Source organism: Adiantum capillus-veneris, chromosome 30 (genome assembly GCF_014529385.1).
Source record: "Adiantum capillus-veneris isolate H3 chromosome 30, ASM1452938v2, whole genome shotgun sequence".
NCBI lineage: Eukaryota > Viridiplantae > Streptophyta > Polypodiopsida > Polypodiales > Pteridaceae > Adiantum > Adiantum capillus-veneris.
The window spans coordinates 64,141,717-64,213,805 of NC_140960.1; the positions used below are offsets into that span (position 1 = coordinate 64,141,717).

At 42.6% G+C, this 72,089-nt stretch overlaps 1 protein-coding gene across 1 annotated transcript; it reads left to right on the top strand.

Annotated features, from left to right (window-relative positions):
• Positions 1–21,540: 21,540 nt before the first annotated feature.
• LOC147418092 (uncharacterized) lies at positions 21,541–52,010 on the top strand. Its single transcript, XM_086507263.1, has 7 exons — positions 21,541–21,647; positions 46,871–46,985; positions 47,656–48,253; positions 48,644–48,727; positions 49,830–50,000; positions 50,083–50,348; positions 51,371–52,010. The coding sequence occupies exons 1-7, from the start codon at positions 21,602–21,604 to the stop codon at positions 51,588–51,590; spliced, it is 1,500 nt and encodes a 499-aa protein (XP_086363389.1). The 5' UTR covers positions 21,541–21,601; the 3' UTR covers positions 51,591–52,010.
• Positions 52,011–72,089: the final 20,079 nt, after the last annotated feature.

Sequence of the window (72,089 nt, forward strand, 5' to 3'; positions counted from 1 at the left end):
TAGAGGCTATATCTAGAAGACTTTGTAGTTAAGCTACCATAAAAGGAATTTCTTATGAAATCATCGCCTGACTGATTACTTTTTCTTTGACCCCCCAAAGTCTTTTCACATTGATTCAATTATGATGTGTGTGCTTATTTTGTATGCCTTGGGTTTTTTGCTTTTCAAGGAAAAGCACCCACACTGGGAACCTCTAGGGCTCTAGTACCATAGGCGATACATGTGAGTGAAGTACCAATTTAAGCAGGGATTTCTCTTCCAGCTTAAAATTTTACATTGTGGCACTTTGATTTTTTGTTTGTTCATTTTCAGCATTTTAATTTTGTAACTTTGGGGGGTCATATAACACTGTTACCCTCCCCAGGCTCATCACATTAGTAAACTCCCTTTATAATACTTAAGCTAAAGGTCGATAGGGTTAAGCCCACTAGAAAGCCCTAGTACATTTCACACAATGCTGCCTAAATCGGATTAAGATCCTAAGTAACCATTGCTTATTAGGAAGGCATTCCCCATGGTATTAAGAGAAGATTTCTAATACCTAGCTTGGTCAAACTAGCTTAGTCGGACTGCTTGATTTTTACACCTAGACAAGTGATTATGACAAAACATTACATTGAATTAAATGTTTGATAGTAAGCAAATGCGGTGAATATTAGGCTACCAATCACAATCAAAGCAGACAAACATGGATGCAAAAAGATAAGGGCAATGCTAATGGACATAAAACACCTGTTTGTGTTGATGGTCGCGCTTGATTTGAAGTGTGAACGAGAGAAAGGTTCCATGAAGGTCCAAATCCTACCAATAGCAACACGCTCCTGTACACACTAGGAAACAAAAGGAATACCTCCAGGAGGCACATTAGTGGGAAAAGAGAACTTCGCTAATCTCTCAACTCTAAAACAGAAACACTCCTATCGTACTAATCTTACCTACCCTCCATCACTCAAGTGATGAGGATCAAAGGTGTTTTATGGCATAGGTTTCTGTTTCACTGTACCAGATGTGACATGTGTAGGTCTGAGTCAATGTTTTGACTTTTAATGTGCATACTCGTTTGCTAATTGCTCTTGCTCTTCTTTTTTTTTTGTGAGTATAAAGCTTTATATGTACATTCCCTAAGATTGGGAGATATAGAGGTCAGGGAGAAAGGTTGAGAGGGAAGCAAGTGAATGATGGATGTCCACAAACACTCCCCCCTTCCTTGGGTAGATCATACCGTTTGAAATGAGCTTGTCACCCTTTGAAACCAATTGTTCCAGTTGGTAATAGGTGAGGATTTTTGCCAGTAGTTTTCTATTACCCTAGGTGCCTCGTCAAGTTGCAAGGGTGGTAAGGTACTCTCCCAGGATCGAACTTGAAGTGGTTCATCAGGTGATTCTTGAACACTGGGAGGTGTGGATTCTTTTGTAGCTTCATGGAGGTCCACTACTATAGATGGAGGCTGTGTAGAAGCTTTTACCTCTATGGATGTATTACATGAGGAGCTAGAAGCTTCATGGGACTCCCCCCTTCCTGAGCTAGGTGGAACAAATCGTTCTTTCTTTGGTACCCAAACTAGCTCGGGAGCGGGTGTGTAGCAATCTGTGATTTTTTTCTTTCCACGATCATTGATTCGTTTTGGATCTACGGGATTGGGCTCACTTGGGTCAGGTGATAGGTAAGAGCACAATCTACGTTTTGGCACCCAGATTTGATCATTTCCTTGATAGTAGCCTTGGGCTTCCAATAGTCGTTTAGGGATCCATCGCAACATTTTCTTACTTTTCTTGGAGCGAGTGGTACGTTTCTTACAAGGCTTCTGTTTTTTAGCACTAGTTATGGTCACTAAAGAAGCTTTAGGGACCCACTTGTATGTTTTCTTCGTTACATTAGGATGAGTCTTGTCGGAAGCGATATGCATTGCTTGTAGCATATTTAAGGGTACAGGCATTTCATCCCCCTCAGGTGTTACCCAGGTCGTCCCCCTATTTCCCCAAGTGTCTATGGTTGCTGCTAGGTGGACCCAATCCACATTGTCCGACTCAGTCATCCCAGGTAGGATATCCATATAAGGAGAATCTTGGCCAATGTCTGTATCCTTCTTACAAGTGTAACAATATTGTAGTGGGGCTGAGTGAACTGTGGTGTCAGAGCGATGATCAATAATGGTTTTACTCCCTAAGGGGTGTACCTTACTAGTCACCAAATCCACTCTAAGGACAGAGTCTTGGAATTGCAAATAGACATGATTTTTAGACCAATCATGAACCATTTGTGCTTCCCTCATGAATGGTCGTCCTAAAATCATTTCATATGACATAAGGTGTTTAGAGAAATCCATTACAATGAACGTATGTCGTACCTTGTGTCCTAGAACTTTGATCTTAAGATCCTTGAGCATCCCCATAGGTTTGGCTATGGTACCATTTGCCATCTTTACCACAATGTTAGTAACACTGAGGCGGGGTTTTCCCATGGATTCCCAACAATCTTTTGTAACGATGCTAACTCCCGCACCACCATCAAGAATTCCATTTATAGTTAATCCCTTGGTAGTGATGGGTAGGGTCGCATTAGACTCGTCGCCTTCAAAATACTGCCCTAATTCGTTAATGGGTACCTCGATCACAGACTCGTGTCCATCTAAGTCAAGTGATTGCACATGATTTTCCTCCTCATTCATAATCGAGTCAGGCCTATTTGGTTGCGCAAACTGCGGTAATCCCGTTCGTAGCTCTCCGTTAAGGAATGCTCGAAGTGCAAGGAATAACTCAGGATCTCCATACAGCTTTGCTATGATCGTGGTTCGGACCTCAGAAGACATGAAGTCCACTAGTTTGGCAACATTCATTGGCATTTTGCAGGGTGTAGGTCCTTGACTAGGAACTGGTGAGGATGGAATCTTATATTCCTCAATGGGATCAGGTATTCCTTCGTTAAACATCCTTTCCAACAAGAAGGGTGTATGCTCACTTTCTGATGTCTCGTCCTCACTCCCTTCTTGGATGATACTAGATATAGCTAACGGTCTATGGTTCATGTGGGGTGGATGAACTTGTGTGGGAAACACTGTGTCATGAATTTTGACATGCATGGGTTCTGGTTCTAGTTTCCTTTGAGTCTCCTCCACTAGTTTCACCTGCTCAATCTCGTCTACTGGGTTTGGGTACGTCCCAATCTTCTTGTTACGATTCTTCCCTTTTTGCCCCTGCGGTTTATCTTGGGGGTCTTGGATTGGATTTGGAAACACTTGTGGTGTTTTCAGAGGCTCTTTATGGTTTTCTCTTATTCGGTTTTCATTTGGTTCCATGTTACGGTTTTCTTTGTTGGTCTTTCCCTTTGTGGTATTGGTTCTAGTCTCCATTGTCTCGATTGAATCTGAATCATCCTCGAGGTCATTCATATACACGGGGTCATCTCCTGTTCCTATGTTTGTTTTGGAACTTGGCTTTGAATTTCCCGTATTCTGCGACCTCTTCCTTCGTGTCTTCTTTTTCTTTGCTTGGATAACTGACGCGGTATCTCTCTCTTCGAGGATATGGCCTGGCCCTTGAAGCATGGACCGTGTAATCGCATAAGCGGGTGTGACGGGTGGTATTGGCGATGTCACACTAGCAATTTCGACCAAATTTAGGGGTGTGATTTTAGACGCATTTGGGTTATAGGGGCATTGGGCAATCAAGTGATCTATGCCACAACGATTACATGTGAGTATTGGCATTGCAGACGTGCTCCCTTGATTCATTTGCATCTGTGCAGCATTCTTTTGCAGCCTAATAGGGTACTCCGCTGCCCGATGTGGTCCACCACACTCGTAGCATTGAAGAGGTGGCCTCCTAGCCTGGGTGTTGATATTTTGACCTCTAGATGCAAGAGCAGCAGCTTGATAAACCGGCTTGACTTGCCCCCAACAATCTTCCATGTAGTATATAGGACACTCTTCCAATGTATCAAGTCCGTAGGCAATACTAGTGTCTATTTCCTCCTCACAGCCATCTGCATAAGCATTAGATGGCTCGCAACCCACTTGGTTCATAGGGGCGACTCTTGGATGCGGGGGCTGCGGTCCTAGCACAGGAGGTGGTAGCGGTGTAGCTTGTACAACATTTTGAGATCTAGGGACCATGTGTTGCGGTAGTTGCTCAACAAGTGGAGCAGGCATCAATACAGGAGCTCGAGGCGCATCCGTCCAGGCTATAGGTGGTCTATTTGCCATCATACGTTTGATCATTAAACAATCCTTAGCTTGGTGACCATACCTACCACATGCGTTGCAAGTTCCATTAAATTTTACTCTAAACGTAGGGCACTCACTAGTGCTATGTGGACCTAAGCAAATGGAACACCATTGTTGCTCCCTTCTTGGATACATGTGACTATTTTGAGGGGGTCGATTATCCTTAAGAGACTCTTGGATTGCCTTGGTGAGGTCTGTCAAGAATGTCTCAAATACCTTTGGCTCATTGGCAATGGGCTTTGCAGTCATGAGTTCATACTCAATGGCTTGTGAGCTAGTGGATCTCGTGTCAGTAGACACCCTCATGCCTGCTATCATCAAGTTGTCCTCTAATTGGATTGCATTGGCAGTGACATCTTCCCAAGTTGTGATACCTCTAATCACTAGTCCATTATAGATTCCTTCATTCCTCAACCCTCGAATGAATCGATCAAGCAGTTGGTTATTGTTGAAGCGCTCATTTACAGGGCAGCGAGAGTTTAAGTGCTTTAGACGACTAATGAAGTCCCTTACTGACTCTCCTTCCTTACGTTCAGCCTTTTGTAGCTGAGATGCTACACCCCAAAGCACACCTTCTCGTATGTACTCCTTTAGAAACAACCTTCGAAGGGTAGGGTAGATTGTTTTCTCGTCCACCCTTAGGGTTCTATACCAATCTCCAGCCTTCCCACTTAATGTCAAGCTTAAGGCATTGCACTTATGTAGTTCGTTGCGTTCCCCTAAGGAATCACATACTTGTTCAAACACTTCAATGTGTTTTCTAGCATCTTCGTCCCCATTGAATTTTTGCGTGGAGTTTGGCAATTTGTACTGCCTTACTTCTAGGCTCTCTATCAGATGCATGATGCATATTTTCCGAGATAGATCGACCTATGGTTTGAGCAAACACTGCCAAGTCACCTATGTGAGGAGGCAGGGCCGGTGGAGGTACTCTTGGAATCATATGTGGGAGAGGGATGGGTACCGGTCTTGGCATATGTGTGGATGATGCAGGATATGGAACATAACCGGGCATAGGTCCACTCGGATAAGGGCTAGGGAGCAGCACTCGAGGAGCATAAACAAGTGGTACAATTGGAGGTGTGGGGGCCATGTGTGCATAAGGGGCTAGAGGCACATACGGTCGAGGCCCCATATTAGGTACTACGACACTAGGTAGTGGCACTGCGCTAACCGTAGATGTCATCGGTACATTCTCTGTCAGGCTTATCCCTGGAGTGAGCACTGTGTTTTCCTTAATAGAGGGTTGAGCCAAGTTAGGGAAGCTAAAGTTGTCGCTCGGAGGCTCAAATTGCATAGAGACCCCAGGTGAAATGACGTAAGATGGGTCCATGGGGCTCATTAGAGGAGTCTCCATTTGTGATAGAGTAGGCTGTTGAGCCTTGCTCGTATCCAAAAATCTCATGGGGCCAGTTGAGAGTATATTTACCCCTCGGTTTTGCCTTTCCGATTGAATAATGCTATGGATAACATTACAGATCATTTTCTGTTGATCTTCGATGCTTGTGGCACTAGAGGTGGATTGTACAATCTCTATCCATCCTACATGGTAGGCGTGGCCAGAGTGTAGATCCATCAACACCTCAGTGTGGAGGTCGTATGTCCAATGATCATTAATGAACAATCCTTCTAGAGTCAACGTGTTAACGGTTTCTTGTGAGGTAGAAGCAATGTTGCTCCCCGTGGTTTTACTTGTCACCAACGGTACTCTAGAGGGAACTTTTGAAGGAGGCAGCTCAACAGGGCCTTCTTGGTAAGAAGTTGGCAGGATATCCACATGGACACTCTTTGGGGGTGTGGGGTCCACGTGCGATGTGAAAGGAGAGTCCACTTCCCCACCCCCTTCGTGTGCTTCATTTGCATCAGGTTCCGAGCGAGTAGCTCTACCTAATGTTTCCATGAAACAGCTAAACATACTAGTACTAGGCTGTGGAGCTTCGAGAGGTGCATGGCCTTCTCTCTCAATGTTTTGGGTAGGGTATGCTTCCATGATTTCTGAGTCGGAGGAGGAATCACTAGCGGCTATTTTAGGGTCTTGGGTGGTGCTACCTTGTGTCCCCGCTGAGGGTCTAGAGCCTATCGTGGATGGGTAATGGGTGTCCGTATGAACAGAGGCACCCTCAATATGCTCGTGTTCTAGCACCCGCCCAGAGCGTAAGTGCATGTGCTTTTGATACCCTAAGGTGTCAAAAAGTTGCTTTAGGAGGCCTTGTGACTAGTTTTTAGCGTGTTTTTTGTTTGTTTTTTTGCTAGATTTTTTAGAGCGTGTCGTGGAATGGGCCGTGTGATAGCTCGAAATGAGCGTATCGCTAGGAGGGACGCGCTGTGCTTTACAGCCCACCGTTTGGTTCTATTTTGCTCCAGAAAAGCCCGAAACAGTCTTTTCCTAGCTGGGGAACTAGGCTCCAAATAGCAAGTCTAAGGGTGCAAGTGGGAAGAGAAGGGAGGAGAGTGGAGGACTTGTCCCACATGCTCTCATTCCCTCTTGAGGAGGTAGGGTATATATATAAGAGTGAGTATAGTATATATCATAAGACTGAGGACTGAGGCCTGGGCTTGGGCTTGGGCTTGGGCTTGGGCTTGGGGAAACGATCCCGATCTAACTTTTATACAAACCAACCCGTCCGTTTTTATAACTCACGTTTTTTATTTTCGAAAATCTAACCTCCCCCTCGCTCACGTTTTTTTTTCGATTTTTTTTTTTTGGGAGATATTATTTGGTATACGTTTTGGTGCGAGTTGACCTCACCTAACTATTTACTGTCCCACCTACCTACTGACCTGCTAATCAGTGGTTCACCTAATTACTAACGTGCTTAATTAACTAACTGTGCGCCTAACTGTGCACAAACCAGAAAACACAGAAAATGCAGAAAATTAAAACTTGACAGAACTGTGCAGTGCAAACCAGAAAATGCAGAAAACGCAGAAACGCAAGAAATGCTAACTGTGCAGTGCAAACCAGAAAACGCAAAAAACAGAAATCTCCACACAACTACACACACTCATTCCCTGCCTTTCCTATGATAGAAATTGCACCACAAGAAAGCGTAAAGTGCTTAACCGAGCTTAGTGTAGGGCATTTCCTCGGCAACGGCGCCAAAAATGTGCGCTCCTTGCCGCACTGTCGAAGCAAGGGACTTGCCAATACACCGTGTGCGAGCCACAAATGGCTCCAAGCACACAACAAGCCTAAACTAGCAAGCTCAAGAGAGCAAAGGGTGTGTCACTCACCGCTCTACGCTCGCCTTCGTGGTGGATTCCTCGCCGCGAGGAAGAAGGAGACGCCGCTACGCCGCGCTCAACCGCTTCGCCGCCGTCGTGCCTTCGTAATGCTCAATCGCACACACACTCTCCCTCTCTTTCTCTCTCACACGCACACACACACACAAGGAGGTGAAGAAGAAGAAGATGGAGATGGAGATGGAGCAAGAGCACTCTTCTATTGCACAAATGAGAGAATGAGTGAATTTTAGGTTTAGTTGGCTTTTATATGAGCTCACCCCATTCACACTTGGGCGCCCATGCTTAGCCAACTAACCCTAGCATGTTCGTGTTAGAGTGTGCCTCTCATCGGCGATCACTCTTACCCTTTTCCTATTGGTCCAACAAGCCCGGTACCTGACTCTAAATAATACAACGTTTATAGATCATAGGGTGTCCGTGTGCCGTGAGGGTTAACATGGGGTTGGCAACCGAAAAACTCCAACAGGTTAAGGATTTTCTCCAAGACCACATGGATATGTTGAAACTTGCTCGTCAGAATGTCCGACAAGCACAGGATCGGTATAAGAAATACGTTGATGAGAAACGTCGGCAAGTTACCTTCGAAGAAGGGGAGGAAGTATTTTTACGGGTGCCGGAACATTCAGAAAGTCTGAAAACTGGACCGACACCTAAATTATCTCCCCGATATTGTGGGCCTTTCAAAATACTCAAGCGAGTTGGTGATCGTGCCTACAAACTACTACTACCATCACACTCTTGCATTCATCCGGTGTTTCATGTAAGCCGTCTAGCGGTTACATGGGGACGACAACGTCATTGACCAACAGGTTTTGGTCGATTACCTTGAACCTCCTACGTTACTGCATGAATCTGAACATGTTATGGATTACCATGAGTTGTGTACACGCCATCATGTACGACAACAAGCCTTAATCAAGTGGAAAGACCAACCTGAAGAAGGTGCCACTTGGGAAAACATTAGTGTTCTTAAGAAGAAGTTTCCCACTTTTGTTTTCGAGGATGAAAACTCTTCTTTAAGGGGGGAGTAATGTCAGGACAAGGGTCCTGTACCCTAAGAACTAAGATAGTCATGGACTACGGCCAAGGGTCGGGCTATTAGTGTGGACAGGGGATCCGTCTAGGGCAAGGGGCTAAGAGCCTGCCTATATAAAGGGAGGTTGGGAGGAGGATCCTAGGGTCTAGTTCCTAGTTCTTACAATCGATCTCTTTGATCTAATTTCGTAACATGGGCTTTAAGTAGATCAATGATAGTTGAATTTGCTATCTCACTTTGACCATCCGCTTGTGGGTGATAGGCCAAGGAGAAATTCAACTTAGTACCCAAATTCTCAAAGAGACCCTTCCATAAATTGGTAGTCATCCTTGGATCTCTATCAAATATTATGGACATTGGTGAGCCATGATACTTAAAGATTGTTCCGCAAAGTCTATATTTTTGTAGATAGTAGCTTCCACCATGGTGGCTCTAGAAGGGTCATTAAGTTCATTTCTCTTAGGACATGCCTGGGAAACATGACCTTGTTATCCACACTTGAAAAACTTATTATCTTTACGATAACGTTCAACCTCTTCAAGAGAAAGCTTATTTTTACCTTTGTAGCCCTTTTCTTTCGTGTTTCCTTTTTTGTTGTTGTTGTTAGCCTTGGGAGAATTTTACGTCGCATTATTCTTTCCCTTTGGCTCATTTGATTCGTTGGCTTCCATTGACTTGGAGACCTTCTTGATCCCTTGTTGGAAATGATTTTCAAAGGACCATAGTATGATGTATAACCTCTGTAATAGTTTTCGGTCTTTGTGAGTTGACATGCTCACTCATCTCCTCAGATAGGACAACACAAAACTGTTGCTTTTGTTCTGTAAAGTCTATATTTTTGTAGATAGTAGCTTTGAGATGTAACTCCCAAAACTTATCCACATACTTTTAGATAGACTTGTACAGGGACATCTTCAAGCTTTGACATTTTGTGAGGACTTTGTCTTTGGCATCACTCTTTGTAATAGCAATCTTTAAAGCTTTCCAAGTCTTTGGAGCTTCACCTTGACTATTTAGGCTTGCCCACCATTGATGGGCCAACTTTTGGAAATGCATAGAAACATTACGGAGCTTTGAACATTTCGAGAAATCTTCATCTCCAAAAGATGCATCAAATTGTTGGATAACGGAAATACTTTGTCAATTGCTCCGAGGGTTCATTATAGGTAAGAAACTGATGTTCTTTCCTCCCTCTTTGAATTTCTTCAACTTTAGTGACCTCTTTCATGTTGCATAGCTCCTCCATTTACCCCTTCTCTTCTCTCTCTTGGGTGGCAGGTGGTTGTCCTCCGTGTCAAAAGATGGTGATGATTATGAAGAGGAAAAGGAGAAAAAGAGGAAGAAGGCGAAGATGGTGACCGCTCTCTTCTCTTCCTCTTACTTGTATTTCTTTCTCTCTCCTCTGAATTAGCATAGGAAGCTACTCGAGTGCTAATTTTCAAGGGATAAGAGGAGTGATAGCCAAAGTTTTGGAAGTGCCAAAGAGAGAGTTAGCATACACATAAAAGAAAATTTAATAATGGCCCAACATAATCAAGAGAACGTAATTAATATTGACAACTTATATTTTTGGCTCGTGGTATAACATTTGATGATGATTGCAAAGTTGTCAGCTACCTTGCTGATAAGCTACAAGAAGCAATGGGAAAACCTAATTCGCAAACGGAGGTTCTAAGCCAAATTCAAGCTCTTCAGGCCCAAGTTTCAAGTGCCCAAGAAGAGAGAATTCATGTGAGGCCTCCCAGTGAGACCTCGAAAAGAGGAATCTCTTTGGGTAATGAAGAGGAGATACCGGAAGGACCTCCAAGGCAGAATGTTTGAGAAGAAAAAGTGCGCCCTCAACTTTCAAGGGAGAGGTATGACAGCGACACTCCACCTACCTCTGAAAGTGACTATGTCCCAAGAAGACGACGGGCACGACGATCACCTACTCCTCCCTAAAGTGAAGAGGAAGTTATCAAGCAGTCCCACACCCGTGGTTTAGAATATTGTTGATTGCAAAGAGTAGTGGAGTGGGTTTAATAGTGCGAGGTGGACAATGGTTTCTATTGGTGGGTGGCTAATAGCTCCATAATGGTTAATAAGCCATAGACAAGTCCCAAAAGACTCCATTTTTAAGACCATAGATCCCCATGGTGTCCCCCATACCCTGTAAACAGGCATACCAGCCAAGTTAATAAATCCAAGTCCCACTTAACCTATTGCAATGAACAACTCCAACCTTTCATAGATTACTCAAGGACCTCTCTTCTTAAGCAAGAAAAGAGAACCTCAGCTCTGATACCAATGTCAGAGAATCTAACCTTCACTTTTGAATTCAACGAAAATTAACTATGAAAGGATTCCTTTAAGAGAGAAAGATACCAAGGAGACCATAGGTCGTGCCGGGCTTATTTTTCAACACAAACACACATTAAAAACACTTTAACCATGCACATAATTTAAAGAGAACTTCAATTGAGATTGACAACTCCATGAGGACCATATTTGCTTCGAGCCAATCCCCCCTCCAAAAGGACTTGTATTATAATCCTCTCAAAAGAGAGCTTTGTTACAATACATGTTTTTGTCATTGCTTAAGGTGTGCCCCACACATAACAAGAAAAAAAAACAAGACCCAGAAGAAGCTTAAATAGAAGATTCAAGAAAAGAGAAGAGAGTATTAAATTATTCCTAGGATTTGCAAGGGTCAACAATTTGCCTTTATGGATGTAACATTTAATGGCCTAAAATCTTATGTGTAGCGGAAATTAGCATGAACATAGTGAGCATTTCATTAGAGTTGATTCCTAATGAGAATTACAAGAGTGCTTGGGTGGAGAGAGCAACAAAAAGCATAACACCTAGTTAGATAGCATCGACAATACTTTCAAAAGAGAGAGCAATTAAGCTATTGACAACAGTTGAGGACCGGATTTGCATGGAGCCGGTCCCCCCTCCAAAAGGCTTTGTATTATGGTTTCTCCCATCAAGAGAGACATTGTACAATACAATTCTTTGTGTTCCTTCAAGACGAGCTAGTGCAATGAAGATGGAAGCTTCATACACCAAGCAAAACACTTAATCAAACACAACTTGAATTATCCCCGTTCTCAGACCCAAGACCTCACACACCTTCGAAAATGGTGAGAGCTAGCAGGGTATGAGAGTAGATTGAGAGGAAAAAGAAGTATCTTACGAGAAAGAAGTACATCTCCTCACATAATCACTCATATTAGCATAGCTTAGCTTAGTAATTAGCTTGGTAGAGAAGATGAGCATGCATTGAAGCTTGGCTCTTGGTTGGATTTGCATCCACATGCCAAGAGAGTGTTGATGTAGGCTTCTATCTCACAAGCTTGGAGTAGGTGATGAGCTCTCCATTAAAGCTTGGGAGGAGATAGAGTATTTTCCCTTCACACATGGTCAAGTGTGAGAGTGTGTGTGTCCATGCCAAGCAAAAATCAGCCCCCTCTCTCTCTTGGGCGAGCCCTAGCTGCTAAGTTAGTCTGGCTTTTGCCTCATTGGACCTCCCCAGGTCAAGCCAATAGGGATTAAGCAGCATAAGTGATAGCCTTCTGACATGTGTCCCCCTTTCCCCTTTTGTGAGAGCTTTAGATAATTAAATAATTAAACTAAACTCTCATTGGACCCCTTTGCCTCCTGGCCAATAGGAATCAGGCAAGCCATGGGGCTCCTGAATGCTCATTGGACCCCTTGGGAGACTGCCCAATAGTCTTCTAGGACACTTAATTCTTATTGGTTTCTTTTATTAAATGTTTTTAAATTAATTAAACTAGATTTACTCTAGCCTAATTCTCATTGGTCCACTTCAAGGGTCTTCCAATAGGAATTGGGCATACCTTGTGGGCATCTGGCCTAGGGAGCTGACATGTGTCCCTCATTCCCTTTGTGTAAAGGGAGCCTGTGTGTGTGTGTGTGTGGCTTTCTCTCTCATCCCCTAGCTTTGGGGCTCGCCCCCTCCCATGTAGGGATGTAGAAAGACTTTTTGGGCACACACTAAGCATCCAATTTTCCCTAAGGTTGACCTTTGGACACAACCTTTGAATTTTGGAACCTTAGCATTTTGGAAGTCTTAATGGGCTGAACCTTAGGGTCTTTTTAGCCCGTTGTTTCACATGGCTCTTTTGCAGATGGCCCCCCCTTTGGATCCCTATTTTCCCTCCTTTGGATCCCTACTGTGGCCGGTCTGCTAACTTAACCAATATTCTAGCTTTTTCTCCCTTGGCACTTCCCCACATTAAATGATCAGTTTAATATGAGAAAATCATTTAGGAGAATTAGATATTGATTATTATGACATTACCTCTCTCTTGAAATCATAGTCGTCCTCGACTATGGTGTAGAGAAGATAAAGCATATGCATGAGTCCTTTTCTTAGCGGGTAGAGGATCCCTATGTTACCCTACGACATCATTCCATAATGGATGACTAGTCCATTTGGCGCTTGAGAGCCTGAGGCTGCCGCAAGCATGTCTGCACATTAGTCCTATCAATCTTCCATAGTAGAGTGACAAGCTCTACTTGGTGTTCGGGAGACGTCGTCTCCGCAAACTTGATCTAAGCATGCATACTACTTCATTTTTGTGCACAAATAAAGAAAAAGAGAGTCTTATAAGACAAAAATTTTTGTTCATTTTTAACATTTTGTACATTTGCTTACTCTTGGGAAGCATTGTAAACATTGACAAGGTTTAGGTTATCCTTTAATTGTATGCCTTGCATCCATCTAGCATCTTCAAAAGGATAATTCTTAAACTTAATAAGATATCGTCGGATAGTCTTACCGCCTCTTAATACCTTGTCTTCATGTCGGAGAATGGACTCGGGCTGCAGCACCTCCTCGTGGTCCTCGATCTCCGGTGGGTCTTCAATAGTTGGTTCTTGAGGTGGCTCTCCTTTGTAAGGCTTTAAGAGGCTCACATGAAAAGCATTGTGTATGAGCCAATGATTGGGCAACTTAAGTTGATAGGCCATCTCATTGATTGGCCTAAGAATCTGGAAGGGACCATAGTACCTTTTTGCTAGTTTAGCATAGTACTTTTGGTGGCCCGTAGGATTCTTGCCCGTCGTGTGCCTTAATCGAGCCTTGGGAAACTTTAACAAAACCCAATCGTTTTCTTTAAAGGCTTGGGCTCTTCTGTGCTTGTCAGCAGCAGCCTTTTGCCTTTGCTGTGAGATAGAGATAGCATCCTTAATCTTTTGGAAAGATTCTTGTAGGTCTCGGCTATACTCATCTGCAGCGAAGATCTTCCCATGTACCTTAAGTAGCAAGGGACTTTTTGATCTTCCCTCAATTACCTCGAAAGGTGCTTTTCCTATAGAAGTATGTACAGTGTTATTGTAAGCATACTCTACTAAGGGTAAGTACTTCTCCCATTGGGATCTTTGATCTACTTCCGTTACATAGGCTTTTAGTAGATCGAGAATAGTTAGGTTAGCTATTTCACTTTGGCCATCAGTTTGTGGATGATAGGCCGAAGAGAAGTTTAGCCTTGTTCCTAAATTCTCAAAGAGACCCTTCCAGAAATTACTGGTCATTCTAGGATCTCTATCCGACACTATGGACATTGGCAAGCCATGGTACTTGAAAATTTGCGAAATGAAGAGGGTTGCCATTTGATGGGCTTTGATAGTCTTTTTGACAGGTATAAAATGAGCTTGTTTACTGAACCTGTCTACTATCGTCCATATTCCCGTATTCCCATGGATAGACTTAGGCAATCCAAAGATAAAATCCATGGATATGCTCTCCCATGGTGAATTAGGGATTGGCAAGGGTTGAAGCAATCCAAGTTGCTTCCCTCTATCAAATTTTGTCTTTTGACATACCACACATTTGGAAACATACTCATGTATGTTCACTTTCATGGTAGGCCAATAGAAATATGTTTCAATTCCCTTTAGGGTAGACTGAATCCCTCTATGCCCCGCATATGGGGGAGCATGAGATTCATACATTACTTTCTCACGTAGTGAGTTAGTAACGCATAGTCTATTGCCATAGAGAAGATAGCCATCTTGTAAAGTAAATGGTTCTTCTTTCTTCCCTAAGGCAAGGGCTGAAATCACATCTCTAAAATCGGGATCAATAGCATACTCATCTATCATTAAAGATAGATCATTGTGAGTTGCTATGGAAACCGCATTCACTCTCGGTCGTCTTGAGAGTGCATCGGCTACTTGATTATGCTTGCCAGCAATGTGAGCAATATGAAAATGAAATTGCGAAAGGAAATTTGCCCACCTCATTTGTTTGTCGGAGAGCTTGGTCTGCGTCATGAAGTACTTAAGACTTTGGTGATCCGTTCGCAGAATGAAAGGAGTCCCCAATAAATAGTGCTTCCATGAGTCTAAGGCATGTAGAACTGCAAGGAGTTCTTTTTCGTATATGCCTAGAGCTTGCTCAACAGGGTCGAGCCTTCGACTCTCATAGCCTATGGCGTGCCCTTCTTGGAGCAAAACAGCCCCAAGGCAATCACCACAAGCATCACATTGGACCTCAAATGGTTTTGAGAGATCCGGTAGTGTAAGCACAGGTTGAGAGATAAGCTTTTCTTTAAGCTTTTCGAAAGCATTGTTCTCCTTAGCAGACCACATATACCTAACATTTTTCTTTGTTAGGTCATGTAATGGTCCCGCAATTTGTGAGAACTTTTCTATGAAGCGTCTATAGTATGCACACATACCTATAAAGCTTCTTAGTTCATGAAGATTCCTTGGTTTAGGCCATCCTTTTATTACCTCTAACTTGGATGGATCCATTTGGATTCCATCTTGAGAGATAATGTGACCTAAATATTGAATCTCTTGCAAGAAAAATTCACTTTTCTTTCGATTAACATAAAGTTTATTCTCTCTTAAAACTTGAAATATTACCTGGAGGTGTTGCTTATGTTCCTCTAATGAATTAGAGTAGATGATAATATCATCAAAGAACACTCCAGTGAAGGTTCGATGAGGTCTGAACAGCTTCTCCATCAAGCGGTTAAATGTGGCTGGTGCATTAGTCAAGCCAAAAGGCATGACAATGTATTCGTAAAGACCAAATGTAGTACGAAATGCGGTCTTTACAATGTCTTGATCAACTATCCTTATTTGATGATAGCCACTTTTTAGGTCAATCCTACTGAAGTAGGTCGATCCTTGTAGCTTATCAAATAGGTCTTCTACCCGTGGAACGGGAAACCTATTCTTGATAGTGATCCTATTTAGTGCTCTATAGTCGACACACATACGATATGTGCCGTCTTTCTTTTGCACTAATAGCACAGGTGAGCAAAATGGAGATGAGCTAGGCCTAACCATGCCCTTCTCAATTAACTCATGCACTTGCCGCATAATCTCCTCTTGTTGAGCTTGAGAAACTCTATAAGGAGGTTTGTTAGGCGGTGAACTTCCTGGAAGAAGTTCAATTGCATGGTCGTCATTACCTCGTTTAGGAGGTAGCTCAGAAGGGATGTCGTCAATAAAGACATCTTGAAACCCCTTGAGAAAATTGGATAACTCTAATTCCTTTTGGTTGCTTTTATTTTCTTTTGCTAAAGCATTAGGTTCATTTTGAGAATCTTTAACAAAAATCATGTACACGGAAATAGAGCTCTTTATTGACTTGTTGAAAGCTGGTGTATGTACAATGGGGATGGTGTTACCCATCTCCCTAGCATCTATATACATGTCCTTTTCCCTGAACTTAAAGGAGATTCTCCTTTCAGGAAATTTAACATGGGCAGCCAGACGGTCAAACCATGGTGCCCCTAGGATTACATCCTCATGCTTGAGAGGAGAGATAAAGAAATCCTCTTTGTCCACATAGCCTTGGACATGAAGCCTCAATTTCCCGATTAAGGGAGTGACTGAAGCTTCTTGCCCCTTGAAGGCACTGTCTGCGGGTAGGATATCTCCCATCTCGTAGGATTGTATGCCTAGCTTGGTGGCTAACTCCATAGATATGAAATTGTGAGTAGAACCAGGGTCAAAGAGAATAAAAGCATCATGTTCTCTTACCTTTCCCCAAGCATGGCATAGAGGAGATCCTTTGTGGTGAGTTTGGTGAATCTCCTCCTCTTGGATTTCAACCAAAGAAGCTCTAGGAGGATCTTGGCGGTTGTTCTTTTGGGGACAAGCGCGGTACGCATGCCCTTGTTCGCCGCACTTGAAACACCGGTTATCTTTACGATAACGCTCAAGCTCTTCAGGAGAGAGTTTATTCTTTCCTTTGTAAACTCCCTTCTCTTTAGCTTTGTTGGAATTGCCCTTAGGAGACTTTTGGACATTGTCCTTCCCCTTAGGCTCATTGGAACCTTTGTTTTCCGGGGGCTTATTATTTCTTTTACCCCCCGTTGGAAATTGATTCGCGAGGCCACCATAGTATGGTGTATTACCGCCGATATGGTACGTGGCCTTTGGGAGTTGACATACTCCGCCATTTCTTCGGTTAAGCCCGCACAAAATTGTTGCTTTTGCTCTCCAAAATCCAACTTTTTGAAGACAGTGGCTTTGAGTTGTAGGTCCCAAAACTTACATATTTGTGGATGGATTCATTGGGAGAGAGCTTTAAGCTTCGCCATTCGGTGAGTACTTTGTCTTTGGCATCGGTGGCAAAAACTGCTTCATAATGGAAGCTCTTAAAGCCTTCCATGTTCGTGGAGCTTCACCGTTGGCTCGTAGGCTAGACCACCATTGTCTGGCGGACTTTTGAAAGTGCATAGCTACATGGCGTAGCTTAGAGGACTCCGTGAAGCCCTCATCTCCAAACGCCGCATCGAATTGCTGGATAAAGGCCCAAACTTTGTCTGTAGCACCGAAGGTGCCATCATAGGTAAGGAAAGAGATGCTCTTCCCTCCCTCTTTGAATTTCTTCAGCTTGGACGACCTCTTCCATGCGGCATAGGATTTCCTATGGCCTCTTCTTTTTGATGGTTCAAAAGTTCACCATCACTTTCTTCAGAAGATGAAGAATTTGAAGAAGGTGGAGAAGAGGGTGACCTCTTTCTCGCCTTTTTCTTGTCTTGATCTTTGTCGTCTTCACCATAGCTTTCATAAGAGGAAGAGGATAAAGAAGATGGAGAAGAGGGTGTCCTCTTTCTCGCCTTTTCTTCTCTTGCTTTTTATCATCCCTCTTTGAATTATGGCGTGGAGAAGAGTGTGATGGTCTTCTCCGCTTTGGTGGTGATGGAGAGCGTTTAGCCCGCCGTCTTCGTGGAGCCATCTCCGCCGAGGTGGCGGGAGACTCGCTTCTTTCTCGTTCCTTCGGTGGAGGCTCTTGAGTTCTCCTTTGGGAAGGAGATGCATCATCAAGAAGTAAGTTCTTGAGCCCTTCATATGGATTCTCTTCTTCTTCCCGAATCGGAGAGAGACCTCTTTTGGTAGTCTCACAAGGAGGCTTCCTAGGTGTTCTCTCGTCATGGTGATGAGCTTGGAGAATCCCGTGAGCACGGAGCTGCCGTTGCACTTCACTTTGGAGAGATGGATTGCCCATGGCTTGTTGAAGCCTAGAAACAAGATAATTAACAAGCATTGAAGCATCATTAGTAGCTTGCTCATGAGCAAAATCAAAGTTATCAACATTAATTTCACTCTCTTTAATATTGTCAGCCATTCTAACAACTTTTAGGTGTAAACTTTTTAGGTGTACTTTGGCACTTCAAGCCCTAGTTGCTACTCCTCTTTACCCCTTTAGAAAAAGCACTCAAGCTACTGTACCCGCGGCTCGAATACCATTAATTGCAAGGAATAGAAGAGAGGGTCTTTCGACACCAAAAAAGCACCGGCTCCTGTCAAGCTTCTAATAGCTCAATAGTGGTTAAGCCGTAGGCAAGCCCCGTAGGACTCCACTATTAAGACCATAGCTCTCGACGGTGATGCCCCGTTAACTGCACAAAGGCAGGCGCACTGCAAGGCTGAAAAATCCCTATTCTACTTACTACTCACAGGCAATTAATAATACCAACCATTGTAGCTAGCTTGAGGACCTCCCTTCTTGAGCAAGAAAAGAGAAACCTTGAGCTCTGATACCAATGTAACATTTAATGGCCTAAAATCTTATGTGTAGCGAAATTAGCATGAACATAGTGAGCATTTCATTAGAGTTGATTCCTAATGAGAATTACAAGAGTGCTTGGGTGGAGAGAGCAACAAAAAAATATAACACCTAGTTAGATAGCATCGACAATACTTTCAAAAGAGAGCAATTAAGCTATTGACAACAGTTGAGGACCGGATTTGCATGGAGCCGGTCCCCCCTCCAAAAGGCTTTGTATTATGGTTTCTCCCATCAAGAGAGACATTGTACAATACAATTCTTTGTGTTCCTTCAAGACGAGCTAGTGCAATGAAGATGGAAGCTTCATACACCAAGCAAAACACTTAATCAAACACAACTTGAATTATCCCCGTTCTCAGACCCAAGACCTCACACACCTTCGAAAATGGTGAGAGCTAGCAGGGTATGAGAGTAGATTGAGAGGAAAAAGAAGTATCTTACGAGAAAGAAGTACATCTCCTCACATAATCACTCATATTAGCATAGCTTAGCTTAGTAATTAGCTTGGTAGAGAAGATGAGCATGCATTGAAGCTTGGCTCTTGGTTGGATTTGCATCCACATGCCAAGAGAGTGTTGATGTAGGCTTCTATCTCACAAGCTTGGAGTAGGTGATGAGCTCTCCATTAAAGCTTGGGAGGAGATAGAGTATTTTCCCTTCACACATGGTCAAGTGTGAGAGTGTGTGTGTCCATGCCAAGCAAAAATCAGCCCCCTCTCTCTCTTGGGCGAGCCCTAGCTGCTAAGTTAGTCTGGCTTTGCCTCATTGGACCTCCCCAGGTCAAGCCAATAGGGATTAAGCAGCATAAGTGATAGCCTTCTGACATGTGTCCCCCTTTCCCCTTTTGTGAGAGCTTTAGATAATTAAATAATTAAACTAAACTCTCATTGGACCCCTTTGCCTCCTGGCCAATAGGAATCAGGCAAGCCATGGGGCTCCTGAATGCTCATTGGACCCCTTGGGAGACTGCCCAATAGTCTTCTAGGACACTTAATTCTTATTGGTTTCTTTTATTAAATGTTTTTAAATTAATTAAACTAGATTTACTCTAGCCTAATTCTCATTGGTCCACTTCAAGGGTCTTCCAATAGGAATTGGGCATACCTTGTGGGCATCTGGCCTAGGGAGCTGACATGTGTCCCTCATTCCCTTTGTGTAAAGGGAGCCTGTGTGTGTGTGTGTGGCTTTCTCTCTCATCCCCTAGCTTGGGGCTCGCCCCCTCCCATGTAGGGATGTAGAAGACTTTTTGGGCACACACTAAGCATCCAATTTTCCCTAAGGTTGACCTTTGGACACAACCTTTGAATTTTGGAACCTTAGCATTTTGGAAGTCTTAATGGGCTGAACCTTAGGGTCTTTTTAGCCCGTTGTTTCACATGGCTCTTTTGCAGATGGCCCCCCCTTTGGATCCCTATTTTCCCTCCTTTGGATCCCTACTGTGGCCGGTCTGCTAACTTAACCAATATTCTAGCTTTTTCTCCCTTGGCACTTCCCCACATTAAATGATCAGTTTAATATGAGAAAATCATTTAGGAGAATTAGATATTGATTATTATGACAATCTAGTGCTGTAGATCTTGTCGCAAAAGTAAACTAGGGTACTTGAGTTACTTTTAACGTGAAAGAATGCTAAATGTAAAAATAGCTGAAAGAACGTTACCCCTTAAAATTTGAGACACAAATTTGCACCAAGGTCCACCTCAACTATATAACATAGGCACGGGGAGATGGGATCTAAGGCCCCAATCAATTTAGGGCCTTGACGGTAATCGGTGCCATAGATCTTGTCACAAAAGTAAACTTGGGGTAAAGAGTAAACTTGGATACCCAAGTTTACTTTTCCTTGTTTGCGATGTGTTTGTGCATCAAAATGAGAGTGGGACGTTACTACATTTACGACAACATGCGTGGGTGACGCAGCTAAGGCTCATGGCTCTTATCCCCCACGTGGTGGGCTCAATCCTTTTATGTGTGAGGGAGGGGCAAGGGCGGCGACGTAAACTCGGATTCTTGAGTTTACCTTTTTTTCGAGTTTACTTTGTCTAGATCTATGATGGTGAATCATCCCAATCTAGATCCCATCTCCTCCATGCCCGTGTGTGACCGTGGCAAGCCCCATGTCTATACCACAACTGCAAGCGGGCAGTTCCAAACAAGGCTTTTGGAGATAGACGTTGGCACTGCCTTTCAACTTGAGAGAGAGAGAGAGAGAGAGAGAGGGGGGAAGAAGGGAAGAAGAAGAAGGAGAAGAGAGACTATGGATTAAAAAAGAGAAAAATAAGAATACTTTGAAAATTTGAAGGGTACACGGACTGAAACTCCCTCCTTTTTGTCGAATGGCATAGCCAATAAACGGGCACCACTAGCCTAAGGCTACTTGCCGCAACATGCCCACCTTGGGCATGCAGACGTGGAAGCCAACCGACAAAGAATTGTTGGCTGTGAAAAAGTGACGCTGGGCATACACTTAGACAACCTGAGCAGACATCGAGCTGTGACAGCTCAGTGGGGCAAAAGCATCAAACAATAAGGCAAGCGGAGGAGCTGGAATCGCTATCACTTTTTTAAAATAACTTGAACACTTGCTCATGCCTGCCCACCAAAAATAACGGGCAGGGATGACAATGTGTGTAAGCGCCTAAGTTTATAATGACTCGCAGTGAGCACATTCGATATAGAGCAAAACCCAAAAACCCGCAGCAGTGTGTAAGCAGCCTATGAGCAGTGAGCACATTCGATATAGAGCCAAAACCCAAACCCCGCTGACCGCAGCAAAATGCAAGGGTTGAGACATGCCAGCCGCACGCTCTGCGCGTCAGGTACGCTGTGTGTGTGTGTGTGTGTGTGAGTGTGAGAGAGAGAGAGAGAGAGGAGAGAGAGAGAGAGAGAGGAGCGTGTTCTTAGATTCGGATAGCTATCTTTGACAGTGGGCAGTGAGCACATTCGATATAGAGCCAAAACCCAAAACCCCCGCAGCAGTGTGTAAGCAGCCTATGAGCAGTGAGCACATTCGATATAGAGCCAAACCCAAAACCCCGCTGACCGCAGCAAAATGCAAGGGTTGAGACATGCCAGCCGCCACGCTCTGCGCGCTTCAGGTACGCTGTGTGTGTGTGTGTGTGTGTGTGTGAGAGAGAGAGAGAGAGAGAGAGAGAGAGAGAGAGAGAGCCCGTGTTCCCTTAGATTCGGATAGCTTTCTTTGACAGTGGTCAGCTTTCTTGTACGAAGAGGTATAAGGTTTGCTGAAACATTGCCATGTGCACTTAGAATTGCCGTACAGACTAAGGCATAAATGGGTCTATTTTCGTGGAGACTAGAGGTACCTACAACCAGAAACAGGCATATTGGCAAGCTGGGTTATTGGACAAACTGATGGGCAACCCGCGATGTTGGGACGTTCGCTGCTCAAAATTGTGGATAGTAAAATTTTATGTGCATTTATCTCGTGACTTTCCATAACACAAAGCAGAATAGCGGATGACATATGGGACATGGTATGGAGGCTGAACCCACATGCTGTACACATGTAGCCAATATTCGCACTAGTATTGGGTTTTAGAGAAGCACCTAGAAAGTACAGGCTATGATGGGAGAGCATGGAATAGTCTGGTGTGTCCCTGGACTTGGGAACCCAGATTTGTGGAAGAGTGACACAATGCACACCTATGTCGAGACTCAAGGCATTCTCTTATTTTTATTTATATTTTCTATTGATTGTACGGTGCTGCTATATGAATTCTGCTAAGCCGGCGAGACGGGCTGGAACCAACGCTGGCTGGATTGCGTCTTGCTGAATTGCTGGCGATGGCTGATTTCCAATGCTGGCTGATTCTGAATCGCTGGCTGCTGCACAATCTGCAAACACCAGCTAATGAGAAACGCTAGAAGACTGATTTCTCTCTTCTGCGATCTGGCCTTCAATTCAAGGGCTGTCAAGGGCTGTCTTCCTTTTACGCTGCCTTAAGTTCAGGTCGAGCAGCTTTATGTAAGGTGATTTCCACGATCCCATTAGTTTATAAGTTATTTAAATAACTTAAAGTCACTAAAGGGTTTTAGAGGTGGTTCCCACACTCCAGAGTTAATTAGAGTCAATTAGCTCTGGAAGACTACTGTTGGTCATTATTTGCTACTGAATGCTATGCATGAGGACTAAACGGGACATGTCATGCTGTGGGTGTGTAATCAGAGGATATGCATCTACTCTAAGTGTCTAGACATGCACGGTCTGCGAACAGACTCGCAAAAGTGCAAGACCACTTCCTAATCTAATGGAACTGAACCCTTGTCATGAAGTAGCTTGTCCACGTATACATAGGGTTAGATGTGTCACGTGACAAAACCGGCCCGTGGGGCGTTAGGCTTTGGCTTTTTACCCGAAATTCTTTACTTTAGACACACAGAGAGAACGTACAAAGGAAACCTGCGACGGGAATTAACACTTAAGCACACACACGGCTCGGAAGCTAGAATGCTCGGAGCAGACCCCGACAACCTGTAGGTCCCAAAATTGGCGCCTCTTTCGGTATTTCTTTATATTTGAGAGGGTAAGTTACAAAGTAGAGTCCTGGAAAACCTTTTCTGTATCCAGCTAATACCAACTGTTTTGGCCAAATTTCGGCAGCATAACAGCCCCAAAACTTGTGCGAAACCAATTCCCCTGCTGGAAACTCAATTCCATTGGCATAAACCCTTTGATTCCTGCCTAAAAACAGTAAATTTAGCACGTTGTATTTATTGGTTTTGCCCGGTTTTCAGCCCCAAACAGTCCCCTAACTGTCCTCTGCCAGTGGGGCACTATTCCCAATGATTCTGGCGTCCGTATGGTTGAAAAGCAGTCAATTTACAGCGCATACACAACGCTGTGAAAACGCAACAGTACAGTGAGGTTATGACCCTCACCGGTGCCTGCTTTGGAGTAGGCTTGTAGCAGTTAGCTACCTTGTTCCTGCTCAAGGAGAGCGCTTTGCCTCAGCACAAAAGCATGAAACCAATACATCAGTCAAATGAAACAGGCTCTTGTGGGGATCACATAATCTGCATGTAGGGGGGAGAGAGAGCATTGTAAAATGCAAAGTAGGCCTCTCCAGCTAAAAAACAGCGTCCATTTTTCTGCATGAGGCAAGTACACAGGAAAGTACCACTTGGCACCTTACAAGCATTTGCCCGTTTCGGGTTGCCGCCTAAAAAATCTCTTGACTGGTTGCCCAGTTGACTTCGCGGCAGAGTTGTAAAATGTTCCCCTTGTCATTCCGAAGGCATGACGCGAACAACATTTCATGGCCCAAAATAGAGTTCCCTAATTTTAGGAGATGCTTCCGTTGGCTCCCACTGGTTGTAACAAACTTGGACACTCCAAGTCAAGAATCAACCGCGACAGCACCAAATAACCACTTCAAAACAATTCATAGATCACAATAGATTTGCACTGGCCCGGCGGAGTTCCGTGCCTAGAGATATTGGCCCCCAAGACTGGCGCTCCTCTCGGTATTTCTTTTTATATTAATCAAATCAAAGTAAAGAGAGCGGTAGGGTTTCACTCTCAGACTCCTGCGTCCAGAAATTAGGGTTTTTGGCAAAAATTAGGGTTTTTGCTGTCCGCCACGTCATCAACTTTGTGACATACCCCCCTCTTGAAAGCATTGTAATCGACCATGATTACGCCTGCAAAACCGACAAAAGCCATAAACCGTCTTAGCAGACACTGACTATTAGTACCTACGTACTAGGAACACACATCTAGCACAAATACAAAATCGATAGTCACATCACACGACGTCACAGGACATCACTAGACATCACAGGATATCACATGACATTTTCAACATTCCATTCGGATCTTAGACCATGATTTATCGGCAATGTAGCTAGCAATCACATCAAGGTCACAATCGGGACCTCATCGATGTGCGATTGACTAACCCCTATTGCAACCATGTCTATTCGAGATCAATCAGACCAAAATACTGCATCATTTCATCTATCAGTTTCTGCACTCACAAGAAGTCAAGAACAAATTAGTATCATTATCAGGAATTCCATTTCATAAAGTCATCTAGCAGAATACTGTCAGCTCTCAGTATACCTGAAGCTCAAAGAGACATCAGTGACTTTAGTATCAAAATCGAGGCATCCGTTGACAAAGGAGCGGAGTAACTCCCCTCTTGTGCATCCCACTGCACCAGATCTTCGCCAAGCTGAGTTTCTGGGTTCCATTTGGAGTAGACTATGCTAATCCAAAACATCGAGGTAAAGTTTCACAATCCCGAGTATCTGCTAGGTCCTCCTCCTCCATCCACTTGGCATCAAATGCAGGAAAGTTCTTGAACTAAACCAAGAACCGCCTCGGACTTTACCTTTCTTCGTATCATTATGTGCCAAAATCTGTTCAGGAACAATGATCTCCTCGTTTTCTCCCACTGCGGGTTGCTCAATCAGGCTCCCCATCATCAGGCACATCACCCTTAACAGGGTTCAAGAGACTCACATGCAATGCATTATGAATCCTCCAAGTATCTGGCAGTTCCAATCGAAGTGACATCATTTATCTTTTCAGTGATCTGGAAAGGTCCGTAGTATCACATACTACGCTTGGAAAAAGAGCCTCTCCTTTCCCTTTTTCTTTCGTAGGCGTGTCTTCTCAAAACGTAAGAGCACCTAATCATCCTCCTTCAATTTCAGTCGCAACGATGGCGATCCGCTGCCTTTTTCTGTCGTTCTTGAGACTCCTGTAAAGTCTCGCGAACCTTGGCAAAAGCCGTATCCAAACCTCGCGAATATTCATTCGCTTCCAAGATCTTATCTTCGTGCTCAGGAAGGGTGGAACCTTCGTAGCACCTTCAACAATCTCAAATGGCGCCTTCCACGTCGAACGAGTGTAATCGTGTTTATTGTAGGCAAATTCCACCAAAGGTAAATATCTTTCCCATTGAGTCTTCTGATCTGAGATATAAGACTTCAATAAATCTAAAATCACTGAATTGGCAATCTCAAATTGCCCGTCAGTCTGAAGTGGAACGATGACGAGAACTGCAACCCGCGTGCCAATGTTCTCCCAAATTGCCTTCCAAAACAAACTCATAAATCTGGGGTCTCTGTCGAAGACAATCGTCTCAAACGTGCCATGTAATTGGAAAATCATCATGATCATTCTGTGTTCTCGGGATTTCAAAAAATGAAATCCATTTCAATATTTCATTCTGTGTTCTCGGGATTTCAAAAGGCTGTAACAATCCCTGTCCCTTATGCCTGTCAAACTTGACCTTCTGGCATACCAAGCAACTACCCACAAACTCTTCCACATCCTCCTGAGTCTCCGCCAAAAGAAATATCTCTCTACCCTTTCATGGTGGTAGCAATGCCGCGGTGACCCGTAAAAGGTGGACAGTGCATTCAGTCATAACCTTATCCCTCAACGGCTGTGTAACGCACAACATAGTCTTTCTCATCAAGTAGCCTTCCCAAAGGAGTATCCCGCTACTGTCTCCCCATCCCGTATCCGTGTGAAAATATCTGCAAAATCTGTATCTGTGGCATACTGATCGACCATATCCTCGAAGCTCCTATAATGTATCGCGGAAATAGCCAGAACCAACGGTTTCCGAGGCAAAGCATCTACCACCACATTCTTCTGTCCCTGCACATGGACAATTTGGAAGTGGAACTGTGACAAGATGTTCGCCCACCGCATCTGCTTTTCCGAAAGCTGCTTCTGTGACAAGAAGTAGCGCAAACTCTGATGGTCTGTAAAGACAGTAAAATCCGCTCCGAGTAGGTAATGCCGCCACTGAGTAAGAGTGTGGATAACCGCCAAAAGCTCTTTCTCATAGATCTGTGCTGTCATCTCCGGCCTAGAGAACAAACGGCTCTCGTAAGCTATGACATGGCCTTCTTACATCAAGACCGCACCCAGACTACGACCACAAGCATCACAATATACTTCAAATGACTTCTGCAAGTCCGGCAAAGTCAAAATAGGTCCCGTAGTCAATTTCTCTTTCTTGTCTGAAAGGCAGTCACCTCTGTGGTCCCCACGAAAAGGTACTCCTTTCTGTGTCAAGGTATGCAAAAGGGGAAGCAACCTTTGCAAACTTCGTATGAACTGCTTGTAGTACAAACACAGTCCCAAGAAGCTTCTAACTTCATGGACATTCCTCAAATCGGGCCAATCACGGATAGTCTCTATCTTGGCCTGCTCCATTTGCACTCCTGCTGCTGACACAATGTGTCCCAAAAAGTGTATCTTTGGTAGGAAAATTCATTTTTCTTTGCATTAATACTAACGTGTGATCTCGTAATGCCTGAAAGACTTGAAGCAGATGATCTCTGTGTTCTGCCTCATTCTTGGAGAAAAAAATGATGTCGTCAAAGAAAGTGCCAACAAATAGCCTGTACTCTCGAAAAATCCTATCCATCATCCGGTTAAATGTCGCAGGAGCATTGGTTAAGCCAAAAGGCATCACCAGAAACTCAAATAACCCAAAAGTCGTCCGAAAAGCTGTCTTGTAGACATCTCTTTGCGCTATCCTGATCTGATGATATCCACTCTTCAAGTGAATCCTGCTAAAGCACGAGGATCCCTGTAACCTGTCGAGTATATCATCGATCCTAGGAATCGGAAATCTGTTCTTGATGGTGATTTCGTTGAGAGTGCTATAATCGATGCACATTCTCAAGATCCGTCTTTCTTCAAAACCAACAACACTGGAGAGCAATACGGTGAAGTACTAGGCTGGACAAGACCCTTTTCCAAGAGGTCTTTCACTGGGTTCGTAATCTTTTCATTCTGTACTCGGCTCACACGGTAAGGTGGCCGATTCGGTGGCGTGCTTCCAGGTATCAGATCAATGGTTTGATCTTCAGGCCCTCTGAAAAGCAATCGGCATGAGTGTGGAGAAAAATATTGGCGTTCTTTTGATCAGGTCAAAACATATTCAACCTTTATCCAACGTTCAGTTCTCCCAAAAGAATGAGTAAGAAAACTGAAGTTCATCAAGTAGAATCTCTAAGCCCTTCATTTATCAAAGCCGCTTTCTCGGCTCGGTAGTCAACCACGGCGTAGTTCTTGTGGTACCAAGGGATCCTGAGTAGAACGTCACTCGCGTGCCCTGAACACCCCTGTCATTGCAAACGAAGTTTGCCAATGCTCGGTGTAATGGCAACATCCCATCCGGGTGCCAGTCGAACTACCTCCGCCTATGGCGTCAGTCTATTGGGCGTAATTCCAAATCGAGCCGCCAATTCCAAGTGAAAAGAAGTTGGCCTTGGCTCCTTCAAAAGAGCTTCCTGATCCTTCACTTTGCCCAAAAAGCGGCAAAGTTTGTACTTTCATTCATTTGATTCGGTGCAAGTCCCACACCATGTGGTACCAGTTCTGCTTTTCTATTTGCCTTTTCTGCCACATTTCTCAGCTGCTCTCGAACTCTCAGGCCTGTCGTCGTCTTTATCATTCTGTTCTTCCTGTGCCTTATTAGGGCACTTCGCGGAGATATGTCCCTGTTCCCCCATCCAAAGCACTTCCCCTCTCTGATGAAGCGAGCTCTCTCCTCAGGAGTAAGCTTGGTTGTGCATCCTTTTTTCCTCTGGGTTGCTCTTTTTTCTTTCTACTTTCATTCCCAAAAGTCTGTTCGGCTCGTTGTGTCATGGCCTCATCTGTGGGGTAGGTCAGACTGCCAGAGTGAATGGCAAAGCCCCGCTTCGCATGACTCATCAACTCCTGAATAGAAGCTGACTTCTGTTCCAAGCAGTGATCTCGGATCTCTGTAGGTAGACCCAAGGTAAACCGCTCAATCTGTTCTCTGAACGAGATCTTCTTGAATGAAGAGGCGGGTAGAAAAGAGCTCCAGAATCTTTCACAATAAGCATTGATTATGTCTTTCTTGGTCATCCAAAGATGGTTCCAAGCAGCTCGTATATCTCGTTCATATTCTTGCGTCAACCAAGAAGAAATAAAAAGCTTTTCAAATTTCAGCCATTTAACTGGCGCACTCTTGTTTAAAAGAAGCGTGGACCACCACGTATGAGCATTCCCCTTAAAGTAAGAGGCAGCTCTCCGAATCTTGGAGTGCTTTGAATAGCGTCCTCCTGCGAAAGTGATGTCAAACTGTTGTATAAAAGACAAAGCCTTCGAAGCATCTGAGTATCCTGAAAAAGTATCAAACTTGATCGAGCGGCCACCTTCCTTAAACTCTCGGACTTTCTTGCTTTTATCAAAGTCATACTGGTTAGCTTTGTAAAAATTCTTCTTGTTCGCATAAAACTTTCCGTCATCGGAATCTGAGCTGTCTGTAGACGAGTCCTCAGTAGAACTGTCAGTCTTTGGGCGAGATGTAGCCTTCTTTGCCTTTTTCTTGCCCTTTCCGAAGCTTTGTTTCTTGCTTCGCTTTTTGCTTTTCCTGTCTTCTTCGCTCGAGTCTGAAGAGCTAGAAAAACTGTCAGAAGAAGAAGAAGAAGAAGAAGAATTGGGTAGGCCTTCAAACTTGACGCGCTTCTTCAGTTTCTTTGCCTTGTCGAATGTCGACCGACAACCCAAATATCCCGGGAAGTCAGTGCCTTTCTTCTGCTTTTTGCCGTGCTTTTTGTCCTTCTTTTGCACGTCGAAAAGCTGAGCAATCCGTGCATCAACCACGTTCTCCAGTTCCTTCTCCGTATATTTCTTGGAGCAGCAGAAGGTTTCTTGAGAGTGGGTTTCGGGAATGGTGTTGTGGTTCTCTGCCACTCCATCTGTACCTCTTCCAAAGAGGTCTGGGTCACATATTTTGCCATCTTGGGGTCCTTGGCAAAATTGAGCATCATCTTTGTTGCATCGCCAATCAATTGACGACGCTCCATCTCTCTTTGCTCCGCTTGAGTAGGCCAAGGCGGCCCATACTCTCTGCCTGAATCTTCGTTGTGATCCCAGCTCGCATCTCCAGATGCAGAGGGAGTTGACTGATCATTGCCTGAAGCCATAGGTGCCGCGGAAAAAATTTTTCGGGGATCGGATTTCCCGTAGAAGAGAAATCGGCCGTGCTTTGATACCACTGTAACAGACTTTGTCACAAAGTGATGACGTGGCGGACAACAGAAACCCTAATTTCCAGAAATCGCGGAGGCTTTTTTTTTGAAATGATGAGCGACGCGAATTTTGCTTTTTTTTATATAAAAAAAGAAAAGACTCTCTAAAGAGAGAGAGAGGACTACTGCTTTTGATTTTAAAAGCTTTTGGGGCTCTGCTTTTGGGCATCCCTTGTAAGCTTTAAATAAGTGGTGAGGGCCTCACTTCTCAGAGCATTTGGACGCAGAGTCTGAGAGTGAAACCCTAACCGCTCTCTTGTACTTTGATGATTGATTAATATAAAAAGAAATATCGAAAGGGGCGCCAGTCTTTGGGGCCAATATTTCTAGGCACGGAACTCCGCCGGGCCAGTGCAAATCTATTGTGATCTGTGAATTGTTTTGAAGTAGTTATTTGGTGCTGTCGTGGTCGATTCTTGACTTGGAGTGTCCAAGTCTGTTACAGTGGTATCAGAGTATGGCCGATTTTCTCTCTACGGGAAATCCAATCCCCGATTTTTTTTTTCCGCGGCACCTATGGCTTCAGGCAATGATCAGTCGACTCCCTCTGCATCTGGAGATGCGGGCTGGGATCACAATGAAGATTCAGGCAGAGAGTATGGCCGTCTCGGCCTACTTAGGCGGAGCAAAGAGAGATGGAGCGTCGTCAATTGATCGGCGATGCAACAAAGATGATGCTCAATTTTGCCAAGGACCCCAAGATGGCAAAATATATGAACCAGACCTCTTTGGAAGAGGTACAGACGGAGTGGCAGAGAACCACAACACCACTCCCGAAACCCACTCTCAAGAAACCTTCTGCCTCCAAGAAAATATACGGAGAAGGAACTGGAGAATGTGGTTGATGCACGGATTGCTCAGCTTTTTGACGCGCAAAAGAAAGCCAAAAAGCACGGCAAAAAGCAGAAGAAAAGCACTGACTTTCCAAGTTATTTGGGTCATCGGTCGACATTTGACAAGGCAAAGAAACAGAAGAAGCGTGTTCGATTTGAAGGAGTACCCAGTTCTTCTTCTTCTTCTTTTGATAGTTCTTCTAGCTCCTCGGATTCGAGCGAAGAAGACAGAAAAGGTAAAAAGCGAAGCAAGCAACAAAGCTTCGGAAAGGGCAAGAAAAAGGAAAAGAAGGCTACATCTCGCCCAGAGACTAAGAGTTCTACTGAGGACTCGTCTACAAACAACTCAGATTCCGATGATGGAAGGTTTTATGCGAACAAGAAGAATTTTTACAAAGCCAACCAGTATGACTTTCTCGAAGATAAAAGCAAGAAAGTCCGAGAGTTTAAGGAAGATGGCCACTCGATCAAGTTTGATACTTTTCAGGATACTCAGATGCTTCGAAGGCTTTGTCTTTTATACAACAGTTTGACATCGCTTTCGCGGGAGGACGCTATTCAGAGCACTCCAAGATTCGGAGAGCTACCTCTTACCTTAAGGGAATGCTCGTACTTGGTGGTCCACGCTTCTTTTAAACAAGAGTGCGCCAGTTAAATGGCTGAAATTTGAAAAGCTTTTTATTTCTTCTTGGTTGACGCAAGAATATGAACGAGATATACGAGCTCCTTGGAACCATCTTCGGATGACCAAGAAAGACACAATCAATGCTTATTGTGAAAGATTCTGGAGCTCTTTTCTACCCGCCTCTTCATTCAAGAAGATCTCGTTCAGAAAGAAGATTGAGCGGTTTACCTTGGGTCTACCTACAGAGATCCAAGATCACTGCTTGGAACAGAAGTCAGCTACTATTCAGGAGTTGATGAGTCATGCGAAGCGGGGCTTTGCCATTCACTCTGGCAATCTGACCTACCCCACAGATAAGGCCATGACACAACGAGCCGAATAGACTTCTTGGAATGAAAGTAGAAAGAAAAAGAGCAACCCAGAGAAAAAGGATGCACGACCCAAGCTTACTCCTGAGGAGAGAGCTCGCTTCATCAGAGAGGGGAAGTGCTTTGGATGCGGGGAACATGGACATATCTCTGCGAAGTGCCCTAGTAAGGCACAGAAAGAACAGGACGATAAAGACGACGACAGGTCTGAGAGTTCGAGAGCAGCTGAGGAATGTGGCAGAAAAGGCAGATAGAAAAGCAGAACTGGTACCACATGGCGTGAGACCTGCGCCGAATCTAATGAATGAAAGTACAAACTTTACCGCTTTTGGGGCAAAGTGAAGGATCAGGAAGCCCTTCTGAAGGAGCCAAGGCCAACTTCTTTTCACTTGGAATTGGCGGCTCGATTTGGAACTACGCCCAACAGACTGACGCCACAGGCGGAGGTAGTTCGACTGGCACTCGGATGGGATGTTGCCATTACACCGAGCATTAGCAAACTTCGTTTGCAATGACGGGTGTTCAGGGCACACGAGTGACGTTCTACTCGGGATCCCTTGGTACCACAAGAACTACGCCGTGGTTGACTACCGGGCCGAGAAAGCGACTTTGATAAATGAAGGGCTTAGAGATTGTACTCGATGAACTTCAGTTTTCTTACTCATTCTTTTGGGAGAACTGAACGATGGATAAAGGTTGAATATGTTTTGACCTGAAGAAAAGAACGCCAAGATTTTTTTTTCTCCACGCTCATGCTGATTGCTTTTGAGAGGGCCTGAAGATAATACCATTGATCTGATATCTGGAAGCACGCCACCGAATCGGCCACCTTATCGTGTGAGCCGAGTACAGAATGAAAAGATTATGAACTCAGTGAAAGACCTCTTGGAAAAGGGTCTTGTCCAGCCTAGTACTTCACCGTATTGCTCTCCAGTGTTGTTGGTTTTGAAGAAAGACGGATCTTGGAGAATGTGCATCGATTATAGCACTCTCAACGAAATCACCATCAAGAACAGATTTCCGATTCCTAGGATCGATTATATACTCGACAGGTTACAGGGATCCTCGTGCTTTAGCAGGATTGACTTGAAGAGTGGATATCATCAGATCAAGATAGCGCCAGGAGATGTCTACAAGACAGCTTTTCGGACGACTTTTGGGTTATTTGAGTTTTTGGTGATGCCTTTTGGCTTAACCAATGCTCCTGCGACATTTAACCGGATGATGGACAGGATTTTTCGAGAGTACAGGCTATTTGTTGGCACTTTCTTTGACGACATCATTGTTTTCTCCAAGAATGAGGCAGAACACAGAGATCGTCTGCTTCAAGTCTTTCAGGCATTACGAGATCACACATTAGTGATTAATGCTAAGAAAAGTGATTTTTTCCTACCAGAGATACACTATTTGGGACACATTGTGTCAACAGCACAACAGGAGTGAAAATGAACCCGGCCAAGATAGAGACTATCCGTGATTGCCCCGATTTGAGGAATGTCCATGAAGTTAGAAGCTTCTTGGGACTGTGTTCGTACTACAGGCGGTTCATACGAAAGTTTGCAGCGGTTGCTTCCCCTTTGCATACCTTGACACAGAAAGGAGTACCTTTTTCGTGGGGACCCACAGAGGTGACTGCCTTTCAGACATGAAAGAGAAATTGACTACAGGACCATATTTTGACTTTGCCGGACTTGCAGAAGTCATTTGAAGTATATTGTGATGCTTGTGGTCGTAGTCTGGGTACGGTCTTGATGCAAGAAGGCCATGTCATAGCTTACGAGAGCCGTTTGTTCTCTAGGCCGGAGATGACAGCACAGATCTATGGGAAAGAGCTTTTGGCGGTTATCCACGCTCTTACTCAGTGGCGGCATTATCTACTCGGAGCGGATTTTACTGTCTTTACAGACCATCAGAGTTTGCGCTACTTCTTGTCACAGAAGCAGCTTTCGGAAAAGTAGATGCGGTGGGCGAACATCTTGTCACAGTTTCACTTCCAGATTGTCCATGTGCAGGGACAGAAGAATGTGGTGGCAGATGCTTTGTCTCGGAAACCGTTGGTTCTGGCTATTTCTGCGATACATCATAGGAGCTTCGAGGATATGGTCGATCAGTATGCCACAGATACAGATTTTGCAGATATTTTTACACGGATACGGGATGGGGAGACAGTAGCGGGATACTCCCTTCGGGGAAGGCTACTTGATGAAAAAGACTATGTTGTGCGTTACACAGCCGTTGAGGGAAAAAGGTTATGATTGATTGCCACTGTCCACCTTTTACGGGTCACCGCGGCATTGCTACCACCATGAAAGGGGTAGAGAGATTTCTTTTGGCGGAGACTGAAGAAGGATGTGGAAGAATTTGTGCGCAGTTGCTTGGTATGCCAGAAGGTCAAGTTTGACAGGCATAAGGCACAGGGATTGTTACAGCCTTTACCCATACCACCCGCCCCTAGGAAAATATTGAAATGGATTTCATTTTTGATCTCCAAGAACACAGAATGATCACGATGATTTTCCGATTACATGGCACGTCTGAGACGATTCTCTCCGACAGAGACCCCAGATTTATGAGTTTGTTTTGGAAGGCAATTTGGGAGAACATTGGCACGCGGTTGCAGTTCTCGTCATCGTTCCACTTGCAGACTGACGGGCAATTTGAGATTGCCAATTCAGTGATTTTAGATTTATTGAAGTCTTGTATCTCAGATCAGAAGACTCAATGGGAAAAGAACTTACCTTTGGTGGAATTTGCCTACAATAACACGATACACTCTTCGACGGGGAAGACGCTATGAGAGATTGTTGAAACTGCTGCGAAGGTTCCATCCTTCCTGCGCACGAAAGATTAGAAATTTGAAGCGGATGAATATTCGCGAGATTTGGATACGGCTTTTGCCAAGGTTCGCGAGACTTTGCAGGAGTCTCAAGAACGACAGAAAAAGGCAACGGATCGCCATCGTCGCGACTGGAAACTGAAGGAGGATGATTGGGTGCTCTTACTTTTGAGAAGGCACGCCTAAGAAAGAAAAAGGGAAAGGAGAGGCTTTTTCCAAAGCTTAGTATGTGATACTATGGACCTTTCCAGATTACTGACAAGATAAATGATGTCTCCTTCCGATTGGAACTGCCAGATACTTGGAGGATTCACAATGCATTGCATGTGAGTCTCTTGAACCCTGTTAAGGGTGATGTGCCTGATGATGGGGAGCCTGATGAGCAACCCAAAGTGGAAGAAAACGAGGAGATCCTTGTTCCTGAACAGATTTTGGCACATAACTATACGAAGAAAGGTAAAGTGCGAAGGCGGTTCTTGGTTTAGTTCAAGAACTTTCCTGCATTTGATGCGAAGTGGATGGAGGAGGAGGACCTAGCAGATACTCCTCGGATTGTGAAACTTTACCTCGATGTTTTGGTTTAGCATAGTCTACTCCAAACGGAACCCAGAAACTCAGCTTGGCCGAAGATCTGGTGCAGTGGGATGCACAAGAGGGGAGTTACTCCGCTCCTTTGTCAACAGATGCCTCGATTTTGATACTAAAGTCACTGATGTCTCTTTGAGCTTCAGGGATACTGAGAGCTGACAGTATTCTGCTGGATGACTTTATGAAATGGAATTCCTGATTATGATACTAATTTGTTCTTGACTTTTTGTAAGTGCAGGAACTGATAGACGAAATGACTGTAGCATTTTGGTCTGATTGATCTCGAATAGACATGGTTGCAACAGGGGTTAGTCAATCGGACATCGATAAGGTCCCGATTGGACCTAGATGTGATTGCTAGCTACATTACCGATAAATCATGGTCTAAGATCTGAATGAATGTTGAATGTCATGTGATGTCCTGTGATGTCGTGTGATGTGACTGTCGATTTTGTACATGTGCTAGATGTGTGTTCCTAGTACGTAGGTACTAACAGTCAGTGTTTGCTAAGACGGTTTATGGCTTTTGTCGGTTTTGCAGACGTAATCGCGGTCGATTACAATGATTTCAAGAGGGGGGTATGTCACAAAGTGATGACGTGGTGGAGAGCAGAAACCCTAATTTCTGTCAGAAATCCTAAAATTCTTGCAGACCCTAATTTCTGCCAGAAACCCTAATTTTCGGAAATCGCGGAGGCTTTTTTTTTTTGAAATGATGAGCGATGCAAATTTTGCTTTTTTTTATATAAAAAAAGAAAAGACTCTCTAAAGAGAGAGAGAGAACTGATGCTTTTGATTTTAAAAGGTTTTGGGGCTCTGCTTTTGGGCATTCCTTGTAACCTTTAAATAAGTGGTGAGGGCCTCACTTCTCAGAGCATCTGGACACAGAGTCTGAGAGTGAAACCCTAACCGCTCTCTTGTACTTTGATGATTGATTAATATAAAAAGAAATACCGAAAGGGGCGCCAGTCTTTGGGGCCAATATCTCTAGGCACGGAACTCCGCCGGGCCAGTGCAAATCTATTGTGATCTGTGAATTGTTTTGAAGTGGTTATTTGGTGCTGTCGCGGTTGATTCTTGACTTGGAGTGTCCAAGTCTGTTTCTTTTTATATTAATCAGATCAAAGTACAAGAGAGTGGTTAGGGTTTCACTCTCGGACTCTGCGTCCAGATGCTCTGAGAAGTGAGGCCCTCACCACTAATTTAAAGATTACAAGGGATGCCCAAAAGCAGAGCCCCAAAAGCTTTTAAAATCAAAAGCATCAGTTCTCTCTCTCTCTTAGAGAGTCTTTTCTCTTTTTTTTAAAAAAAAAGCAAAAGCAAAATTCGCGTAGCGCATCATTTTCCTTTTTTTTTTTAGCCTCCGCGATTTCCGGAAATTAGGGTTTTTGGCAGAAATTAGGGTTTGCAGGAATTTTAGGGTTTCTGGCAGAAATTAGGGTTTTTGCTGTCCGCCACGTCATCACTTTGTGACACTGGTCATCTGACCATCTATCCTCGTTGGGACCGCATCCAAAAGTGCAATGTGGCCCAATTATCGGATACTTTCTGTTGGTGATCCCACCTTGACTTTATGTCTTTATTGAGTTCACTTCCTAGTATCCACCAACTTGCTAAATGCGACGGAGGGACCTACATGACCTTGCACTGAGCCTAGACTTCCTCTTGCTATACGAATTCCAATGCCCCACCTTCTTTGAACTCTCAGACTTTCTTGCTTTTATCCTCCAGAAAGTCATACTGGTTGGCTTTATAAAAATTCTTCTTCTTTGCATAAAAGCTACTGTCGTCAGAGTCCGAACTATCCAAAGACGAGTCCTCTGTAGAACTGTGAACGACTGGGCGAGATTTAGACTTCTTTGCCTTTTTTTTGCCCTTTACAAAGCTTTGCTTTTTGCTTCGCTTTTTCTTTTTCTGTCTTTTTCGCTCGAGTCAGAGGAGCTAGAAGAACTATCAGAAGAAGAAGAAGAAGAAGAATTGGGTACTCCTTCAAATCGCTCATGCTTCTTCTGCTTTCTTGTTGAGGCAAATGTAGACTGACGACCCAAATAACTCGGAAAGTCAGTTCCTTTCTTCTGCTTTTTGTTGTGCTTTTGGGCTTTGTTCTGCGCGTCAAAAAGCTGAGAAATCCGTGTATCAACCACCTCTTCTAATTCTTACTCTGTGAACATCCTTGGAGTAGGAGGTTTCTTGAGTGTCGGTTTGAGGGGTGGTTCTGTGGTTTGCCGCCACTGTGAGTGCACCTCGTCGAAGGAGGTCTGGCTCATAAATTTTGCAAAGTTCAGGTCCTTTACAAAATTTAGCATCATCTTTGTTGCATCGTCGATCAATCGTTGACGCTCCATCTCTTCAAGCTCCGCCTGAGTAGGCCGAGGCAGGCCGTACTCTCTGCGTGAATCTTCTTCGTGATCCCTTTCCGCATCTCCGGATGCAAAGAAAGTCGACCGATCTCTGTCTGAATCCATAAGTGCCGCGTAAAAAGGATCGAATTTCCTGGTAGAAGAGAAATCGGCCGTGCTCTGATACCACTGTAACAGACTTGGACACTCCAAGTCAAGGTTCTACCGCGACACAACAAGAATTCACTTCAAAACAGTTCACAATTCATAATTGTTTCGACACGGCTCGACGGAGTTCCGTGCCTAGAGATATTGGCCTCAAAGACTGGCGCCCCTTACGATATTTCTTTTTGTATTAATCTGCAACTCAAAGTATAAAGGAGTGGGAGGCTCTCGCTCTCAAGACTGTGCGTCCAGATGCTCTCAGAAGTGAGAGGCCAAGCCACACTTATAAAGGTTTACAAGGGATGCCAAAAGCAGAGCCCCAGAAGCTAACCCAAAAGCTGCCCATTAAAAACAAGCAACTCCTCTCACTTGCTTGGTAAGAATAAAGCAAAGCTTTAAAAATTAAAAGCTCTCTCTCTCTCTCTCTCTCTCTCTCTCTCTCTCTCTCTCTCTCTCTCGCGTAGACTTTTGAGCTGAATGTCCGTACACTGCTTCCACAAAAGGCGCCAAAAAACGCGGGGGGTTGCCGTACAACCATGCCACGTCAGCATTCCACCGAACGTGCCACGTCAGCATTTTCCTCCAAACCTGCCACGTTAGCATTTTCTCGAGACTGTCCATGCCAAGGGGAAGGTGTGTGTGTGTATTGAACAGCCACGTCACCAGTTTGTGACAAGGTGTTTCACATGCAGTTGTAAAAATTGGCTCGTGGTGGAAAATGCTCATGCTGGGTACTGGGTACCGATGCTAATGATCATGGTATGTGCAATCGGAGGGTATGCAGCCACTCTAAGTGCTTGGACATGCACGACGTGCGTACAGGCTCACAAGGGTGCCATGACACTTCCTAGGCTACCTAAACCCTAGAAGTAGGACAACTTGTCCACATGCACATAGGGTTAGATGTGCACGTAACATCCCCCCTTTTTTAGGTGAGGTATTGGTACCGAGCTGTATGGCTTCCATATTGTTCGCCAATAACTCTTGGGAGTTTGTGAAGAACTCTTCGCCGGCCCACTCTGCTGCATGGGTCGCGTGATACTTGAACTTCAGGAGGGTATGCAATGCTTGCTTCTCTGGGTTGCGTGGAAAGCGATACAATAATTTGTTGTGGCTCCATGTCTTCAACTTCGTCTACGATCTTAGGTCATCTTTTCGAGTGATCTTCATGCATCTGTGCTCATCCGTGAGTGAATTATGTGCATTGTGCAATATGGCATTCCTATGAAAAGGTAACACATAAAGACGGTGACGAAAATACAAGAGACCGTCACGAATGAGAGACTCGAACAATGCATACTGATTAATCATGCGAAGAAAAAATACTATCTAAATAGGTTCTTTGGATCTCAACTCGAGAGCCAAGAGGTCTTGCGTGACTGATCGTATCTGCAATGAGGTTAGCTTTACTAGAAACACAATCATCCAAACCACCAAATTGCTCACAAGACTGGAACCATCTAGTTTGACAACCACCCCAAGGTGTACTCGATACAGGCTAGAGCAACTTGAAGGCTTCATGATTCTTACGAACAATCACATCTCTATCATGCAAAAAATGCGTGTCGTGGTTAGAAGAATGAACGATTGAGAGAGATTCCTTTTCATGCAATGATTGATTCTTTCTAGACTGTGGGATTGCGTACTGAGAGAGACTATGATACTACGTGCTTTATTCTCTTTCAAAACATGAGAGTGAGAGATTAAAGGCAAAGACGGAATGTTGTTGTCAGAGCGAAGAACCATGGGAGATGCTTCTATTGAGAGAGAGAGAGAGAGAGAGAGAGAGAGAGAGAGAGAGAGAGAGAGAGAGAGAGAGAGAGAGAGCGTTGTCTTTCCAATCAATGCGTGGATTATAACCTTTAAACCACTTGATGCAAAAACCAAATCACATCCTTTGAGATGGCGAAAATTGGCATTCTAAACTAAAACTGTCACATTAGGACATTCATGCGTGAAAGAAGAGTGCATGCCAAGAGCAAAAGCAGAGATCACAATGGGATTTATTGGAAGAGCTTCTAAATGTGCGCTCTTCACGAGAGAAATACTAATCACGTCATGCATACTACTTGGGTCAAACAAGATCACAATGTGTTGACTATTCACATGACCATAGCACTGCATGAGAGACTCGTCTATATGTTCATGAGAAACTTGGGACACATCAGTGTTCTCACCGAGTGCATTAACAAATGATGTGGATTTTGTGGATTCTTTAGGTGCTTTCTTAGGACAAACTCGTTTAATGTGACCTTTAGTGTGACATTCAAAGCATCTTCGGTCTCTTGCATATTCGACTGGTTTTTCAAAAGTTAACCAACCTTCTAAGATTCCTTGAGCAGATTTTTCATCAGGCGTCAACTTAGGGGTGTCCTGAGTTTTAGCCTTTTCTTTATTATCATTGTGAGGTTCCGTGCTCTAGGTGTAGAAGAAGAATTACCGTTATGCTTACCATTTGTTTTACTGTTCTTACCATTATGCTGGTCTTGAGGGTACTTGACTTGTTGTTGTGCTTCATTTCTTGCACTAGAGCGATTCTAACGGCGTCATTGTAGTCAGTAAGGTTGAAGGCTTGCACATCAAACTTGATGTGCTCGTCTAACCCAAAAAGGAAAGCCTCCTTTCGTTCGGCATCCGATTTGCGCAATTGGACGGCTATCTACAAAATACGGTTAGAAAAAGACATAACAAGAGAGCCAGCTTAAGACCACGCCAATCTTCTTTTAATCGATCAAGGTATTGCGGTTGCATAAAGCGAGCTTGGAGCTTGTCTTGGAAGTCGCCCCAACTGAGAGAGAGGGGTGCGCCACCCGCGGCATGCTCAAGATGCTCAACCAACTGTGACTCCTACCAAGCTTGATACCAATTAATGACATCATCCGCTAGATACATGGCAGCAGTCAAAACTTTATTGTTGCTTGTTTTCTTGTTAGTTGCAAAGTAAGCATTAAATTGATGCACCTAAGAATGAATCACAAAAGCATCCATCTTACCATCATACTTATTGAACGTCAACTTCTCAGTGATTGGATTGTTGGAGCTGTCGTCTCTACCTTTGCTATGGGATGACTTGTTGGCCTCCTTGAGTGGCTCGCTCTTCACGGAGAGTACCTGTAGCCTTGTAGGACCAACTCTTGCATGCGCTGGTCCCTCTACCTCTCGCTCTAACTCCATAGCTACTCGCTTTTCTTCGGCCGCTATGCGTGGAGCCTCGCGTGCTTGCTCACGCTCGAGCTCCATAGTTGCCCTTCTTTCTTCGGCCGCTATGCCTTGAGCTTCGCATGCTTGTTCACGCTCAAGCTCCATGGTTGCCCTTTGTTCTTCACGATCTCTATCCATGGCGGCACGTTGAGCCTCTTGTTGTAGCACCATCTCCATCATCGATTTGACCAAAGTCTCCATAGGGTTTGGTGCAATCCATGGCGTAGATGGGGATGGGGGAGGATCGGGGAACAATCCTCGTGGTGTAGGGACTTTTGTTTCTCCAATTCCACTCTCATCACCTTCACGCAAAGTATCCATTCCGGTTCTTGTGATGACCAGGCACTGAGCTCTGGGGTTCTTGGGTTCTTGAGGTTCTTGAGGTTCGTGGGTTCTTGAGTTTTTTGGATTCTTGGCTTGCAATCTGCGTTTAAGAAGGCTTTGCTCTTACCCAAGCTCAACTCCTTCCTGTGGGTGCACCCCTTGGCGGCCTTGCGCTCACACCAAGGTTGCTTTTTCCCACCTCACGTCGATTGGCCTGCCGCTAAGTGCAAGGTCCGCTCTCAATGAGTGGAGGTTGGATAAGCCCTTCTTTTTTGGATTATCTGCCATTCTTCAAAAACACAGATTAGGGATCGACACGCCCAAGTGGTCTTGTGTCACGTGTGATCACAAGAAGCAAAAAATTTATCCGTGGTTCTTTGTGTTTCGTTTCCTTGAGTGATGATACCGAACATTGCCAAAGAGCTCTGATATCAATGTAATGTGCAGCAGAAGTGAATGATGGTGTATGGCTTAGGATGAGTGAACAGTGAGTGCTCAAGTTTCCTTTTACTTGGAGAAAGGGAGAGCCTTCCTCGACTTAATGAGAGAACGTGTAATGACCAAAACAAAAGGGAATGCAAACTATGAGTGAGTGCTAGAGAGAGAGAGAGAGAGAGAGAGAGAGAGAGAGAGAGAGAGAGAGAGAGAGAGAGAGAGAGAGAGAGAGAGAGAGAGAGAGAAACCGGCCCGTGGGGCGGTAGGCGTTGGCTTTCACCCGAAATTCTTTACTTTAGACACACACACAGAGCACTTTGCAAAGGAGACGTGTAACGGGAATTAACACTTAATCACACACACGGCTCGTAAGCTAGAATGCCCCGAGCAGACGCCGACAACCTGTAGGTCCCAAAATTGGCGCCCCTTTCGGTATTTCTTTATACTTTGAGAGGGTAAATTTACAAAGTAGAGTCCTGGGAATCCTTTACCTGTATCCATCTAGATACCACTTGTTTTGGCCAAATTTCGGCAGCATAACAGCCCCAAAACTTGCGCGAAACCAATTCCCTTGCTAGAACTCTCTTCCACCGGCATAAACCCTCTCATTCTTGCCCAAAAACAGTAATTTCAGCACGCTGTATTTACTGGTTTTTGCCCTGTTTTCAGCCCCAAACATTCCCCTAACTGTCCTCTGCCAGTGGGGCACTATTCCCAATGGTTTTGGCGTCCGTATGGCTGAAAAACAGTCAATTTACAGCTGATACACAGCACTGAAAAATGCACTTGTACGGTGAGGTTATGACCCTCACGGGTGCCTGCTTTGGAGTAGCAGTTAGCTACCCCTGTTCCTGCTCAAGGAGGCTCTTGCCTCATCACAAAAGCATGAAACCACACAGCTGTACATCAGTCAAATGAAGAGCCCTCTTGTGGGGCATCACATCACTGCACGTAGGGGAGAGAGAGAGCAGTGTGTAGCGTGCAGGGCATCACTCCTAGCACCACACTGTACATAGAGAGGAAAGCAAGCACTCCATAGCTCTTAACCTGTGACAGGTTCTCAATGAAGCATCCCCCCAACATAAATCAAGCGTCCCCCTCTGCTGCCCTTGACCTGTAATGCATCTGTGAACAAAATAGATGCAACAAGGGGAAGATTTCCATGGCTGCCAAAACCTGCGTATCGCTGAAAACGCAGCAAAACAGCCCTGTAAACACGCATCTGATGCCTTCCAATACTGAAAATGAGCTCCTTGGACCTAGGTAAAGTCATGGGAAGCTCAAAAATGGAGAGAAATGGCTGAAAATCAGAGATAACAGCCTCCAAAACTGCTCCAAAAAGTCAGTTACGGGTTCTGTTCTCCCAGACTTGGTAAATTGACCAAAAAGTGCCACTTGGCACTCATACATGCAATTACCCCGCATTGGGCTTCTTGCTTAAAAATCTCTCAACTGGTGCATCAGTTGACTTTGCAGCAAAGTAATAAAATGTTCCCTTGGTCATACCGAAGGTAATGACGCGAACACATTTCACGGCCCAAAATAGCAGTTCCCTATTTTTTAGGAGATGCTTCCGTTGGGCTCCCACTGGTCATCTGACCATCTATCCTCATTGGGACTGCATCCAAAAGTGCAATGTGGCCCAACTGTTGGATACTTTCTGTTGGTGATCCCACCTTGACTTTATGCCTTTATTGAGTTCACTTCCTAGTATCCACCAACTTACTAAGTGCGATGAGGGGACCTATATGATCTTGCTCTGAGCCTAGACATCCTCTTACCATACGAATTCCAGTGCCGACCACTACCAATCTGCGGGTGAAACTACCATTCACATTGGCCATGCAATGTTCGACCATTTGCAACTTCAAAAAGAGGGTCTCAGAAATAAAACAAAAATCATTGGAAAGAAACCAACAACTAAGGTTAGCAATTGCCACGTCCTCGTGACATACCCCCCTCTTGAAATCGCAAACGTCCTCGATTGCATACCATAAATACATGCCACTGATGATCTTGTGTTGTAAGCACCCTGTTATCATCCCATGTATCTGCAAGAAAGACTGTCAAAACATGTGTACAAATGACTTGATGAGACCTTAATACTTTTGTCAAACTGTTGCACTGAATCCAGGAGTACATTTGATGTGCTAGCTCTATCATTACCCTTCCTTTGCAGACATTGAGTTGGGGCATACGTAGGCTGTAACCCCAAGGCCTCAAGGTAAAGCTGCAATACATTTGGTGACTCTAACAGTTCATGGTCTTCCATCCACTTTGTATCCATAGGTGGATAGTTCTTGAACTTCACCACATAGCATCTTGCAACCTGTCCCTTTACTTTTACGTGTTGCAAAAGGCTCTTGTTTCTGCAAACGAGCATAATTCCACAACACTGAGGTACCACCCACAACCAAGCAAGCTCAAATTTCAAGATGATTTACCAATGCGTCATAGAATCCAAGAAATCGCCTCAGAGAATCAGCAAGCAGCGTGTCACCTAGCAGATCCACATCACTCCCGCAGGAGATCTAGTGGCCAATCTACCACCGTGAGACCTGTCCCTATCTCATCTTGGTTCATACTTGCAAACCCTAAAACGCAGCAGAAAATCAGCCCTAATTTGACCACTTTTGAGCAGGGTGTACATGCGGAATTTCCTGACTGTCCTGTGAAGAGGAACCCTCTTCCATAATGCCCTTCGCTTTGTCGGCCATAGTGTAATCCCGCCTCCCTATACTCTGTGTCTTTACCCAAAACAACCGAGGCTCACTTCTTGAGGAAAAAGTGATTGATATCCCGGCGACGGAACCATGAAACCGGCCCGTGGGGCGGTAGGCGTTGGCTTTCACCCGAAATTCTTTACTTTAAACACACACACAGTGCTTGTAACGGGAATTAACACTTAATCACACACACGGCTCGTAAGCTAGAATGCCCCGAGCAGACGCCGACAACCTGTAGGCCCCAAAATTGGCGCCCCTTTCGGTATTTCTTTATACTTTGAGAGGGTAAATTTACAAAGTAGAGTCCTGGGAATCCTTTACCTGTATCCAGCTAGATACCACTTTTTTTGGCCAAATTTCGGTAGCATAATAAAATGTTCCCTTGGTCATACCGAAGGTAATGACGCGAACACATTTCACGGCCCAAAATAGCAGTTCCCTAATTTTTAGGAGATGCTTCCGTTGGGCTCTCACTGGTCATCTGACCATCTATCCTCATTGGGACCGCATCCAAAAGTGCAATGTGGCCCAACTGTCGGATACTTTCTGTTGGTGATCCCACCTTGACTTTATGCCTTTATTGAGTTCACTTCCTAGTATCCACCAACTTACTAAGTGCGACGGGGGGACCTATATGATCTTGCTCTGAGCCTAGACATCCTCTTACCATACGAATTCCAGTGCCGACCACTACCAATCTGCGGGTGAAACTACCATTCACATTGGCCATGCAATGTCCGACCATTTGCAACTTCAAAAAGAGGGTCTCAGAAATAAAACAAAAATCATTGGAAAGAAACCAACAACTAAGGTTAGCAATTGCCACGTCCTCGTGAGAGAGAGAGAGAGAGAGAGAGAGAGAGAGACGCCACGAGATGGGGTCCCAAACCATAGTTACCCGGAACGGGAACGGGAGGGTCCGGAACGGGACGGGAATGGGGAGGAGGAGGGGGGGCCGGAACGGGAACGGGGCTGGAACGGTCCACCTAAAGTAAGGATTGAATTACCTCCATTCAGCTTAGTCCAAAAATAAACTCCTAATCAACCCCAAAACTGCCCCCAAATCTGCCCCCCTAACGTTCCCTCAAACTGCACCAAATATGTTCCCCGAACAACCCCAAATCTGCCCCCAAAAGCCCACTTTTTTCCCCCAAATGCCTACTTTTGCCTGTTCCGCCTTGCATTTCGCCATTCTGCCTCATGTTCCGCCCATTCCGGAACACCGTTTCGGGTACACCCCATTCCGGAACGGCATTCTGTTCCCATCTCCGTTTCGGGAACGGGACTCGTCCAGAACGCCGTTTCGGAACGTTTGGGCTGTGTTCCCCCCGTTCCCTGTTACAATGTCCCAAACCCCCCTTCAAGGGCCCCCCTCTCTATAGCTAGAAAGGCATTTGCTTTAGATTGCACAAGTCTGGTACGATGGGTCTAGATGCTATGATGCTTGACGAGGTCTGTGTCGACGAGGAGGAGGAGGTTGTCAATGGGCTGAAATCTGAAAACGCTAGGATACCACAGGGCTGATCTGCAACGGTGATGCATGCAAGGGCTGAGGACTGCAAAATGATGGCTGTTCTTGAGGCTGAAAACTAAGCATTGCCTTATCTGTTGTGATAGGTGGAAAACAGTGAGGCTCTACTACCAGGGCGGTTCGGCGAGGCTAAAGAAACGCTCGTCCTCAAGGCTGAAAACGCTGGTCTTCTGCTTCTTGAGAAAACACTAGGGTGTATGTGAGTACCGTCGGCCTGTGGGTGCTCTTGCTCCCAGTGGGTCTTTTGCTCCTTCTAGCACCCAATGGGCTTCATACATAGGTGACTAAGTGTGGGTCGAGCACCCATCAGGAAGTCTCCACGATTTGGGAAAATAGTAAGTCATTTATTCGTAAAATGACTTATAAGAGGTGTTTCAGATGCAGTCGTAAGAATGGGCTCATGTGGTGGAAAATGCTCATGTTGGGTATTGGGTACTGATGCTAATGATCATGGTATGTGCAATCAGAGAGTATGTAGCTACTCCAAGTGCTTGGACATGCACGGCCTACGTACAGGCTCACAAGGGTGCCAAGACACTTCCTAGGCTACCTGAACCCTAGAAGTAGGACATCTTGTCCACATGCACATAGGGTTAGATGTGCACGTGACAAGTCAGTTGCGCCTTTGGCCTCAACGCAAGAACCCTAACCCAAAAAACCTCTCACATGCCGTGGAATATGAATTGTCACTTGGACCAATCTGAGGCGCCATCATCAGCGAGACCAGATCTGGTCTAACCGGACAAAAACTGGGGAACTCAAGGAAGAAATGCACCATCCCAGCAATATAGGCTAGGCACACATGACTTGATGGGAGAGAAACTACCTTATATAGGCGAAGCACAATACCAGAACAGCTGTCAGCTCCTAAGGTCTGCTCGGAGGAGATATGGGGACATTAGCAGCTCCATCACGAGAGTTTCGACTCTAAGAGTAGCGTCTCATCGGTCTCTTGTGTTTCTACCTTGCCTGAATGCCATGACATAAAGGGTGCCCCCTGTGCTGCCCAATGCATACATAACACCAGAAGGAGGATCACGTAGAGCGTACAAGCTGAAGGTTAACAAATCTAATTCCTTTTGTTCAAAGAGCTTCATGTTTTTTAATTGCTCAAATCTTGCACAAAAACTCAAAATTTCCTGCAGGGCTTATTTTCAAGGCATTGGTATATTTGATCACAAGATTGATGTATTAAGCCTAGAGATCTAAGCTTTTATAATCGTATTTGTGCGTCAGATTTGTAGTTTGGACACACAAGTTTTTAGATGATGATAAAAGTGGGTTGTTTTATCATGCAGCGGTCATTCGGGAGCCTTGCATGGCGTCTGCAAGAGCATGGAGTACTGAAGCAGCGCCAACGGTGCGCTTAAGCAAAAAAGAGAGATACGATCTTGCATTTGGATATGTTGAGAAGTATGCTAGTTTTCTCAGTTATTGCAAAAAATTCTGAACATTTCTATCCATCAATGTCTATTTTACCCCCTTCATTATCAGTATTGAAACTGAGAATATCAAGTATCTGGCTTGGTTGTAGTGTGCTCTTGAAAGCCTGGTCAAGACTGCCGATTCCTTGCTTAGAGATCCAAGTCCTTACAATTTGAAAAAGGATTTGGAAGTAATCATAGGCTTCCATTGCATGGGGTTTTTTAGCTTTGAGTGTGGAACGAAATTGAGCAGTTATTAGAATGATTAGTTCAATCTCATTTGCTTTACGGGAATTCAAGTCTTTTCAGAAATGTTTTATGATGGTTAAATTTGTGGGGTCGACTTTGTTAAATGAGAATGTTTGTGCACCTTCTGAAATTCTTTTTACTAGGATAAATTTTGAATTGTCCAAAACGGCGGAGAGACTATGGAGATACCCAATAATCTTAAAAAGCTCTCCTTGCTTCCTTGAATTTGATAATCGGGGTCTCCAAGGAAAGCTGGACTGCTGCTGATTAAAGCATTTTTATTTCTTTTAGTTCCGACAGATAGAACTGAAGATAGCTGTAGAATACTATTTTGGAAACCCTTGACATTGACAAATCATACTGCTGGTTGCTACTCACAGTACTATTTGACAACGTTGTGCCATATTCAGGTACAAAGCTTCAAATGATGGGCACTTGCCTCCGATGACTCTGTTGAGAAAAGAAGTTGGTGGCAGTTATGATACTCTTAAAGAGGTTATGCAAGAGTTTGCAAAGCATTCGAATGACAAGGTTGCTACTGAAAAGACTGTTGACCTGAAGAAAAGTAAGAGACAGAAACCTGCTGGTACTAAGGAGGAGTTGCAAGCTGTGGAAGTTGCAACACAAAATTCTAGTGCGGTTGCAAAAGATGAGCGTAAGAAAAAGTCTTCATCAAAGGAGAGGAATGAAAGCACAGAACAAGCTGCAACCATGCTAGACCAGGATGATAAAGAAGACGCAAAAAAGGCTCTTTCCCGAAGAGGTCAGCATGATAAAGAAGATGTGGCAAAAGAGTCTGCAGGAAAAACGAAAGATGGGCAGAAAAAGCAATCCTTATCCTTGAAAGAAAAGGAATCTGGACAGGATAGAAAGTCGACTCTGCAGGGTTTAAAGAGCTTAGAGGAGATGCAATCAGTCAAACAACCAGATGCCAAGTTGACAGCGGATGGCATGAAGAAGCAAAAACGTTCTTCCATGCTAACTGCAGATACCTTAGAATCTTTGATGGTATTTTTTCTCGCATGCACCTGGCATTGGCAATGCCTTCACATATACAAGCATGCATTAACACCAATACTACATGCATTTGTTTTTAATAAATTTTAAAGATGCGAATTGGTGCTAAAGATCCTCCATTTGCAAGTATTTCCCCACTCTTTTGGCCAGACACATGAACACAGGCACATGCACACAAACAAAGACACTTATCACTCTCTCTCCCTTAAGCTATGTGGTAGGTCATTTGATATGCTCTGTGCAGGCATACACACGTACATGGATAAAGGGGCCAAAAGCACGATAGAATTTATCAAATCAGTTCATCTCGTGCTTAGTTTTTTGCATGACATCCATGAGCCTTATATTGTCTATTGTATTGCATGCATTTTTGTTTGACAGGATACATTAACTACAGATGAAGACAATGACGATGACGACTCTGATGTTGCTGCTCCGGAGTATCAGCAGTCTTTAACGACGCAGGTGTATAATGTTTTAAATACTGCTTGCTTTTAGTACTAACCCGTATTATTTTTTTCCTCAGCCTGCCTTTTATTTTAATTTTTTGAGTTGGTGAGTAGTTTCATATGCTCTGTTTTTCAGTCACACTTGCTGATCTATAAGGCCAGATTTTTCACCCTAAGAATTGTGCATGTGTTCGCGTGCGCATGTGCGTCCGTGGTGTGTGTGTGTGTGTGTGTTGTTTGGGGGGGGGGGCGTTCATAGTGCACACGTGTGCGTGCATGCGTGCGCGCGCGCGCTTGGAGAGCACATGCTTTTCTCACGTTTCAGCAAGCTCATGTGGATTATGTATCCTCTTCAAAACCTCTCTTCGACAGTCTCTTAAATTTTCTCGTGATGTGGATGAGCTCTTCTGCCTTCATTATGAGCTCTACTTTGACTATTTCTGATTTACCTCATGTAAGGTTTTCCTCGTTTTGTGGTGTCCTGATGTGTCACAAGAGACGGTGACTTAAGAGCGTCAAGTGGGGTTTCTGACCATCGAGAAGACATTTTTGATGCGTCATAGGGTGGGCGACTTAAAGCATCGATAGGGACATGATATGAAAGTTCTAGCAGTTGAGACCACAACATGGGTATTTTTGGTGTGTCACTCGGTGGGTGAGTGGGCATGAGGTGGGAACACCTTACAGGTAGAGCAAATAGCATATACTGAACTGAGAGTTTTGTGCTAAGGACAAGCACATGACTGAAGATGGGTTTCTAGAAGGTTTTTGGAAAAGGAGTTGCGTTCACAGTGCATTGCATCTATGTGGACAATTGTGTTTGGGGACTCCTGGACTAGTGTGTGTAAGCTTGCATTGCATTGGAATAACCTTTGATGCGCAAAATCTGCCCTCTCTCCTCTTGAGTTGCAATCTCTCTTGATGCCTTCTCTGTCCTCAGATTGCCCTGCTGCCCTATTTTGGGCCTCTCGAAAAGCAGGGCACCCCCTTATTGCTGGCCCGTTCATGTATTCTTGATGCTGAGACTTTTGTAAAATTGTGACTTTTCTTTACATGTATGATGAATGACTTTGGCATTTCTGTGCCTCTGTATATGCTAAATTATGGTACTTGGGCAGATAAAAGAGGATCTTCCACAAGCAAGGGCAAGTAACCTGAAGGTGGGTTCTGTCGTTCATAGCAAGGATGATCAAGCCATCAGATCAGGGTTGCCTCTGAAGGATAAGAATGCCAAGATCAAGGAAATGCAGAAAGGTTTAGGTGCTGTCAACACTGTCCTTCAGTCAATGGTATGTGAATTATTGGACTGTATTCAGTCAATGATATGAACTATACATATATTCAATACAAGCTCACCCCATTGTGATGCAGGCACAGCAGCCATCCCATTCAAGACAAGCTCACCCCATTCCGATGCAGGCACAGCAACCATCCCCTGATTGGAGTTCTGCCCCTGCAAACAGGCCTCCGACAACAGTACTTAGGATAGTGAACCTGCCTACACATACCTCAGCACAACAGCTCAGGTCGGTATGTGAATCTGTTGCGAAAGTGCATGGCGTGAATTTGCGAAGAGGACGCATTGCAGATGTTCACTTTGATGTGGACCTCAGAGAGATGAACAATGTTCTTGACAGGTTGGTTTTATCCTTTCTTGTTAGTTTCTCCACAGATCAGTATGCATTAAGAAGATTTTTCATATGGCATACTTAAAAGTTAATCTATACAATATACTACAACGGTTTGAAATTTGATTTGGACCCACCATGCACCTACCATCTCTATACATACAAAGCACACATACCAAAGTGCACACCTGAGCCACTTCTTATCTATCCATTCATTACATACTTAGCATGAAGAAAGACTTTGACCCCCACATTACCATTGCTATCACTCAAAACCATTGCTGTCACTCAAAAGTGCTAGGAGTCCATGCTTCCTGCATCCTATATGTAAGGAACGTCTACCCTGGCTATTTGGGAGCTCTCTAGCTACCAAGTTGTGAATTGTTTTGATGTGGTGAATTCCAATTGCAGGTTCATTTGTGAAGTTTCTTCGTGTCATAAAGTGCAGGGAAAGTTGGACAATTTATTTATGGGTGAAAGCTAAAGTTTACCGCCCTTTAGTAAGGCTACAGGCTGGCACCATAACACTCTTGACCTTCTTCCTTCGTACCAAATTGGTTTGTGGAGATTCCTAAAATACTACTCAAATTTTTAAAATTTTGAAAGACCCTGGTACCAATTTTTCGTTCAATTTGCTCAACTTTTGGAAAACAAATATCTCACTTCAAACTTTTCTCAATTGAGCTCACAAATAGAGATATTTGTGTCTAGTGAACCATTTTATCTTGAGCGCCCGCAATACCATCGGAAATCCTAGTTCTATCAATTTCTAGAGAAAGAGAATGAATCTCCTATGTATAGTTGGAAAGTCAAATGTTGAGATGTTTGCAAGATTAAGAAGGGGTATTTTGGGAATTTTTGGAAAAAATGAGGGTATCTCGGGAACTATGAAGGGTATTTTGTAGGGTTTTGGGAATTCTTAGGGGTATTGGGTATTTTGGGAATTTTAAAATTTTCAGGGGTATTTTGGGAGTTTCCACAAATTACAGGGGTATGTTGGTGATTCTGCCTACCTTTTTTGAATGTTGCAGGTTGAGGAAAGTGACAATCGGAGTTACCACCTTGAAAGTTTTCCCTGCACTGAGGTTCTCCTGTGAAAGCGGTACGAGCAGTCGCTTCAAACCTCGGGATATTCAGCAGTTCAAATATGTGCGGAATGGCCTTATCAATGCATTCGAGCAACGCTTTAAGTTTCTCTGCTTCCAAGTTCAAGACTTCCGTGAACTGCATAATTTGAAGGTGGAAAAGTGAGCATCCACATACTTCTGTACCAAACAAAATAGCTCAAGCATCCACATCTGTATCGAACAAAATAGCTCTTCAACAGCACAGAAAATTTTGTGGAAGTTTTATACAAGACTTCCAAGTGTTAGGCTTAGGTACAAGCTCAGTTTTTGATCAACTCTCTTTCTGTTCCAAATTATCAGGGCAATTCAATGAAGCTTAGCATGTAAGAGCCGTTTGCTTTTCTTTGTTTTTCGGCCTTGTATTTGGTGGTGGGCCATGCTGATCCTTTTAAACGATTTGTAATGTGATCGAAGCGTCGAATTGGCTCCTTGAGGGAACTGGTATCTTTGAGGGAACAAAGTGATAATTAATGGTTCGAAAAACATTTGTTAGGCTTGAGTTATGTACATTTTTGGCTATCATTTCACTTTGGCTTGATACTCAGGGTCTAGCCCACGGATAGCTTCAATTAACAGCTTTGGGTGATGGGTTTTCATTTTGGCTTGATACTCGAGGTCTAGCCCACGGGTAAACCCATGAATTTTTTAAATCCCAATTTATACCATGTTTATTTTGTGGAAGAAACTCCTTGCGGAAGGTGATTTCAAAGGCTACCCACGTGGTGGGCTTATGGGGTGGCCGAGACTCATTCACAACTTATAGGCCTTGCTCTTTAGCAATAGACTAGTCTTTACCCCTTTCTCTTCATCTGGTGTGTGTTTGAGCCTATGGGTATTATGTGTTTGAGCCTATGGATATTACTCTATTTATGTAGAAAGGTATCCACAAAATCCTTGTTCCTCTCTTTCTCTTCCCGTGTGGCTATAGGTGGCATCATATTTTTAAGTTGCAAGCATCCAATTGAGAAGAGGGAAGTATGCCATCACATTGTGTATCACCCGAAGGAGCAGAAGGCATACCATGAGAATCTAGCCCTTGGCCCCCCATGTCTAGGTGCACCTTGTGCCACCATACTAGCTAAAAATTGATTTAATAATGTAGACAATACAGTGACGTTGGCATTTAACATTGCAAAATTGTTTTCTAGAGCAATCCGGCAAGCACAAAGGTGATTGAATTTGTGCTGATCAACAAGCTCATGATCACTAGCCAACTCCTCCTCAACGTGCCCCATAGAAACTTCTGAAGGATCATGGGCTGGTGGCAGGTGATCCGACGAGTTATGATAGAAACATCTAGAGGATCATGGGCTGATGGCGGGTAATCCGGCGAGTGATGTTTGACATCAAAAGCATGTTCTGCAAGAAGATCACGTGCCATATTGGACATGTACAAAGTACTAGAAGCAAGAAAATACCTTTAGTCTAGCCGAATACCCTTGAACAAAGTATGTATGTAGAGCAAAAGTGTCATTGCAGTCCTCGTCGAGAGATTTAGCATTTAGGTTGGTTACATGTGTTGCATGAATTGGCAATGTAGCCCCCTTTGGTATGATTTGAAGCTACCAATCCATTGAATAAACTCCACTTTGTTAGACAATGTGATCTATGCATTAATTTGAACTCTACTTTGGTAGCAACTTTTGCTCAACTTTGCCTGCTAACAAGCCATTAATTGAACATTGCCTGAGGTTGATTGAGTCATAAATTATTGCTAGGTGTCCAATTTTGATGTGGAACCCTCAAGTGACAATTTTTTCTATTTTTTTACAAGTTGCAAAACACATCATTTATCCGCGTTTGAAATGTTGCAAGCCTTGGTTCTCGCAAACATTGGCATTGTATGCCTCGAGGATCAAATAAGGGTTTTCTACAACTTGATGCAATATGAAATCAAGCTCCTCCATGGCAGACATAGAGCACAAGAAAGGGAGGGAGGAATTTTGAGATGGTGTCGTCTATGGTCGTCCTTTGTAGACATTTTAGGAGCGGGTTTTCCTTCTCGTCCCCTCAAAACCCGGCAACTCACGTGTTGCCCTTCTTGTGCAAGTGCTCCCCTTGCCTCCAAGTGCATGTAAGGTGGCTCCCCTTGCTCCTTCACCACAGCCTCATGAGCCTCAATTACATGCATGCAAACATGCTATTCTCGTTGTCCACGCCAAAGCTATATACCCATGTGAGGGCCTGGTGAGAGACATGCTAAACTCCACCCAGCCAAATATAGTCTTCTATCCAAGCCCCCTTAATTATGCACGTCGTATGCATGAGAGGGTCGTCCCCTAGGCCACGTGCCCAGGCAACCATGCGTCCATGATGCCTTTGTCTCTCGTCACATGGTAGGTTGATGTGATCCCTTGGTGCCCTGGCACGGTTTGTGCAGGATCTCTTTGTATTCTTTTTTAGGATTAATATAATACCGCTCACTATTGTGAGTTTTGAAAAAAAAAGAAGAGTTGTGGGGTTAAATGATCTCTAAAATGAATGTACAGTAAGCCTCAAGCATAGTCTCTACCTTGAGGAGACAAAAGATACAAAAGGATGTATACCTTTTCCTTTTCATAGACATTTACATAGTACTAATTCAAGATGTGTTTTGATTGGTAACTGGTAGCCCACAATTAACACTTTTTGAGTATCTGATGTCGAAGAGTGTTTGTTTCCACTCACCAAAGTCCTTGTTTTTCCAGCAGAGAGAATCCATTTCCTACTTTCTTGAATGATTTCTTCAATTTTGGTAGTTGGAGGGTTTCTTTTGAATACTCAAAAGTTTTCTTATTTCCAAGATTATTTGAGATAGCAAAAGTGGACAAATTCTATGCAAACCAAAATGGCTTGGTTTTTAAAACCTTTCCTCCTAGAATCATATCATTTTTAAAAAAGAGGATCTTTCAAGTTTTTTACACACATTCCCATATTTTACTCGCAAGACCTCCCGTGGTTGGCGTGTAGTCTTTAAATTGATGTAGGGGGTTTTCAATTGCCTTTACATCCCGAACATAGGTCTATGACTATCCCTCTGGTTTCTACCTTGATCTCAGTTGGTATTTGTTTCCCCATAGAAACTTTGAAAGGAAGAACTTCATTATGCTAGGCCATTGAGAATCCAATCCCAACGTTGCACATCCGTTACAGATCATTGGGTGCAAAGAAATCAATTTATGGGTTGATGGTCATATTTATCCGAGCGATCCTCTAACCAATGGATCACCACCATTTTGGAATGTCGTTGAGCTGCTGCATTTTGTAGGTGATGGAAGAGACGGCTTATTTGGCAAATTGTAGGAGATTGTATTCAGCTTTCTTCAATGAAATGGAAGCAAGAAAGAAACTCTTTGATGCATATTCTTTGTTGCAAGAGAAGTATATTAAGGACATTTATCAAGTCAAAGAGTAATTGAAGGTGAAGACCTAGCAGCTCAACAATGAAATGAAGACGCTCAAACAAAACTTAGAGTAGCAAAAGCACGAGCAAAGGCATCAGTTGGACAATTACGCTCAACTACAACACATTGCATGTAATATGCACCATCAAATTGATTATCTCACATACATTCCCCTTGGCTTCTACATTTGCAAATGCAAGAGAATCAACGTCTATGCAATCTTCAAGTGGTGGAGCTTGAAAAAAAAAAAATTCCATCAAACTAGGTAAGGGCAAGCATGCATGCTTTTGATTTGCTACATTTTCCAGAAGCTATTGTAACATTCTTTCAATCTATAGGAATTTGACTTGAATGATGATGGAAATTAATTTCTATACTCAAGCAACATGACATAATCTACTGCAGATATCATCAAGCCAAAGGAGACGGTGGAGCTATTGGATGATCCATCCAATGCTTGCATTGCCAAAATTTTGTGTCAGAAGTATTTCAATGAATTGAAGAACATTATGTCACCTCAGCAGATGATGGAGGTACGTGATAGTATAGGAATAAGATTCAAGGCTTACAAATCCTTGTAGAAAATTGTCACTGTCTGAGGGGGGATTTGTACAGCTTTGTCATATCTCACAAAGAGATGGTCCCAAGACTAAAATGTCAATCCAAGGGAGCAAGTGACTCGACTAAGGCATGGAGGCACACCAAGAGGTTGTCAATCTCTTGTATGAACCCAACACACGGCGTGGAAACGATGTATGAACTCAAAACATAATCCAACGGTTATCAATCCTAGCCAAAAAAGACCATCTCCCACTGCATCCCACAGGAAAACATTTGCACTGGCCTTTTTCCAAACATACAAAGTTCACACTTAAATATTCTATGTTATGCTAGGGCTATCCACGTCAAATATTCTCGGTAAAGTTTTAATTCTAGTTGAGATTTAGAGTGAGCTCCCTGAGTTATCATCCTTTAGTTCCTATTTCTTTTTTAATGTCTACTCAAACAAGAACTTAAGAAAATAACGAGTCTCTTGGAAGTTTAAGGTTTTGTCTCGACATAAGTTTCAAGTTAACCCCGTCATAAACAAATCCCATATGTTTTCTTTGCATCACTTGCATCTCCATGAAAGCGATGAGAATTTTATGTTCAAGCAACACGGACATCACTTCCATGAAGCTCTCCCCTTACTCCCCCCTTCAAATTTGCAAAACAAACTTGGAAGTAGACAAACTTGAAATTAACAATGCATATGTTTTCTACTGTGAGTTTTACTCTGGTGTGATATATGCGTGGTAAACACACAACTTCAAAATGCACCAACTTGCAAGCTTGAGACAATAATCAAGAAACTGCGTTTGAGTGCCTATGCAAGAGTGAAACCCTTGTTAAAAAATTGTGAAGTTCCTAAGAGTGGATATGCTAGCGTAGTGAAAAATACTCATGTAATATTGTATGGATGATTAATAAACTCTTCTTTAAGAAGGGATTTAGGCATACCTTTGCTACCGTGGAGAGGATTAATTATGTAGCTCTAGGAGAGGTTTAAGGGTTTGGGGTTTTCCAATTGGCAAGAGGGGGATAACCTTACTTGGAATGAGAATCCTCTTACGAAAGAAACTCCCTTGTTTATGATAGAATTATCCTTCTAGACTCAGCTTCTTCTTGAGATAATTAGTTATTAGCTTAATTATGTCACAAAAAAGCTTACACACATATTTTATAAAGAGAAAAAAAAGATTCTTTCTTAATTTAAATTGAATGCATAAAGGAAAAGTGGTGAGCCTTTTTATGAGAGCATTTTTTTGGAGAAATTATAATTCCTCTTTTGTGAAACTAAAGTTAGCCCCAAAAATAAATTCCAATATTTAATTTCCTTTGATTTATGGCATTTTATTTAGTTTCCTTTGATTTATGGCATTTTATCTCTATTAAGTCATTTAAATAATAGTAAATTTAAAGAACAAGAGTAAGAGAATAACTTAAAAGTCGACCAAAAAAATGTTTGAGGGGTAATTATACATATTGATCACCATTCATCATGCATACTATTGAGTTAAGTATGATCTCCAGGCACCTATGGATAAAGAGAGTGCTTTCTACTCTCTCTAGGCCACATTAGCTTGGCACTCTAAAGAACTTGAAATAAAGGAACTTGAAATAATGGAACTTGAAATAACATCATAGTTAGTGGTTACAACATTGTTAGTTAACATGAGAAAATTAGTAATTAGTCCTCCTAAGAAAAAAGAAAGTTTGCTTATGTAAACGTGAGAGCTTAAGCATAAATTAATGTAGAATGAAGAGTAACCCAATGTTTAAGGTGTGCAATGGCATGAAGATGACAAGAAAACATTACCTTGGTGTGTGTATGGGAAAAGTCTTCTCCTTGCTTTGGGTGATTGAAGAAGCTTGTTGATGTAGTCGACTCTCCTCCTCTTCAAGACCACCAATTGCACTAATGGAAGGAGAGAATGGAGAGAGGCAAGAGAGATTCAAGCTATGGAAAGCGTAGGGGTTATGAGAGAGTGTAATGGGAAGAAGAAGATCAAGTCATAGGAAGCATGGTTATGGTTTTTGGCCATGGCTTCTCTTGGAGAGGAGGTGTGTGTAGGAGGTGTGGGTGTGTGTGTGTGTTTCAAGAGGCTTTGGCTATGGATTCCTCAAGCTTCTCTACAACTTACTCTCTAGTTGCATCCTAAAAATGGAGGAGGAAAGTGAAAAATGAGAAGAGGAATCCCTCTTTTTATGCACATTTGTTATAAGTTCTTTCACTTATCTTGATAGCTTGTCGTCCTTATCTTGATAACTTATCATACTTATCAAAACTTTCTCAACAAGTTACTTACTCACCTTATCCTTATCTTCTCTCTTCCTTCTTTATCTTTTACTTTTTCTTTTTCCCTTATCTTATCTTTTTCTTTATGCTAATTTTCCTCAAAATGAAAAGCTAATTTCCTATGCATTAGTTATGTCCATGTTCCCATGGCATAATTCGGAAGTGTCTCAAGAGTATACTCTGGTACTTAAATTGAGCCCGAATTTTCTCGAACACTTTTTCTTTCCATTATTTTCTTTTTCTTTTTCATCTTTTTAATTTGGTGGCTTAGATGTGTTGGCGTTGTGTAAGGGGTAGGAAAAGACCCTTACACTTTCCCATGCACACCATAAGAAACTTGCCTTATATGGTTCAAGGTATTCCTCAAGAATGACATTTGAACGTGTGTGATGCAACAACAGTTGTGTTAATCTTGAAGCTTGCATACAAAATAAGGCTTCAACTATTCAAATGTCCTCTAGTGAATTTGTAACTGTAGGTGACTGTTTGAAAGCAAGAAATAATTCTACTTGCATTTAATAATGATAATCAATACATTTATTGGCAAAATCTAAAAATATTGTCAACATGCAAAGCTGAGATCGATCTAGTTGGAATTAATATAAGGCTAGTAACACTTTTGCGTTTGACGAAAGGAGAAAAATAACAAGAACTAGAGTCTAATAGTAACAAGCACTGTAAGACTAGTGGCTACCAAAACTAGTAATGTGAGGCTAGGTAGCTACTAGGTTGATAGTGTTATCTCCGTTCTAGATAGGTAGCTACCATTGTCAAATTGGTAGCTACCAAGACTACTGTAAGACTGATGCCTTCCAAAATACTAGTGGTACCTACTAGTACTACCATGGAAGACTGATAGCTACCATTATACCACTATTATACTAGTAGATACCACTCTTAGAGTGGTAGCTACCTTTCCTAGGACTAGCATGGTAGCTAGAACTATGAGACTAATAGCTACTAGGTTGACAGTGGTAGCTACCAGTCCACCAAGACTACTATGGAAAATTGGTAGCTACAAATATCAAAGTGATGGATACCTTTATCAAGGCTAGCATGGCAAGCAGGATGTTGATAGTGGTAGCTACCAATCCACTAAGGCCACCATGGCAGATTGGTAGCTGTCACTATCAAATTGGTAGCTACCACTATCAGATTGGTAGCTACCAAGACTAGTACGAGAAGATTGATGGCTTCTTGAACACTAGTGGTTGGTACCAGGCTGACAATGTTAGCTACTAGTCTACTAGCACTACCATGGAAGACTTGTAGCTACCATTATAAGAATATTATACTGCTAGCTACCACTATCATAGTGGTAGCTACCTTTACCAAGACTACCATGGTAGCTAGCACTATGAGACTAGTAACTAATAGGTTGATAGTGGTAGCCACTAATCTACCAGGAACACCATGGAAAAATAGTATCAAGTACTATTAGACTAGTGGCTACCTTTACCAAGGATAGCATGGAAGCTACCAATGTTTTAAAATGGTAATTATAAGGATCACAATGGTAGCTACCAATCTTGGTACAAATCCCTAAGAGAGGGAGCATGTAGAGTTAGATACCTATCTTGTAGTGGTAGTTACCAAGTCTGAAGCAATGTGCAGCAAAGTATTATTTAGCTACCAGAGTCAATTGAAGGACAACCAAAGTGATTCCATAACAAAGAAAATATACTTTTTGTTGCTCAAGAAGTCAAAACAAACTTGAGATTGCTCAAGAAGATGTATTGGATGTTTCTCACTTTCCCTGTGATACATTTTTGACATGTATCCTTTTTGTTGGGTGATATCGTGAGTCCAAAAGGTCACCACTATGGCCTCACTTACTCTGTAATTACATTGTTTGTGTATGATTGTCACTCACAAAAATGATATGGCAATTGTGTTTGATTATGTTTCAATTGAGATCTAGCCACATAGAGGTTCCTTCATCAATGCATACCAAGAAGCCTTGATGCAGCTGCTATATTTGGTTCCATGCTTGTGAAATTCATAACCATCATGATACTTACCCATTTAATAAACAACCTCTTTCAAGATTTTTGGTGTCTTCATTGCCTTGAGAGTGTGCACATTCCACTTATCAAAATCTTATGCACATCATTGAAAACCTCATCTCCCGTAGATTGAACCTTTAGGCCTCTCAATGCTTCAAAATGCTATTGATGCTTTTCCCATTTGACTTGCTGTCAAGACCCTCTGTGCAATACATGAAACACTTGATCACCTATATAGTACTTTTGTAGCACTTAAAATCATTAAAACTATCCCGTTTAATTTTATCTCCTCTTTCTTTGACTCCCATGATGTGCATGCTTTTTGTTTGCTTCATACTCCTTGATTAAACTTTGTTTACATGAGCTAACGTTTGAATTTATAACATCCTCGTCTGCAACTTATTGCCAACATCTTGAGAGTCTTTAATAAATAGAAAGAGGGCCACAAAGTTTCCTAGAAACACCTAGTGATTTGTGTGTGTGTGTGTGTGTGTGTGTGTGTGTGTGTGTGTGTGAGAGAGAGAGAGAGAGAGAGAGAGAGAGAGAGAGAGAGAGAGAGAGAGAGAGAGAGAGAGAGAGAGAAAACCAGTATAGCTTCAAGATAGTAATTGTAGAGAGAGGGGGTAGCTGTGGAGGCATGGTGTATAGACACATGCTTCAACAAAAAGGAGAGAGATCACGTGCACGTGAATGTGTGTGTGTGTGTGTGTGTGAGAGAGAGAGAGAGAGAGAGAGAGAGAGAGAGAGAGAGAGAGAGAGAGAGAACCAAAAGGGCTTCTAATAACCTTGGATCGTGGTCGGCACCTCTCTCTCTTTTTTGAAAATTCTATTATTGAGTTCACACAAAAGTTTCCCTCCAGCTTTAGATGTAGGAGGTAGTTCTATTGATGTTTGGGACATAGGTAGTAAGTCCACCTATTCATGCATATACCCTTACAAGCTTTGTCATCTAATTGATTTTGTTAGCTAATTTGGCAAGCAATGTAGGGAGAATATAATTTTAATCTTTTAAATCTATGTTCTACATCACTTTTTTACCTTTGTTTCCCTCCAACTTTAGATCTAGGAGGTAGCTAAGACCTTGATATTGATGTTTGGGACATAGGTAGTAAGTCCACCTATTCATGCATATACCCTTACAAGCTTTGTCATCTAATTGCTTTTGTCAGCTAATTTGGCAAGCAATGTAGGGAGCATATAACTTCAATCTTTTAAATCTATGTTCTACATTGCTTTTTTTACCTTTTAAAAATAATTTTGTAATAGTGCTATAGTAGCATAGGCAATGTCAAGGAATCCAATGAGTAGGTATGTTTACAACAAGGCCATTAAAGATTTGGTTTAATCTGTTAGATTGGCATAGTTGTAAAATCTTTCTACATAGCTACATATGGTGTTAACTAGTGCCTATGTGACCCTAGATGATGTATAGTTATTAATAAAGTAACTAATAACTATGCCTTTTGTGACCACAATAGTCATCACAACTAGCTAGATAACCCTTTCAATCTATTTTGTTATTTTGCATAGATGCCAATCTTTATCTTTTTCATGTCTATCAAGTGGCATAGAGATGAGAAAATTCAAAAGGCAATGAGAAGTGTAAGAGACTCAAAGTGACAAAGATACACAAAAAATTGTATCCCATAGATTTGGTAAAATAGGCTTTTCTCCTTTGTTTTATTACTCTTGGATATTTGTATAGATGGTTTTCTCAAGTTTGTGAAAATAGCTTGGGGGAGAGACTTTTTTTTAACGATAACATTATTCAAGGCACAATAATCTACGCACATATGCATAGACTTGTCCTTTTGCTTAACACCAATAAAATTGGTGTTGTCCATGGTGAGGCGCTTTGCCGAATGAAACCATGGCTTAAGTAGTCAGGTAATTACCGCTCTACTTCCATGTCTTCATCATGACTAAGCCTATAAGGTAGTTTACTTATAGGTTTGCTACCAGGGACCCGATCAATGCAATGTTGCATTGACCATTCTGGTGGTAGGCCTGGAGGCAACACATCCATACTATTCATGTAACAATTGCTGGAGTTACTATGTGATGTGCTCAGAGACAATATTCTTAGTGTGATCAAGATTAGCCATAAAAAAAGAATAAGGATGTTGGGTTGAGGAATTTACTTCATTAATAACCATGTTGTCATTAATACAGAAAGAAACAAAACACGAGGCAACAAATAACACAAGAAGACTTATTTTATTTCATCGTTATTGTACAACTGTGAAAATTCTACATAACAAATCAGCAAAGAATGAGACACATCCTTTTTCCTAGCAATAACATGTCTTCTATTGGCAAATAATTGCAGAGAATTATGTTTATGGCTCCTACATAAAGAAGGACCTAAACTATGTAACCATGCTCTACTGTGAGGACCACATCAACACGACTCATATTCATTACTTGGAACTTTGATTGCATGAGATGTCCTTGAATATCCACAGAGAAATCTTAACCTCTATATCCCACCCCTGTTTATTAGGTCCATTCATAAGAGACACTACATAGTGGTGTGAACTTGGTGCATGTGGTAGGTTAAGATTTTTAACCAACTTATAATTCAAGAAAGTTTGTGTGGATTCATCATCAATCAAAATGCATATACGAATGCCCTAAATAGTTCCATGCATGCGCACAAGCTTGGGAGGTCCAAAAGACGGGTGCCACAAAGTAGTAGTTAAGCAACACTCTTTCATGGAGGTCTTTCAAAGGAGAAACCTCCACTTGTGATTACTTAGAAGAGGCGTCTAAGGGTAGTAGTTGCACCATATTCAAGGCCTTGTTTTTTCCCTTCTCTTTGTCTTTGATGTCTTGGGATTTCCCTTGCGGAAAATATTTCTTTTCATGTTTTCCAAGATAATTGAAGCAGAGCTACTCTTTCTTGCCTCTCTTAAAATCTTCGTTGGGACAGTGGTCACCTAGGTCCCTTTGACCTTTTTTCGAGGACTTGGTTGGTGCACTAAATAAATTTCCTTTCTTACTCAATGCATATATGATATGCTCATGTGCAAATACAAATAAAGGTGCTTTATTCTTATTTTTTGCACATTTCTTATGCACAATATCATCATGTATTTGTACATGATGAATAGATTTGGGTGATGGGTTTTCACTTTGGCTTGATACTCAGGGTCTAGCCCACATATAGCTTCAATTAACAACTTTGGGTGATGGGTTTTCATTTTGGCTTAATAATCAGGGTCTAGCCCACGGATAAACCCATGCACTTTATGAAACTCATTTGTACCCTCCAATTTCAAAATGATTTCCCTATAATTGGCAATATAGTGAGTGAGTGTGAGATTGTCCATCACACACTCATCCCATAAATCCCAATTTATATCATGTTTATTTTGTGGAAGAAACTCCTTGTGGAAGGTGGTTTCAAAGGCTACCCACGTGGTGGGCTTATGGGGTGGCATGAGACTCATTCACAACTTATAGGCCTTGCTCTTTAGCAATAGACTAGTCTCTACCCCTTTCTCTTCATTTGGTGTGTGTTTGAGCCTATAAATATTATTAGTTTGAGCCTATGGATATTACTCTATTTACGTAGAAAGGTATCCACAAAATCCTTGTTTCGCTCTTGCTCTTCCCCTGTGGTTACAGGTGGCATCATATTTTTAAGTTGCGAGCATCCAATTGAGAAGAGGGAAGTATGCCATCACATTGTGTATCACCCGTAAGAGCAAAAGGCATACCATGAGAACTCTAGCCCTTGGCCCTAGACCCCTAACCCCCCATGTCTAGGTGCACCTTATGCCACCATACTAGCTATAAATTGATTTAATTATGTAGATAATACAGTGACGTTGGCATTTAACATTGCAAAATTATTTTCTAGCGCAATCTGGCAAGCATGGAGGTGATTGAATTTGTGTTGATCAACAAGCCCATGATCACTAGCCAACTCCTCCTCAACGTGCCCCATAGAAACGTCTAAAGGATCATGGGCTGGTGGGGCAGGTGATCCGACGCATGATGATAGAAACATCTGGAGGATCATGGGATGATGGTGGGTGATCCAGCGCGTGATGTTTGACATCAAAAGCATGTTCTACAAGAAGATCATGTGACATATTGGACATGTACAAAGTAGTAGAAGCAAGAAAATACCTTTAGTCTAGCCGAATACCCTTGAACAAAGTATGTATGTAGAGAAAAAGTGTCATTGGAGTCGTCGTCGAGAAATTCAGCATTTAGGTTGGTTACATGTGTTGCATGAATTGGCAATGTAGCCCCCTTTGGTATGATTTGAAGCTACCAATCCATTGAATAAACTCCACTTTGTTAGTCAATGCGACCAATGCATTAATTTGAACTCTACTTTGGTACCAACTTTTGCTCAACTTTGCCTGCTAACAAGCCATTAATTGAACGTTTCCTACTATTGATTGAGTCATATATTACTACTATGTGTCCAATTTTGATGTGGAACCCTCAAGTTACAATTTTTTCTATTTTTTACCAAGTTGCAAAACACGTCAATTATTTGCGTTTGAAATGTTGCAAGCCTTGGTTCTCGCAAACTTTGGCATTGTATGCCTCGAGGATCAAATAAGGGTTTTCTACAAGGGAAGAGCCTCTTAATCAATCAATTTTGACGCCCACAACTTGAGTCAATATGAAATCAAGCTCCTCCATGGCAGACATAGAGCATAAGAAAATCGAGGGAGGAATTTTGAGATGGTGTCGTCTATGGTCGTCCTTTGTAGATATTTTAGGAGCGGGTTTTCCTTCTCGTTCCCTCAAAACCCGGCAACTCACTTGTTGCCCTCCTTGTGCAAGTGATCCCCTTGCCTCCAAGTACATGTAAGGGGGCTACCCTTGCTCCTTCACCACAGCCTCATGAGCCTCAATTGCATGCATGCAAACATGCTATTCTCGGTGTCCACGCCAAAGCTATATACCCATGTGAGGGCCTGGTACAAGACATGCTAAACTCCACCCATCCAACTGTAGTCTTCTCTCCAAGTCCCCCTTAACTATGCATGTCGTCTGCATGACAGGGTCATCCCCTAGGCCACGTGCCCAGGCAACCATTTGTCCATGAGGCCTTTGTCTCTCATCACGACCATTGCTCTGACATAAAACTTTGAACATCAAGTGTAGCCGAGGTGACTATTATAAGGCACAAATCTTTTTTCCACCTTCCTAGGTCCTTCAGCAGCCCAATAAGTTCATCGAGTGTTTTTTTCCATGTGCTTCATCAAGCGTGATAACAGAATACGTTGAGAATTGGCTATCCACAATTCTCTGAAAAGCATTCCACTTTTCATATACTTGGCTACTATCTGTGGCCTGTGAAATCCTCAAACCTAATTGCTTGACCAACCTTTTCACCAAGCCTACAACCAAATTCAATTAGCAACCCTCTTGGCTACAAATATTGCTACCACTCTTCATGGTTGTGGGTAGTTAATCTTTCCTTCTGTTGTGAACCATGTGTCTGCTAGATATTGTGTAACCTATGCTGTTTTCCCTAAACTAGTTTCTCCAATCACAAACTAAAAAGCTGGTACTCATGGACTGCACTATCCATTGTATTTTTCAACTTGTAAATGAGAAGACTTTGTCTTTGCTCCTATCTCGATAGCTTTGGCTGATAGCCAAATGTGGGTGCCTTACTAAATCATCATCGTTCTTCCACTTCAGTATGTCATACACAAAGATTCCTACAACACAAAGTTCCTAAGCAAGATGCTAGTCATCTATATCTGGCATGCGCAGCTCAATGCTCGAAAAAAACCTAGGTTTAGTGTAATCCCACCTACAACTTTGGAGATCTACCTCTCAATTTTAAATTTGAAGGTGAGAAAACCTAAAAAAATTAGAGTTTTTTTTGTGTATTTTGGTGTAAAAACCTTTAAATTTAGTCAATTTACCTCTATAATTTCTTATAAGTAGGTTTGCCAAGTTTTTGGAAAAAATATTTTTTCAAGCACTCGTGAAGGCCCTAGGGTTGAAGAGTCTCACTTGCATTCTTTCTTTTTCCCAAACTCTCAATTAAGAGTTGTAGAGATTGGTGTCGTCTGGTGGTGGTGTTGATGCTTGTCATGTGCGTTTGTTGGGTAAATGGATCTTTTGATGGATTGTTTCTTGGCTATCTTCGGCCTTATTCGACAACAATACAGTGGACATGCGGAGTGGAGGTGGCAGCTTACCCCACATGGTGGAATCCCCTTGCCGATTCTCTCTCGACAATAGCACGCCTTGTGCCTCAAGTGGGTGATAGTGTTTGACTCTCCCCTTTTGTGGACTTACGTTTCCCTCTTTTGTTGTGGGTGGCTCCCTGTCTAGCTGAGTTCTTGATCATGTTGGGTGTATGGTTGGTTCATGCCGAGTGGGTAGGCGGGTAGTCTTTAAATTGATGTAGGGGGTTTTCAATCGCCTTTACATCCCGAACATAGGTCTATGACTATCCCTCTGGTGGTATTTGTTCCCCCATAGCAACTTTGAAAGGAAGAACTTCATTATGCTAGGCCATCGAGGATTCCAAATGTTATAACTACTACCCACTTTGACTTTAGCCATAGTAGCCTCCACTATTTCCTAAGTAGAGAGAAGTAATATGCTCTATAAGTTAGCTTTATGTATGCTCCCCTTCTTTGTGGCAGAGAAAAAATCCTATTTTTGGGCTAATCCTAGACTTTCCATTCAAATTCTACCTCACAAAATAGATGCTAGAACATTATTCATACCTTCAACCACTTTGTTAACCAATATATTTTTTTTTTGTTTGAGATTGTATTGGGTAGCCAATTGGTCTACTTCTTTCCATCTGCTTCTATCCTATAACTGAGTTAGATGTATTAATCCTTTGTTGGTGGATTTTTTGTCTATTTTTCTTCAAAAGGGACTTAGTGAATCATCTCCAATCTTAGAGAGCTAGGGAGTGATAGAGTTCTTGAAGTATCTGGTTGCCTAGTGCTTCTAATGCTTTGGCACATCTATGTAGTACTAGCTTGCCTGTGTTGGTGCCTAGCTTCAAGGCATTACTTGCATTTTTAGAAAAGTTAAATGAAAAGGACCTACATGAGGCTCTTAAATGAAAATAAAATAAAATTAAGTGAAAGGATCCATTTAAAACTAAGATACAAAGAAGATTTCAATCACTGAATCCTTTACATGAAAAGTCAAATGTATGCTTAACTCCCTCATTCACTAAGGCTTTTATAGAAAGCCCAAAACAGATGAATAGTTAGCACAAAATTCTCAAGTTGAGGATGTGTAGTTGTCACCATTACACCTTCTCTCTCCAATGTATTCCCAATGTTGCACATCAGTTACAGATCATTGGGTGCAAAACAATCAATTTGTGGGTTGATGGTCATATTTATCCGAGCGATCCTCTAACATCCTCTTCTTGTAGTTATCACCATTACACCTTCTCTCTCTAATTTTCTTCATCAAGATAACTCCAAATGTCATTCAATCCCCTTCTGTTTCAAGACATTACTAACAAGCCAAAATGGTATCGTCTAAATGCTGATTTGGAGCATGAATATGCTATTGTGTGACTTGGCACATCCAATCCCAATGTTGCACATCAGTTACAGATCATTGGGTGCAAAGCAATCAATTTATGGGTTGATGGTCATATTTGTCTGAGCGATCCTCTAACCAATGCATCACCACCATTTTGGAATGTCATTGAGCTGCTGCATTTTGTAGGTGATGGAAGAGACGACTCATTTGGCAATTGTAGGAGATTGTATTCAGATTTCTTCAATGAAATGGAAGCAAGAAAGAAACTCTTTGATGCATATTATTTGTTGCAAGAGAAGTAGATTAAGGACATTTAGCAATTCAAAGAGGAATTGAAGGTGAAGACCTAGCAGCTCAACAATGAAATGAAGACGCTCAAACAAAACTTAGAGTAGCAAAAGCAGGAGCAAAGGCATCAGTTGGACAATTACGCTCAGCTACAACACATTGCACGCAATATGCACCATCAAACTGATTATCTCACATACATTCCCCTTCGCTTCTACATTTGCAAATGCAAGAGAATCAATGTCTATGCAATCTTCAAGTGGTGGAGCTTGAAAAAAAAATATCCATCAAACTAGCTAAGGGCAAGCATGCATGCTTTTGATTTGCTACATTTTCCACAAGCTATTGTAACTTTATTTCAATCTATAGGAGTTTTACTTGAATGATGATGGGAATTTATTTCTATACTCAAGCAACATGACATAATCTACTGCAACATATCATCAAGCCAAAGGAGATGGTGGAGCTATTGGATGATCCATCCAATGCTTGCATTGCCAAAATTTTGTGTCAAAAGTATTTCAATGAATTGAAGAACATTATGTCACCTCAGAAGATGATGGAGGTATGTGATAGTATAGGAGTAAGTTTCATGGCTTACAAATCCTTGTAGAAAATTGTCACTGTCTGAGGGGGGATTTGTGCCGCTCTGTCACATCTCACAAAGAGATGGTCCCAAGACTAAAATGTCAATCCAAGTGACTCGACTAAGGCATGGAGGCCCACCAAGAGGTTGTCAATCTCTTGTATGAACCCAACACACGGTGTGGAAACGATCTATGAACTCTCTAAGTACAAAAAACCTAATTTTTACCTCTCTGATCCAATCACACATTCACATGTAAAACTAGTAGCAAATCAACTCCGATCAACACCAAACTTGGTGTGCACATTTCTTCTTAAGTTACTAGGTCAAGAATAGTTCTGGACCATGAAACCTAAAATCTGCACACATAAGAAAATTGCAATTTTCTCTAGCAAAAAATTGCAGGTTGTCAAATCTAAAGCCGAACACACCTACTAGGTGCTCATAAGCGCTGGGAATCTAATGCAACTGATGAAATCTCAACATGATGCTCCAACAGTGAGATATGTCAAATGAAAGGTTGTGGGAGTCGATGCTCAAATCTTGCAAAACGCTTGCAATGTAGATATCGATGTGTAGAGCTCCTCGAGACTAACACATTGATGCTCTCGGCTTGTTTATACGATAACCGTGCAATGCGATGCAAAGAGATGAAATCTTGACAGTAACAAGGTGCTCTCAATATACAGAGAAACCCTTTTCTGTTATCAATGATAGTAGAACTCTTCTTCAAAACCTTACAAAGTTTCCTTTTATACCCTGGCTAAGGATCTTATATGTACAATGGCTAAAATTGCTTCAAAAATAATTGACCTAGCAGAGAAACTTGTCTAGCTTATGATACATCTTGGAAGCTCATAGCCTCAGATTTCGCATAAATAAAAAGTTAACAGAGATCTAATGGTTTTTTGACAAAAAAAATACAACCACTTTCTATTACAAGGTCTTAAAAAACCTCTCGAGCATCTTTTTCTCTTGGGCAAGCATTTATTGTTGGAATCTTCCAACACTCCCCCCCTCCTATTTCATGTCATCCCTAACATGAGTCAAGGTCTAGTAGTAAGGAATCTGCAGTCAAGCTCTCTCTGTCTCCATGAGGAAAGTGAAGGTTGGTAGTTGTTCTAGCATTTTCTTGTGGCTCAACTTCTTGGGCATTCCTTCAATGTTTTTTTGCATAGCTCCTGTATAACCATCACGGTAGAGTTTCATTTTAAGCAAATGTCAAAGTTGTTCTTGCATTTTCCATGCCTCTATGCATCCATTTAGCTTTTTGATTCTCTGCTTGTCTGAAAATGAATATATGGTTCATGCAAAATATACAAAAACTTGAAAATTTTCATTTATGCAAGATTTTAAAAAATCACAAATTTTTCCTAGCAATGATGGATAGAAACTTTTTCTAGATTTGGACCTCATGGGCTTGATGTACACTGTAAGAATAGGCTCCAATACAAAAATGGTGAAATTTGGCTGAGTGGTTTGGCTTGAACTAGGGTTTTCATTTCATAATTAGCTGCAAATTTTTCGAGCTTTGTATACAAGTTCTAAGCCTCTTTTGAGTTTTGACCTCATAAAGGGGGCTTATGGGCTCTTGTCAAAGTGGCTATTGAGTTGAAAATTTTGTGGGTGTGTGATCAACCATTGTATATCTCAGCGCTCATGGACTTTTAGCTTTGTAGGCATATTCCCCATGATCTTTAAAGGGGCATTGAACTATTTGTATCATAAATGTGGATTCCGCAAAATATTTTTACCACTTTTGGACTTTTGGCAAGGTGAAACAAGCAAGTCCTTGGCATTGAGTAAGTCCAATACATTTATGACTTTATAGGAATTATTTTTTGGGTTAGGATAAAAAATGGGTTAAAACAAGATCTGACTATTGTTCAACATGAAGAAGGGAGAGAAAACATTGCGATTTTTTTCTACCTAGCACAAATATAAAAAATTTCAGTTATGTGACTATTCCCACATGAACATATAATCCCTTGAGACACAAAAGATATACACTCAATCTAGTGGATGTCATTATTGATGCTATTAGCTATTTGTCGTGTGGATGAATCTATGACCCTTGTCTTTGACTGTAGGTTGAAGCTTGGCAATATGTATGATGCGAGACATGATGTAGTAGCCATGTAGAAGCTGTGTACTAAAGTGTGACCCTATTCCAATGTTATTTTGATGACTTTTAGCGATTTTGATGCTTTTGATGTCCAAGAACTTCTTTGCTTTCATCACTCTATATGTAAAGTTTTTGGTGAGACTCCTTCACAGAATTTGGTAGCTCTACTGTCCTTAATCTGCAGGTCTAGTTTGGTCCTCATCTGGCCGAGTTATGCTCATTTTGAATCTTGACCAAATAACCTCCAAGTAAACTTTTGGAAGTTCTTATCGCTTCATAAACTCTTTGTGCATGTATCCTCCTTTTCTTGCAATTTTTCTTTTTTCTCTTTTTTTTAAAAATTATTTTTATAAAATAAAACACAATAGAAAACAGAGAATAAAAAGTGGAAAAATTATAGAATATGTACATCAAAACTGATACAATAGACTGAAGATTTCACTCTTGGTTGGTCAAAACTGATCCAACTTAAAAAAAAATTGGGGAGCAGACTACAAACATCATAACCTATCAGCTCACCAAAGTGGTGAAACATGGATCACGATCCATGTCCCCCATGTGAATTTTTCGATAGAAACTATACCAACCTGAAGCAGAAACCATTGTGATCAAAAATTTCCAAAGGAGGCTTGCCAAAACAATTCAAAAAGTGGATGGAAAAGGTCAAACTAGTTCAAAGTGGAAAATTGCCAAAATAGACCTAGGATTTGACTTTGGGTGACCTAAAGTTATCCAAATCATACAAAAACCATATAGCTAGGACCAATATACCAAGGGGGAGATGCGTTTCAAGTTTCAGTGGATTTCTAATACAAGGATACATGGATCGCGATCCATGTCCCCCTGTCAGACTAAGACCACTAAGACCAAACCTGTATCATAGCTAGAACAGGTCACAAGGAGCCTAGTGGTATTTTCAAAACTGAATTTGGACATCAAGACCCAAGTCAAAGTCCCATACTTTAAGAGGTGTAAGAATTGACCTAATTTTCAATCTAGAGGTCCAAATTCAAAAAAAATTGATACCATAGCATCTACTAGTCATGCTGATCTTGATGGTACCAAGAAAAGTCAATTTGGCCTCCAAACATGGATTGCAATCCATGTACCCATGGTGACAGCTTGACTTGAAATTTTCTTGATTAGTAGTGCACACATAAGGAAACATATCCCCAAGCCTAATTTTGGAAAAAATTGTACAAATTTGGACCAAAAGACTTCAAAACATGTGACAGATTGAAAATCATAGTGCATACCTAGTGTTCACCATTTGACCTATCAAACCAAGTCCAAATCCAAATAGATTTGAGATTTAACTTGTGTACATAGTACGTAACAAGCTGCCAAGAGATCAAGTCTAGATGTGGTTGAACATGGATCATGATCCACATTAGGGAATTTGGGAGGTCATTTGGAAGGCCTTATTGAGGAGAAAGAAAAGGAGGTGCATCCAATAAACAACAAGCCAACGTAACATAGAAATTGGAAGAAATAAATCAAAAATGCAAAAGAAAGAGAAGAAACATGAGGTAAAACCTCATTTTTACGGTGTTTACGATATCCATATGTGGGCCCAAGGTCTGAATGTAGTTAAGGTACTGAAAGACTGCTACGATAATGTATCAGACTCCCACCACCAAAAGCTCTGACTCAATTAACCAAGCATTCAAAATTGAATTTCCCTCCATTGCAAGCAAGTTCATGGTTTCTTATACCACTTAGAAAGAGCCATGGTTTCTTCTTCTTCTTCTTCCTACCTTAATAGCTCTAGTGGTTTTTGTGCTCTCTCCCTAGCCAACCTCGCCATTAGTCTCCCAAGGAGGCCAAGTAGAACCATAAGCTCTATCACCATCTCAAACTCCATCAATATAGATAGTCAATGGAAAC

Coding starts and splice junctions, on each gene's coding strand:
- LOC147418092 (XM_086507263.1), top strand. CDS start 21,602: ATGCAAGGGTTGAGACATGCCAGCCGCCACGCTCTGCGCGCTTCAG. Junction 21,648..46,870: donor CCACGCTCTGCGCGCTTCAG/GTACGCTGTGTG, acceptor TTTATCATGCAG/CGGTCATTCGGGAGCCTTGC. Junction 48,254..48,643: donor ATACCTTAGAATCTTTGATG/GTATTTTTTCTC, acceptor TTTGTTTGACAG/GATACATTAACTACAGATGA.